At 33.4% G+C, this 72,089-nt stretch overlaps 1 protein-coding gene and 4 long non-coding RNA genes across 6 annotated transcripts; 2 read left to right on the top strand and 3 right to left on the bottom strand.

Moving 5' to 3' along the window:
• Nucleotides 1–12,979: 12,979 nt before the first annotated feature.
• Nucleotides 12,980–15,937, bottom strand: LOC127871684 (uncharacterized). 2 transcript variants are annotated; one of them, XR_008045503.1, is made up of 3 exons: nt 15,632–15,937; nt 15,155–15,293; nt 12,980–13,903 (listed from the first exon to the last, which is right to left on the bottom strand). It is a non-coding gene; the product is annotated as an uncharacterized LOC127871684 (long non-coding RNA). The 2 variants fall into 2 exon arrangements; XR_008045504.1 differs by having other exon boundaries at nt 12,982–13,903; nt 15,720–15,932.
• Nucleotides 15,938–26,038: 10,101 nt separating this feature from the next.
• Nucleotides 26,039–37,470, top strand: LOC127871682 (uncharacterized). The gene is made up of 2 exons (XM_052414815.1): nt 26,039–26,146; nt 36,827–37,470. The coding sequence occupies exons 1-2, from the start codon at nt 26,081–26,083 to the stop codon at nt 37,274–37,276; spliced, it is 516 nt and encodes a 171-aa protein (XP_052270775.1). The 5' UTR covers nt 26,039–26,080; the 3' UTR covers nt 37,277–37,470.
• Nucleotides 26,392–30,339, top strand: LOC127871685 (uncharacterized). The gene is made up of 7 exons (XR_008045505.1): nt 26,392–26,524; nt 26,937–27,023; nt 27,520–27,623; nt 27,998–28,066; nt 28,484–28,580; nt 29,307–29,507; nt 30,244–30,339. It is a non-coding gene; the product is annotated as an uncharacterized LOC127871685 (long non-coding RNA).
• Nucleotides 32,960–35,873, bottom strand: LOC127871686 (uncharacterized). Its single transcript, XR_008045506.1, has 4 exons — nt 35,687–35,873; nt 35,457–35,525; nt 35,065–35,159; nt 32,960–34,427 (listed from the first exon to the last, which is right to left on the bottom strand). It is a non-coding gene; the product is annotated as an uncharacterized LOC127871686 (long non-coding RNA).
• Nucleotides 37,471–68,620: 31,150 nt separating the features above from the next.
• On the bottom strand, nt 68,621–69,839 carry LOC127872033 (uncharacterized). Its single transcript, XR_008045699.1, has 3 exons — nt 69,699–69,839; nt 69,102–69,168; nt 68,621–68,830 (listed from the first exon to the last, which is right to left on the bottom strand). It is a non-coding gene; the product is annotated as an uncharacterized LOC127872033 (long non-coding RNA).
• Between the last annotated feature and the right edge of the window lie 2,250 nt (nt 69,840–72,089).

The following is a 72,089-nucleotide window of genomic DNA, read 5'->3' as shown; positions in this document are numbered from 1 at the left end:
ATATGTTTGAAACAAAAAAAAATACACAATCCAAGCGGTACAATAGGGGGCGTTGTGGTTCACAAACGCAGCTCTTGTTTTAACTATTTTGGTATGCAGGCATTTAAAAACTGTATGTAAACAGCTCATACATAAAAAACATTAATGTTTTCCTATATCAGTAGTTAATTAATATAACACCCAATAAACGATAAATTAAATAACATACATGTTTGTAAAAACATATTGGATTATTTACTTCATTAATGCCATTACAACGTGTCAGAATTATTTTGGGATAGATGTCAAAACAAATTTTTTGATTTTTTAAGATACCTCAACTTTAATAAAAAGTAAACGTATACACAAGCTACGCTAAAAAAAAAGTACAAGTACTATTTAAAGCTGTACTGACAGTTTTTAAACGCACGGTACATCAACCACAAATTATATACTCGTTCTAATATCTAGAGTAATAACCCGTTCACAGCTAACGGTTAAAACAAGTGGTAGGCAGGGAATATGCATTTTTTTTATGTGAGGTTGATTGCTAACGGTTGATAATATAATGGGTTATTTGTATTGATCCGTTGGATGAATGCATTGTACGTCTGCTTATGAAAACACTTTGACAGCTGTTATGTTTTGCTTTTGTGTTGTTGAAATAGTCATATTTAAGTTGTGCAAACAATTTCTGTATTTTTATACTCTTCTTTATTGTGCGACTTTTTAGAAAATACAATATATTTGTATTGAAGTTTTTTGTGTTTTTTTATATTACCATTTATTATTATTGGGTGTACTAGGTTGCCACAATGTACTGGATTTTCTTTTTATAAATGAAATAAAATTATGAATACATGCGTATGGTACAAGTGTCAGTATAAACCATGTTAACATATAAATAACGAAAACATTATAAATTAAATAATAAATATATTATAAATTATAAATAAATTAAATATTAAATAAATTATATGTGTACTACATAAAGTTCGAACAATCGTTACATGAACAAATGTATTTAATTGGTATTTAATTGTTACTAATAAATACCTTAATTGTATCTTAAGCGAATGCACTACTCAGGCTTTATGAATACATGAGAACTGTATATATGCACACATAGTTGTTGTTACGCCTTGTACGTGTTCTTACTTTAACTGCCGTGATTGTATACATGTGTACTGAATATATGTACACATTGTTGCTGTTACACCTTGTACGTGTTCTTACTTTAATGCTGTTACACCTTGTACATGTTCTTACTTTAATGCTGCGATTGTATACATGAGTACTGTATATGTGCACACATTGTTGTTGTTACGCCTTGTACGTATTATTACTGTGTAAGAACACATTTTTTTTGCGTTTGAAGATTATGTTTTATGTAGGTCTACAGTAGTCACGTCAAATTTAATAGTATACTGTGTAATGCAATGCTATTAGATATATAAGTTTTTCATGAGCTGACAATATGCTATTGGTCGTTTTCATGCTATAATAAACACAGTCATACACAATTAAGAGCACACACACGCGCGCAGACACATACACGCTATACACTGCTATTTTTGTTAAATACATACACACATCCACTGAAAATATTTTTGTTACATACATAGACACTTCATTAAAAAAAAGGCCATTACGGCTGTCTAAACTTTCGATTTTCGTGTTTTAGACTGCCATAGAGTGGCGTCTCTTAATACATACTAAACAGTTTAAAATTATATTCTAGTTCTGCTTGGTAAACCGTAGCGGCAATTTAGCGTGCACTAGATTGCCACAATGTACGGGAACTTTTTATGAATGAAATAAAACTATGAACACATGCATACACACACGAACTTATGTAGGTCTACAGTAGTCACGTCAAATTTAATAGTATACTGTGTTATGCAATGCTATTAGATATATAAGTTTTTCATGAGCTGACAATATGCTATTGGTCGTTTCATGCTATAATAAACACAGTCATACACAATTAAGAGCACACACACGCGCGCAGACACATACACGCTATACACTGCTATTTTTGTTAAATACATACACACATCCACTGAAAATATTATTGTTACATACATAGACACTTCATTAAAAAAAAGGCCATTACGGCTGTCTAAACTTTCGATTTTCGTGTTTTAGACTGCCATAGAGTGGCGTCTCTTAATACATACTAAACAGTTTAAAATTATATTATAGTTTTGCTTGGTAAACCGTAGCGGCAATTTAGCGTGCACTAGGTTGCCACAATGTACGGGAACTTTTTATGAATGAAATAAAATTATGAACACATGCATACACACACGAACATAATAAATACACTATGATTAATTCAATTATTAAAACTCCACATATGACTTAAAGGAAATAATTAAGTATTTTGTTTCTTTCAGTTGTTTGCATTAAATATTATCTTGAAATAGTGATTTATGATTATATTTACTGACTTGTATATGCTATTTTTATTTTTATTCAGTTCATTTTAGATGTCGAAAGGATACCCTAAAATGTTCACTTTAGTGAATATAGTCGTTTATTATTTTTCTCTTACTCTTGGGATTATTTTTTTTATTTCTTCATTTCTATGGAATATTCATCTTTTTGTTTCCATAATTTGTGTTTTCTTTTTTTCGTTGTTTGTATGTATGGATATCTTATCGTTTATAATAGAAAGCAACTGGACTTTAAAAAAAAAAAAAGATCAACCGGACAAGCACACACACATTATCATTTACAACACCCTTCACCATTTTAAATGATTAAATTATGTACTTTAAATGTAAAAGGGCTAAACAATAAAGATAAACGCATAAAAATCTTCAAATGGTTAGACGAAAAAAAATATAGTATATGCCTAATACAGGAAAGTCACTTGACACATACTTTAGCACAAACCTTAAAAGATGAATGGGACGGAGAAATCTATCTCAGTGGACAACATACTAATAAACAAGGCATTGCCTTTCTGATAAAAAGTAACATAGGGATCACAGTTGATAACCTTAACGAAATAATAATTGGCAGACTAGCAAGTATAGATATAAAAATACATGAAACACAACTTACAATAATCAACGTTTACGGTCCTAACATAGATGACTCCACATTTTACGAAACATTACAATCCATTATAATTAATAACCAAGATAAAAATATTATAATCGGTGGTGATTTCAATACTGTCCTGAACCCAGTATTAGATAAAAAGAATGGAAACCTTTATACTCATCCTAAAAATAGAAATATTTTAAATAACATAATTGAAAACTACAATATGATAGATATCTGGCGTACAGTACACCCAAACGAAAGCAAATTCACCTGGCACTCAAACACAAAACCAACAGTATTTTGTAGACTAGACTATTTTTTAATATCTGAATCTCTTTGCAACATTATTGACACATGTAACATAAAACCAGGATTTATGACTGATCACTCTCTAGTTGAACTTAAACTGCATAATATACAACCTGAAAGAGGCCCAGGATACTTTAAAATTAACAACAGCATCTTATTGGATACACAATATCAAACACAAATAAAACAGGAAATATTATATACAGTTCAAAATAATAAAGATGCAAACCCAAACACCTTATGGGAAGTAATTAAAGGAAATATACGTAACACAACAATTAGATACACATCATTTAAACAAAAAGAAACACACAAACTTGAAACTGAAACCATCAAAACCATTGAAACACTTGAAAAACAATTGCATCAAACAAACACAAATGATACCACCGACATTGAAAATGAAATAACATTTAAAAAACAAATATTAGATGGAATCTATCATACACGTCTCAATGGAATAATACTAAGAGCGCGTGCACAGCATGTTGAACACAATGAAAAAAATACAAAATACTTCGCAAACATTGAAAAACGTAGAAGTGAACAAAAAACTATACACAAATTAGTAGTCAATGGCAAAGATATTACAAACATGACTCAAATACTAGAAGAACAACGTTTATTTTTCGAAACCCTCTATAAACGAAAACATGTTGAAAATAACACCCTTTTTAAAAATACACATCATGCTTTAAACGAAGAGGAAAAACAACTGTGCGACGGATTGCTTAATGAATATGAATGTGGATTAGCCCTAAAAGATATGCAAAATAACAAAAGCCCAGGATCTGATGGCATCACACTCGAATTTTATAAAATATTCTGGACTGATATAAAAACACATCTTATTAATTCACTAAACTATTCATTTAACAACGAAAACTTAACTACGCTACAAAAACAAGGTATTATATCACTTATTCCAAAACCTGGAAAAAACTTAGAATCCTTATCAAACTGGCGTCCGATTAGTTTACTAAACAATGATTATAAAATTGCAACTAAAAGTATAGCAAACAGAATAAAAAAAGTATTACCAGCAATCATTTCAAGATCTCAATCTGGTTTCATAAAGGGACGTTACATTGGTGAAAACGTTCGTCTTATCCAAGAATGCATAAACTATTTCAACAATTCAAATAATCCTGGTCTAATATTCTTTGCAGACTTCGAAAAGGCATTCGATTCGCTTGATCATTCATTTATGTTCTCTTGCTTAGAAAATATGAACTTTGGTGAAAGTCTCATTCAATGGGTCAAACTATTCTATACCGATATTAACAGTTTAATCATTAACAATGGCTTCTTTTCAAACAGTTTTAACATCGAACGAGGGGTTCGACAAGGATGTCCACTCTCATCATCGCTATTTATTATCTGCATCGAGTATCTATCACATCACATTCAATCAAATAAACACATAAAAGGCATATCACTAGAACCTGACGAAGAAATCAAACAGTCCCTATTTGCTGACGATGCAACTTATTTTTTAAACGACAATTACGATTCTTTCCATAACCTAATAGAATCGCTAACCCTTTACGGAATGACATCGGGTCTGAAACTAAACAAAAGTAAATGTACTGTGCTACGAGCAGGTAAATTAAAACAAAGTAATGTCCTATATAAAAAAGAAATGAAATTTAATTGGACATCCGATGAAGCCACAACGTTAGGAATTACTTTCACAAATAATGAAAAAGATACAGTTCTTAAAAACATACTACCTAAATTACAGAATTTTAAAAACTGCTTAAAATCATGGCATCACCGTAAACTTACACTTATCGGAAAAAACACAGTATTGAAAACGTTTGCACTTCCTAAATTAATTTATGTATTAACAGTCCTCCCAAATCCACCATATGATATTATTAACGATATAAAATCAGCAATATTTAATTTCATATGGGACGGTAAGCCTGATAAAATAAAACGAACTCAGTTAATTCAATCTGTAGAAAATGGAGGTATCCAATTAACGAACATTGACTCATTCTTGAATGCAATCAAATGCAGCTGGGTTAAAAGATACCTAGACAATGCCAATACAAGTAAATGGAAATTATTCTATCAGAAAATCCTAAAAAAATATGGTGACTCCTTACTCTTTGAATGTAACATCAGCAAATCTATCTTACATGAAATTGCAAACGAAAACATATTTCTGTCTGATGTTCTATAAAACTCCCTGTTTTGGGAGTGCAAACACATCCAGCCTATTTGGAATCATTTAACATCTTTTCTTGAACAACAGCAACTAAACGTTAAATTATCTTTCTTAAATGTAAGTTTCGGAATTTACTCATTGAAATCAAAAGATTGTAATAATATTGTGAATTTTATTCTTATAATGATGAAATTGTTCATCTTTAACATGAAGTTCAAAAAACAAGTACCAAATTTTAATTGTTTTATCCATAGTCTTAAACTTAAAGTCCAGATTGAGAAAGAAATAGCCCTCAGTAATGACACATTACAAAACTTTGAACAAAAATGGAATCGGATTAAATTCTCATGATGCTTGTCCACTTATATACATTTCACTCTAATGTAAGTTATCTTTCTAAAATATTTTTGTATGTTTTTTTTTCAATCTTATAAGATCATTTTGAATATACAACGAAACACACAAGTCCAGTATGCTTTCTTCCGACTTTATACAACTCATCATTTTTCATAACAATTCTTCTATTATTTTTTTCTTTTCTCTTTAAAAAAAAATAATACATATTAGCATATCTTGTATAACATGTCTGAACTTTATTGCTTTGTACAATCACTATGTTGTATATATTCATGTATACATTGTATGTATTATATTGAATAAAAAAAAAAAAAAAAAAAAAAGAAAATATTATTTAAAACTACCTGATTCACACTGAAATCAGTCTTATAATCCACCAGACGAAAGTTGTTTATCACAAATAATAGATTTCAGAAAACGAAAGTAATGTTTATAATTTCAGCAATAAATGTCAAGGTCGCTCCGAATGTATCCAAATGAAAACTCGTCATACGACAAAGCGACAATGGCGTCAAAATTGTGAATTTCATACTGATGAGAGTTATTTTCATCTATTGTAAGATGCATTTGAAACATTTGAACCTTAAAATATTCCCCGATGTAGTAATTTATATTCATTCACCAATGTAGTAGAAATGCTTCCAAGAAAATGAGCTTTTTTTGTTTATAGCGTGACATAAAAATGTTACGACTCTGGGGATCGTTTCAATAAGATATCGTATCGTAAATATTACGTTATCGTAACTCGAGTAGTTGCGATTGGATTTACGATTATCGTAAACCGTTTCAATAACCCCCTCGTAAATGTCCTCGTAAATCGCTCTCGCAATCTACGATTTCTTTATTGTACATTCGGTTTTCTTTGGGGTTATATTCAAACTGTCAACATCCGGTAGGTTGTTTACACCGTGTTGTTTTCGTAATGTGTTGCGGAAATTTGAGAAAAAGCACACAAACATTGAACAGAGAGCGAGATGGCTCACACGGGATCAATAGACGATTTATTGCATAAATCAATCTTTCGTACCGTGTTACAGTGGAATAGTGTTGTTTTTCACTGTGTGCAAAGTCCATGAACTCACTGGAATTGTTACTAACGTCGTTAGTGGAAATGGAATTTAGAAATGTCTAATCATCATGCTGAATTATCAACAGCATCATTTCTGTGGAACACTGCGATATGCCTTATATAAGTGTTCCATAGTTATGGTGCTTTTAAAATAGTTCACTATCTGCCAAGATTGGAATGGTACTTGTATACAGGTAAAATAAATAATTGTGCAGTGTTTATTTTACTAACATATTGTAGTGAAATAAGGTCACTTCCAACAGCCTTGCTGTTGGGCTAGCTCTTTAGCGACGCGGTTAAACTGTCTGACTACCACTCTGGAGGTCGTGGGTTCAATGCCCAGCTTGAGCTCAGTATTTTCACATTAATGGCGACGAGGCAAAAAACGAACTGTGAATGCGGGAATGGGTCTGAGCTGTTTAATGGTTTCTGGGAGGGCCATGTGGCTGCAAGACATGCTGTAGCGAGCGTGTCTGGGCCTTGAAACATTAAAAGGGGGAGGAGTGTAGTGAAATAAGGTCACTAAGGCTGTTGGGCTAGCTCTTTAGCGACGCGGTTAAAGTGTCTGACTACCACTCTGGAGGTCGTGGGTTCAATCCCCGGCTTTTGCTCAGTATTTTCATATTAATATCATACACTATCACATATAAATATCTATTTAACTCTTTGTATTAAAGCTTGATTCCTGAAAAAGTATGATGCTTATCAAGACACTGGAGTCTATTTCCCGAGTAGAACCAATACTTTGTGTCATCAGAGATGATCTTGAGGACCCTCCCTAATTCCCTCATTGCCAGTGGGGATCAAAGTGGGACCTTCTGATAAAAGTAGCTAGACAGACACTATAATTACATGTATGTAATATTCCAGGGAAACCTTTTTACCCGAGGTATTGTCATAGCCAGCTCGTCGCCCGCCGTCTGCCTTCCGCATCGTGCTAAAACTTTCGACATTTTGCTCTAAAATCAAAGTGCTTCCACCTGCAACTTTTTAACTTCATATGTAGATGCACCTTGATGAGTTCTACATGCCACACCCATTTTTGGGTAACAAGGTCTAAGGTCACTGTGACCTTAAAAAAAATCTCACAAGCTTTAATTTATTCAAAAGTGCATATAATCATTGATGATTCTGTAATACATGTAGTTACATATTAAAACAGTTACAATATGTGTTACTCATTTTTTTTGCTTCATAAAACATGGTTTATCTCAATGCACACCCAACTCTCTCAGTAACGCTTGATTGGTCATTGTCGGCTTGGGTACTTCTTACATGTACCTTGGGTACTCTTAAGTATACTTAAATGTACCCCGGGTCACCGATTACCCTAAAACGATATTGCTTATCTTCAACAAACTAATCTTTAAAAACAAACTGTATCAACATGCTTTTTGAGTAATTGTTTTGATAATATAGAGGCCATTGTACAGAAAATTTGACATGAATGTGAACATAATTAATAAAAAAAATATAGCAGACAACAACCGATTTAGGGTTAAAATTCCCGGGTATGTTTTAGTATATTTACCGTACCCGGGGTACATGTAAGTATACTTAAGAATACCAGCGGTACATGTTACACAGAGGCGTATTTAGGTGGGGGGCTAGGGGGCTAAAGCCCCCCCCCCAGCTGGCTGGCTAGACACGATTTTTAATAAAAATGAGCCCCTTACAGTTTCAATCCACTTGTGTATTTACTGTCCTATGTCCCTAATTAAGCCATAAACAGCTGTCGATTTGTGTGATTAGCCCCCAGGCATGTGTACAGACGATCTAACCTTCGTCAGCTAAACTGCACGCTTCATTGACTGTAAGTAATAAACTGCGCTATTTGATTGGCTGAAGAAGATACATTCAACTAATGAAATTCATCCATACATTTAGCTACAGGTAAATGTTTACAAATGGCTGCCGCATGAGACTTGTGAAAAACAATATTTCAAGGTGTAGCAATTAAAGAGTTTAGACGAACGCAATGGACAATCATAATTATTTTTTCGGTAATTTCTTTGATGAATTTAATTGGTATTAGCCCTTTAGAGTGATAATCCTTTTGAGTTACAAGTTATTGCCAGTGAAATTCAACTGCACAATTAATGAATGGCAATTATTTTTTTTATTTTTTTTTTATATTTTTTTTTTACAAATCGGACTAACTGCTTTGATGTTCATCCATAGTTTTTGAAATTAAAAAAGACTCAAAATTGAAGATCTAGTTTGCTATATGAAACTAAATCATTTTCTAAAAGCTTGACAACATCGAGGCAGCAACACCCTATTAAACTACACAAGAAACCTAACGACTCCCTTTGTTGACACTTTTGTGAACGAAATGGACACCCAATTCAGTTATGTGCAGACTAAGGCAGCCATGGGATTGAAGTTTATACCTGAACAAATGTGCTCCTCTCCTGTCAGTGCTAGTGACCTTGAATGGTTCAATGATGATCTCCCTTCCCCTCAGTCCCTGCCTGCTGAGATGCACTTAATATGGCAGGCTAGGTGGAAGGGTGTACCCAACCCACCTACCACCCTTCAGGGCTCTGTTGCACATTGTGATTCCCAGCTATACCCCATCATTTACACTGTTTTGTCCATATCATGTGTGTTCCCTGTCACATCATGCGAGTGTGAAAGGAGTATCAGTGCACAAGGACTTGTTAAGACAAAACTAAGATCATCAATGTGTCAGGACAGGTTCTCCGCTGTGTGCCTGCTTTCCATTCATAGGGACATGGACATAAACATTTTAATGTTGTACCTAAGTTGACCTAGTAGGATATCCAACAAGGTTAAATAGGAAGTCCACCCATCTAACTCTGTTAAAAAAGTTATGGATAAAGATAATGTCTCCCACCACTTTAGTGGTTTGAGAGACATTTGATTTACCCCTGTGTGTCTGTCTGTCCGTGTGTCACTAGATGTGTGAACTCAAGTTCTTATTTGTTTTACATGCATTTTTATCATGCAAAATGCTGATTAGATAGCAGGAAATCGCATCATTTTAAGGTGCAATTTCAAAAAAATTCGACGACGGAAGGGGATACCCCTCCCGCACCCTCCCCTGTTGAGCCCCCCCTCCCCTCTGACAATTTTCTGGATACGCCTCTGATGTAAGTAGTACCTGAGCTGTAAATGACCAATCAAGCCTCATAACTGTTCCTAAATTACAGTCACTATGTTGCCTTTTAAACTCCAACACAAAAAGGTCTTGACAAATGAAATGTAGGGTATTTGCACCATATTCGTCTGTGTTTAATGATCATGTAAATAAACTTGACATGCAAAAAAATAATATACTTTTAACATAATTTTTAATGTCCCCCACCACTATAGTGGGGGGCATATTGTTTTTGCCCTGTCTATCTGTTGGTTTGTTTGCTCCAACTTTAACATTTTGCCATAACTTTTGCAATATTGAAGGTACAACTTCATATTCGGCATGCATGTGTATCTCATGGAGCCGCACATTTTGAGTGGTGAAAGGTCAAGGTCATCTTACAAGGTCAAAGGTAAAAACAAGAAACCGTCCGAGACGGATGATGCTCCCCAAAGGTTTTTTTGGTCACAATATTGCACTATATATTCAGATAAAAGGAAACGTCTTGAGGGCACAGTAGTTGGGGGGACAAGAATATTTATATATAAAATTTCAAAGGGCCATAACTCTGTGAAAAATCATCCGACCAGAACCCGCTGATAATATGCACATCTCCTTTTGGTAGTGAAGCTTCCCATAAAGTTTCATTGAATTCCGGTCATTAGTTGCTGAGAAATAGCCCGGACAAAAATTGTACACGGACGGACGGACAGACGAAGCGGCGACTATATATGCTCCTCCAAATTTTTTTGGGGGAGCATACAAAATCAAAGTGGCACAGAAGGGGACATAGTGTTTCCGACAAACACATTTTTTGTTTTTCCTGCATGTTTCCTGCATACATTCATTTTTGTATATTAAATTTTTTTATTTCTCCTTGTGAAAAATGCACTTCATCAGAAAATAATAGTATATTTTCAAATAATTTAATTAACTTTTTGGAATAAACAAAACTGAAAAAGTACACACAAGTGTATTAAATTTGCATTAATTACATTTTCATATACATACATGTCAGGGATCATATTTTCCCGCAACATCAATCGGTCCGGATATAAATTGGGAAAAGTATCCGAAAATGTGTATCCGAAATCATGACAAATTACGTTAAAATATATACCATTGATTTTGCCATTCATTAAGGTGGTATAATACATGTACAAGTAAAATTCCCTTTTTTTTATAAAGGAAACGAGTTTTCTCAACTGGTTTTATCATTTGGTATTTCATTGTTGTTTCGTGTGCTGTTTTATCAGACTTTTTTCATCGTTGTCAATATTATTAACCTGTGTAAGTATATACCGATGTTTTAAATTGTTGTCGACTCGATAATATCTTACAAACATGAACTGAACCAAACAAATGTCTGTGCGTAGGTTGGCTACTGACAACAACAAACCAAATAATTAAGAAATAATTTGTTGTCAAATAACCCACGTCCGATAGTTTAGATGCTTAGGGATATAATCACGAGAGCGAAGCATTTGAAACCACGCATCTAATTTTCCGGTCGTGAGTTATTCAACAACAAAGTATAATGTACACGAATTATTTCTATTCTAACACGGTTTTACTAAAGATTTATTCAATGTATATTATTTTTCTTGTGTACTATTTTATGTGAAGTTCCGCCCATAAAAATAACTTTCGGCTGTTCTGTCGATCAGATCCGCGACTTTCATTCATAATTATACCGGATAATTACGCTGGAGGAAAATGTATCGGCATGTTTCGTTTAGTTACAGCGCGTGAATTCAGACGCGTCTTTTCGGATGCGTCTTTAATCCGCTGTTCACAAGTTTTTGATTCTTGGTCTGACGTGCAATAAACCGGCCCTGACCGGTTTAGAGACTGCAGCGAATGGTTTATCACATCTAATCGAGATAAGAATGTCATTAGGGAGTGTTAGCATGTACACTGTGTAATCGATTTCATGACATGGGATTATTAATAGCAAACAGAATCGGACCGACTGTTTGGGATTTTCAATCGGTCTTTTCATGACCCCAATCGGTCTAGGACCGACAAAACCGAAAAAAATATGATCCCTGATACATGTACCAACGCCTATTTATGAGCAGTAGTCCTAAAATGGTTTACTTATGGTTGACAAAATGCATTTTGTATTGCTATTATTTCAAAATATAGCTACCCATCCAGTTCAATATAAAACTGTAATGTTAAATTATACACAGTGATACTATGTGAAGTTGGAATATAACATATTTTCAACAATTATAATGTGCTTTTTTTCCTATTGTGTTTATTTATTTGACAAAATTATAAGTAAAATAGATACTTGCATATAGAAATTCATTTCATGCTCTGAATGTATTTTTGTTAAATACTGTGTATACTTTTGTATTATTTGTACTTTTCTAATGTTTAACAGTGATGGTATTTTTATTATTTTCATTGTATTTTTAAGAAAAAATCAAATTAAAAACCCAGTGAAATCAATTAAAATGATACAATTATATATGCAATAGTGTCTATTTTACTTATATTTTGTACAAATTAATAACAGGTTAAACTGCATGTACTGCAGTGTTGAAAAAACACTGTTTATTCCCAAATTGATGTTTTATTCCAACTTCACATAACAGGGTGTTCCTAGAATAATGAAGAAATACTGGAATCTCAAATTGTGTCATATCATTGTTTCTAATATCTGCATCAGCAGTAACCCTTTTGAAAATGAAATGTGCTTTTTATCAAAATGCACTTAAAAATTGCATTTTATCTGCACTTGTTTAAGCGAATTGTCTGCATTTTCTAAAGAGTACACTTTATTGCATTGATTAATTAGAAACAGATGAAGCCTTTTTTTCATGTTCGGAAGTGTATTTTTCTTTTCTTTTTTATAAATAATCCACTTTTTCTTAGACAGTGGAGTTTTAAGTACATCTTTTTAATTTATAAAATGTTTAAAGTGTATCTTTTCTAGGTTAGGACATATTTTTACTTTAGAAACAAAATAACTCATTCTTAAAAGCATTATTAGGTGTTTGCTAAAATTTAAATTAGTAACAAAGTATTTTTTCCATTGGGGCCATACAATCAAAATGTTCACCATAAAAATGCTGACAACTTCAAACATCATTCTTTTTAAGTACAAATGTAAGCGCTTCATCTGCGTTCTCTGTATTGCAATCCACTTTATAATTTAAAGTGTATTTAATTACATGTTGAACAAAAAGATTGTGAAGTAAGAAGCTAAAGTGACATTATTCAAGAAGCTTCTTCTCTTAAAGATTCACTAACACAACATCGAGTTTAAACAGTTTTAACAACGTTATTCGCAACAACAGTAAATATTTGTAGTGGTTATAACAATGACCCAAAGAAATATTATTTATATGATTTAAAAAAAATCTGACGACATATGTGAAGGATTATCTGTGGAAAATATAGGGACATGGAGTAGCTGTACACACAATTTAAGTGGAACATTTTAAGTACAAAAGGGGCATTATTAAGCTAAATGCAGGTCAGAGATAAGCAACTTGGTCAGTGACCTCACAATGACATAATGACCCTGAATACATAAGTGCTTTTAATTAAACTATGTAATAGAAACAGTGATATAAGGATGTTGCATGTTTACCATAATTTTATACACAGCTTATCATTCAAGGTATAGTCGAGCTAAAATTAAATATATATTTTACATTTAAGTTCGAATAAAAAAAAATACACATTTTTTTCTTCAAGAGTTCCTGCTTTGTTCAACTGCATGTGTGTAATATAACGTATTCAGTATTATGGGTATGAGAGTCCCATCCACTGCTCCCGGGCCTTGTGGCAGAATCCAACCTTCATGCAAGTTTGTTGTTGTACACGGACTGGAAACCTATGGAATGTATCATGTGTTTAAAATTAACAGTACATGATAAAGCATTTATATACATGATTTGATTAACTGTGTTTAAATTTTCATTTATTTACTGTGCTCAAGTTTTCATCATCTATTGATTTTTTATTCACATATAGTTTATGTATCAAATAAAAATGAGGAATAAAAAAAGATGAAAAGTAAATAAATTATGATTGTACCATCCCTGTAAAATGAAAAATAATTTAAACTTTAATTATTTGAACCAAAATCTATATGAGATTTTATCACATGCTATACCCTGTTACACATGTGTAATATACTTTTTAAGCGTTTTCATTGGCTTAGTTTTCGTTTATTGACCAATCGCATTTTGTTATTTAACCGAAATGACGTTGCAACGTCAAATGATGCCACGAAATGTAAACATCATTTGGGATTTATCATTAACCAGGTTTTCCGAAGGAAAAAACTGGTTATTAGATTGGCGAATGCGGGCGGGCTGGCTGGCGGGCGGGCGGAACAAGCTTGTCCGGGCCATAACTATGTCGTTCATTGTCAGATTTTAAAATCATTTGGCACATTTGTTCACCATCATTGGACGGTGTGTCGCGCGAAATAATTACGTCGATATCTCCAAGGTCAAGGTCACACTTTGAGTTCAAAGGTCAAAAATGGCCATAAATGAGCTTGTCCTGGCCATAACTATGTCATTCATTGTGAGATTTAAAAATCATTTGGCACATTTGTTCACCATCATGGGACGGTGTGTCGCACGAAAGAATCACGTCAATATCTCCAATGTCAAGGTCGCCACGACTAAAAATATAAATTTTTTTAAACAAACTTACAAAGGGGGTTAATTTTGTTTGTTCATTTCAAAAGTTCAGTTTGAGTTTTCTCCCTTTATCAGATTTTTTTTTCACAATGAAAACCTGGTTTTGTGACAATTTTGTCCCTTGTTATGTTTGCGTTAATATTTATTTAATTTGCTCATTTAAAAGCATGTGATAAAAAAGATCTCACACTCGTTGTCATATCATACATGTACCATATTTTATTAAACTCGTCCAGGAAATTCATTAGTAAGCTCGCCAAAGGCTCGTTTACATACAAAATTCCTTTACTCGTTTAATGAAATATGGTATGATATGACAACTCGTGCCAGATCCTATATGTAAGACATGATGTATTTAAATAGATAACATTTTTTCTACAACAGTTTAAAATCATGATTGAGTAATTGATTATAGAAATAAAGACATTTACCGATCATATGTTTGCTGATTGAACTCGTGAAGGCATGTCAATTAACGAAAGATGATCTGCTGATTCCATGAAGATCTGCCAGCTTGGAATAGATGTTTCCTTTGGTCAAAAATCTTTAACTGATGTCAGTGATGAGTACCTGTTGGTGTAGTACAATATGAAAAAGTGAATAATACTAGTCTTCTAATGTAATGAAAATACTATAATATGTTACTGTTGTGTATGTGTGTTCAAGAACAACAAGATATTTTGATAACTCAGTAATTGATTTGTTATTTCATGATGATCATCACTTTGGTGTTTTGTGGTTGAAGGTTTGATACACATGTAGGCTAACAGTTGCCTAACTGGGCACATTTTACAATCCAACATAATTTAGCAATGCATGTATCGTTCTGACAGAATATTAAATAAGCATAATACAAATAAAAGGAATAGATTGTAACGAGTTGTATAGCGTTGATAACAAACATTTACCAATAAAAAACAAGGCTCCATTGAGTACTTATCCGAACAAAAAAACTTCCGAAATCACATGCAAATTGCAATGGAGATAAAAACTTACAGCAAAATTAATCATTGCACAATAATTTGAGCGGCGGGAAGCGCATATACTTCAACTGCTGTTGAACAATATAATTGAATCACACACATAATAAACACATAGGGTTTTCACGTATGATAAATTGCAATTTATTTTGATTTATTCATCCTTATCGAATATAAACAAAGGGCAGTAACTGACATATTGATTCCAACGTTAAATATTTTGCAGAAAGTAATCAAGGGATACAAAACAACATGTTTACTTCCTCTGTATTGTCGTCGATAAAAAGACGGAGTCAAAAGCTTCTTATTCGGCGTCTATATGCACAACATACGCGGCGTCCATTTTGTTTTCGACGTAACTACGACTGCTTCTTACGTCTCGTAGACTTACGAGAAAATTCTACGATATCGTAAGTTGCGAAAGTTTATTGAAACGCAAAATGGCAAGTTGCGATAATCGCAACTGGTTTACGAGTCGTAACATACTTACGAGAGCTTATTGAAACGGTCCCCATTGGTTGACTTTTGACACGGGGCTGGCTTCAGCGTACAGGTATGTCAATACTATATAAACTGTACGCTGAAGTTTCTTTAGCTTATCTATTATCAGATTTGATTTTTTTAGACCGGGTCATAAGCTTCGTCCAAAGGACGCTTATTGCCTATGGTCGCCATAATAACAGTCACAATTTCCGACACGTTATACCCGAAAATGTCAAGTGTTTTATACCCGTTCATCTATCATCATTCACAATTGTAACACATTTAGCCTTTAATCATTACAACATTACGAACTTCTCGAAATTAATATCAATTATCAACTTCTTTACTTACGTTTATTGTGTGACTAAGTTGATAATTCGCTAACGGTTTTTACTCAAATTGATTTAAATCGGCAGCAATCTTTAATCAGAACAGAACAGAACAATACTTTATTACTCCCAGGTATACATAGATACAACATGGGGAACATATAATATACACAGAACAAAATACATATTTTGTTTCCGGTTCAAGTGTGGGACATTTTGGTGTAGGGGGAAGTCATATTAATATAAGCAGTTTCAATCACTTAACAGTTTTAACAGTTACATTGATTGTTTGTAAGTTTTAAATTAAGTTCGCAAAATGGGAGAGATAAAAGTTAACATTGGTTTTCAAGAATAGCATTTGTGCTTAAACAATAATTTAGTAATAATAATAGTAATTAAATAATAATAATAAAATAATAATGATAATGATTATAATAATAATAATGATATTGATAATAATACGCATAAGAATCATGCATGCACAGAATAATCATATACATCATCATCATTAACATGAAACAATATCATAATCAAAATATTCATATTTACAATCTCAGGAATATAAGCATTGTCATAGTCATTGATAATATACATCAACATAATGTTAGAAATAATTTAACAATAGATAATGTAAGTATACATACATAAATGCTATTCATTGTACATCAGAGAAGATACATCACACAATTATTAACGGGATCAATAACAGTGTTTTATTTACTGGTGTATGGTACGTCTACATAGATTATACTTGTAAATGTTTATAGAATCGATGCGGATCATTCCGTATAATAGCCTCTTTAGCAGACTAGAGTAAAACACAGGTGACGTCATAGCACTACTGCAGTATTTATCAAACGAGTCTTTGCGACCTAGTTTGAGCCCGTGTACAGTTAAAAGTTATGGATCACCTCGTATGAATATTATCGGTTTGGACAGACGCGTGTTTTTAACAGATGTCGGTGCAAAATTAATTGGGTATCACCCGCGAATTGAGGTAAGCCATTTAACAGTTGGAGAGTAAGTAATATAGCATGCTTTAAAGTTATAGGCGTTCGATAAACTTGCATCGTGAATAATTAAAGTAAGTGAGTTCGGAGGCATTGGCGTTTTGTTGTAGTTGTTGTTCGAAGAATTAAAACTCAATGCAATAGTTTAATGCCTGATAAATTTCTTCATTATAATTGTGCTGAATTTCGAAAGCTCTTTCATTGCTACTATTGATGACGGCGTCATAATTTCGTTAAATGTTGCATGCCTTTCTATTTGGTTACCTAAATATCGATGCCGTTCGTTATCAAAATAAGGGCGGCATGTAATTAAATAGTGTTTTTCAGTAGCTATTTCGTGTGTATTACATAGGTTGCATAGGCGATCATGGAATGGGATGCCTTCATAGCGGCCAGTTTCTACAGGGAGGAGGTGGTTGGCAGTACGGAATTTAAAGATACTTTGGGACTCATCGGGATGCGTTTTAATCAGGAAAGGCTCAAACTCATGGTTTCTTTTAAAACTGCTGTAGATGCGCCCTTTGTTGCTTATTTGTAGTTCAGCGTTCCATGATTGCTTAAATTGATCAATTAGTGTTTGTTTTATTTGTATGTGGATGTTGTTTTGTGTAATTTGTGTTTGGTTTTGCCAGATGTCTGGTCTTCCAACAGATGTAAGGATTTCTTTAATTTTATTTAACCATTTAAAATTTAAATTTGGTTGTGACAACATATGTTGGTAAGTTAGTAAAGATATTTTGTTTTCTTTGCCTGTAATGAGTCTAGTCCAAAAGGAGATCATTTTTGTTTTAATATTAATGCTTAAAGGGTAGCGTCGTAGTTCACCATATAGAAAGTTGATTGGTGTGGACCGACGGGCTTTTGTGATTTTTCTCATGAAATCAGATGTAATTGTTTATTTAAGCCGTAACGATGTACGATTACACCATTGTTTTGTTTTCACACCAGTAATATTCCTTTGTCTCGATGAGCGGTTCTGATCGGTGTTAATGCCGACTGCGTATCAATTTTTCAGGTCAATAACACGGCGATGTATTAATGCACAGTGTACAGCTGAAAAAGTTTGATATCTGGGACGGCATTTGTCAGGAAAAAAATCAATACCGATAATCCGCATTGTTCAATAATTAAGCAACGATTAATAACACGTATCCTTTATGGATTTTCATGAAATAAAAACCATAATAAAGAAAATGTTATTCTCTTTAATCTGATTTAAAAAAAACAATTAATTATGCTGTTAAAGGTTTTTCTATTATTTGACCTAGTGACCTAGTTTTTGACCTCAGATGACCCATATACAATCCCAACCCAGATTTCATCAAGACAAACATTCTGACCAAATTTCATAAAGATTGGGTGAAAAATGTGACCTCTATTGTCTACACAAGGTTTTTCTATTATTTGACCTTGTGACCTTGTTGTTGACCCTAGATGACCCAAATAAATCCCAACCCAGATTTCTTCAAGATAAACATTCTGACCAAATTTCATAAAGATTGGACGAAAAATGTGACCTCTATTGTCTACACAGGGTTTTTCTATTATTTGACCTTGTGACCTAGTTTTTGACCCCAGATGACCCAAATACAATCCCAACCCAGATTTTATCAAGATAAACATTCTGACCAAATTTCATAAAGGTTGGATGAAAACTGTGACCTCTACTGTCTACACAAACAAATTGTTGACGGACACACGCACACACACACGCACGCACATACGGACGCCGGACATCACACGGTCACATAAGCTCACCATGTCACTTCGTGACAGGTGAGCTAAAAACGTTTTGATATTGCTACAATATACAATGGACAATCATAAAAAGGGAGATACTTGAGGTAACGCTGCTTTTTAAGGTTAAAAATCATATGAATCAAAACAAATGTATTGACAATGTTAATGTGTTATTTAATCATTATATATATATATATATATATATATTTATTTCGGAGATAGCATACATACACACATGCCTTGAAACAACATGTACATAAAACAATATGAAGTAAAAACAATCATAATTGAAAAGTACATGCATAGAATGCACTATGGCATGCACACTAACGCCAAGGATTACACAAAAAGAGCAATATCCCTTATTTCCATTGTGGTCCATGATTGTTGGTGGCACGAAGTAGAGAGGCACTAGTAATAAATTAATACTAAATACTATGTTTTATTATAATAAATACATGAAATATAATACTGAGATTCAGATCAATGGACACAAATGTATCAATTATGATCGTCATATCACAGATAAATTTGGATTGATTAAAAAATTAAAGGTTACTACAACAAACAAAAATTTAAAAGTCACATTAAGTATGAATGTATTATTAATCCGAAATGATAAAAAATTGGGAAAGGAAAATGTAAACATTTCACAGCATAGCATAGCAACTTAAAATAGATTAAAAGACTCTGTGTTACTTTTCGGTGGCCTAATGGATGAGGCACCTGCCTCCTAAGCCGGATGTTGCGGATTGGAGTCCCGCCGCAGGTTTAACATGATATTGTATTTTATTTGAATCGAATACATCTTTAATAAATGTTTAAATATATGATGTATGCAGTGTTTGCCTTTACAATATTGTCAAACATATTTAACATAAAAACATTAATACAAATTATTGATATTCATTTTAATTTGTAATTACACTTTATCGGCAACGCCATATTCGAGCCTTTCATTTTACCAAAATGCTATACAGTTAAGAAATGTGCACCGTATACATGATTTGAACGACTTGCAATTGTAGAACTTGTTAAAAATGCTTACATAACGCATGCGTATTTCCACAAGACAGCTACAGACACATTGTATATAACAGTATGGGTGTCGGCATGGAAAATCCAACGGCTGACTGGAAGGGAACATCGGAGTGTATGTTTATTGTGGTGGTACTAGAGTGGGCTTCAGCAACCGAGAAGTCATGGATGATAAAGTATTGTTACGTAATTATCTCGATTAGGCTACGTGGATCGTGGTGCATAAATTTGTTCGAAATAAAACAACCCGTCAAAAAATATTCATATAGGGAATTACATCGTATACAACAGGTAACTTAATCGTGACAAGGAGTGATATTTACACAAGCTTGTATCGCACAACTGTGTGCTGAGTCTGAGCTGCAAATACAATTGGCTGTATGTGTCATGCCCCACTGTGGACTTTGACAAAAATTCTTTCCCAAGAGGTCTAAGCCCAAAGTTTGAGTACTCATCGGCATAAATGACACTATTATATCAATATTTACGATATCACTGCTGTGGATTGTTGCCGTTCTGGTGGGTACAAACATGTGCTATTTGCGCTCTTTGTTTTCATTAATGGTATTGTCGACGCGACAGGTACTATTTTATTTGCCGTATCGCCGTGTATATGTTTCGTTATGGCGTGTTGTTGTTTTGGGGACCTTCTAATCTGCCAACACAAAAAGAACTTTATTTCAGACACCACAAACCTCACACTAAAAAATAGTCCGAAGACCGTGTAGGTCGTATAACTGAGACACAATGATCAAGTCGTCAATATTCTCTGTTCTAATATTCATGTACATTAGAATACTGATTCCATGTCTCCGTGAATGTTAGCTATTGTGTTAATTAAGATACCTAACATGTGGGATTTTATCAGCTGTGACGACAAAACAAAGCACAGTAAGAAACAACAATAACAATAACATTAAAATATAAATAATGAACAATCTCCTTCGTTAAATTCCTGTTCAGCGTACGTTTATATTCGTCATTGAAACATAAATTGGGCACTTCTCTTAAAAGCCATGGGACCACACGCGGCTAGTTCTGATATGGCCTACCAGTAAAATAGTCCAATCTCAGGGTTCAAGTTGCCTTCCTGCAGAGCTCTTGTAAAACAGACACTAATCACAAGTAACATAGATGGTCAATATATTCTTCTTGTATGTCAAAATTTGCTGATGAGTTCCTTTCCAGCAGTCCTCATAAACTTTGAAATACAGATGCACGCAACAAAGCGGTAACGGCCTACACAGCATAACATAAAAAAGGCCCCGATAGCCCATCTACACAACACTTTGCATAAGATGGATGTTTTGTGAAATAGTCATGTTACGGGTGGTTTTCAATACGTTTTCATACAATATTGTTCCAGTATCTAACATGCTATCTTTAAAGCATATTTATTGCACACCGACGCATTTTTCGTTTTATGATTTTTTTCAACTAAATAAACACGTATATGGTAGTAAGTAGCGTACACGTAATAATATAATTAATAATGTACAGTGTACACTGCACAACCATGTGAAAAGGGAGATACTCGAGGTACTGCGTACCTTCTTAAGTCAACGCTCATGCTTTTCGTATATATGAACAAAACAAATGTAGTCACACTGTTATTCGATCGTGTCAATGCCTCCGTGACTTCATGGATAAGACACCGGCCTCCTAAGCTGGCGACTGCGGGTTCGAGTCCCACCGGATGTTACATATTTCTTGGGTATTAGTTAGTCGAATCATTATATTGGTTCCATGTTAATGTCCTGCGAATATATCTATTGATACGACACACGAACACTAAAATGGTACCATGTTAAAACCATAATAAAAAGGGAGGCGGACAACTACAACGGGCGAGGCATGGTAATGTTATGCGCATGCGTCAACGAGGTACTTAAAATAGATTCTGGAAATTTATGTCTATAAATAAAGCGGTCAAAGTATAGCCTGGTTTATTTTAATAGCTGTGTGAAATGCACATGGTTTCGGTTGCATTTTTCGCGCGATGGTGGAATGAACTTTTCTCATGGCAAGAAAATATGTTGACAACAGAATACCATGTATTGACTGTTGTCATGAACATATAACAACAGACGTGTCACAGTCTATATGTCAACAATAAAATTTCCTGCATTGACATTTGTCATAAACATCTAACAACATTAAGAGCATGTTAAATATGATAACCATAAAATACTATGCATTAACTGTTGTTATGAACGCATAACAACAGGCAGAGCATGTTCCATATGTTGATGATAGAATACCATGCCTTGGCTGTTGTAATAAACATGTAACAACAGGAAAAGCATGTTCTATATGTTGACAATATAATAATCTGCCTTTCCTGTTCTAATGAACGTATTACAACAGGCAGAGCATGTTTTATATGTTGCCATCAGGAAACCGTGCCTTTACCGTTGTCATGAACATATATCAACAGGCAGAGCATGTTTTATAAGTTGATAATAGCGTACCATGCCTAGACTGTTGTAATGAACATATAATAACAGGCAGAGCATGTTCTATATGTTAACAAGATGCGTTTGTGAAACACAATATCCCCCTATATGATGTTTGACCTTGAAGGATGACCTTGACCTTGACCCTTCACCACTCAAAATGTGCAGCTCTATGAGATACACCTGCATTTCATATATAAAATTGCTAGCTTCAATATTGCAGAAGTGACATTACATGAGCAATTTTGACCCATATATTTGACCTTGAAGGATGACCTTGACCTTTCACCACTCAAAATGTGCAGCTCCATGAGATACACATGCATGCCAAATATCAAGTTGCTATCTGCAATATTGCAAAAAGATTAATAAAATAAGCGATTTGGGCCACATATTTTTGACCTCTGACCTTGAAGGATAACCTTGACCTTTCACCACTCAAAATGTGCAGCTCCATGAGAAACACATGCATGCCAAATATCAAGTTGCTATCTTCAATATTGCAAAAGTATTCATAAAATAAGCGATTTGGGCCACATATATGTGACCTCTGACCTTGAAGGATGACCTTGACCTTTCACCACTCAAAATGTGCAGCTCCATGAGATACACATGCATGCCAAATATCAAGTTGCTATATTCAATATGGCAAAAGTTATTGCAAAATGTTAAAGTTGGCGCAAACAGACCAACCAACAGACCAACCAACCAACAGACAGGGCAAAAACAATATGTCCCCCACTACTAAAGTGGGGGACATAAAAATGGAATACCATGTCTTGACTGTTGTAATGAACATATAACAACAGGCGTAGCATGGTCTTTATGGCAGCAATAGAATACACTGCATTGACTGCTGTCATGAATATATAACAACAGTAAGAGAATGTTATATATGTAAACAATATAATACTATGCATGGCCTATTGTTATGAACGCATACCAACAGGCGGAGCATGTTTTATATGTTGACAATAGGAAACCGTGCCTTAACCGTTGTCATGAACATATGACAACAGGCAGAGCATGCTGTATAATTGATAATAGCGTACCATGCCTAGACTGTTGTAATGAACATATAACAACAGGCAGAGCATGTTCTATATGTTAACAATGGAATACCATGTCTTGACTGTTGTCATAAACATATTACAACATTAAGAGCATGTTCTATATGTTAACAATATAATACTATGCATTGACTATTGTTATCAACGCATAACAACAGGCGGAGCATGTTCCATATGTTGATGATAGATAACCATGCCTTGGCTGTTGTAATAAACATGTGACTACAGGAAAAGCATGTTCTATATGTTGACAATATAATATTCTGCATTGCCTGTTCTCACGAACGTATAGCAACAGGCAGAGCATGTTTTATAAGTTGACAATAGGAAACCCTGCCTTTACCGTGTTGTCATGAGCATATAACAGCAGGCAGAGCATGTTGTATACGTTGATAATAGCGTAATATGCCTAGGACTGATGTAATGAACATATAACAACAGGCAGAGCATGTTCTATATGTTAACACTGGAATACCATGTCTTGACTGTTGTAATGAACATATAGCAACAGGCGTAGCATGGTCTATATGGAAGCAATAGAATACCCTGCCTTGACTGCTGTCATGAATATATAACAACAGTAAGAGAATGTTCTATATGTAAACAATATAATAATGTGCATGGCCTGTTGTTATGAACGCATAACAACAGGCGGAGCATGTTCTATATGCTGACCAAATAATATCCTGCATTGACGTTTGCCATGAACATATAACAACAGGCAGAGCATGTTGTATATGTTGATAAACGAATACCATGCCTTTGCTGTTGTCATGAGCATAATACAACAGACAGAGCATTTTCTATATTTTGACAACAAAATATCATGCCTTGCCTGTTGTCATGAACGTTAAGCAACAGGCGGAGCATGTTTTATATGTTGACAATAGAATACCATACCTTTGCTGTGGTCATGAACATATAACGTCAGGCGGAGTATGTTATGCCTTGGTTGGCTTTATGTGATGACATCAGGAGGTGCATATTCTACATGTTGAAAATAGAATACCATGCCTTTGCTGGTGTCATGTACATTTATCAACAGGCGGAGAATGTTGTATTTGTTGACAATAGAATGCCATGCATTGACCGTATTGAAACAGCAACAATCAAAGCCTGGGCTGTATGATGGCAATATAGTACCATGCTTGTATTGTTGTTATGAACGTTTAACATTAGGAAGAACATAATGTATATGTTGACAATGGAATACAATATTTGAACTATTTAAACGAGCGAACAACGACAAGCAGTGCACTGGCCTCGTTTTATTTGGATTTTTATTTTTCTGTTTTATGATAACTTCAATATATATGCTGTCACTCACTATAGGTGCTCACCGAATCTGCTTCAAGGATGACACACGTGTCAAAAATGGAAGTCCAATACCATCTACAGGTGCACCAATTGTGATCGTCGGCTCTCGGTTACTTGAATGCCACCAAGGTCCCGACCATAGGAAACAGGCCAACGAGAGTACAAATAAGCTCGTAAATATCAATATTCTAAATATTAATGGTTTGCTTTATATTCTTTAGGTGCGTGAGAGATATTGCACCTTGCATTATGTCTCATGAAACGACTCAATATAACTGAGTTTGCCATGTTTTACTTTGATATTTTGGTTTGGTTGCTCTCGACGGATCGACAACTTCGAGTGTATTTTTACATTATACCTGTATGATTTTTTTGGTAAGTTATAACTTTCTCTCAATTTTACTTTCATTTTCATTATGCAGGTCTTTAGATCTCATTGTATTAAAGCACAAACAAAATTACTTTCTATACAATATGTTCCACTTTCTTGTCAAATTAAAAGCTTAAATTAATTGCGTCAATATATAGGAGAGAGTGCGTGTAGGCGACCAGGCAGATCAGTCGGTAGAGCATTTCCCTTTAAGTGAAGGTTCTCGGGTTTGAGCCCCGGTCAAGCTGCCTGCTTTTCTCACCCTGTGACATACTATAAAATATATACTACCTATATAAATATGTGTATCCGGCCAGATTTTCACACAATTGAATAAATACACTCCCTACACGCCGCGAGTCGCGAGTATGTATCTTAAAATAAAATGGCGTTGTAGAACTGTAACTGAACTCGTTGGACTTTCACAGAACTCCGTCGAGGAACGATTTACTTATAAATTGATATTTTAATTTGCAGCCTAAGAAAGATAGTCATTTCTGCCAGGACATGTGCTCGCAACAATTGAGAAACGACCTACAGTCGGCAGTATATGACGAGGTCAGAATGGAAAAATGCATTTTCATTGACCTGCCCAAGATCGAAGATCATCAGGGCCATATAATGGGAGACGTAAGTATTCACTTAGTATACATGCCCAATAAGCCACAACATTTGGCGCAAAAAGTGCTGAAAAACTAGAACGGAACTCCAATTGTGGATAAAGAAACTAAATACTTATTGCTTCTTAAAGGGACTGTCCAATTAGTTTACTGAATTTAGAAGGCTATTATTTTGAGATTAATTAATAACATTCGTTAATTTGAACCATATGCAACTCAACCTTTAGCTAAAAACTACAAAACTAAAGAGCAACAGCCAAATTGTATTACGACGTTTGCGTCTACCTTAGGAAATCCCTTTCTATTTGTATTTCGCGCTTCGTGTCACGTGATTCAGACACAAACAAACAAAATGGCGGAGGCTTCAAAATCTACAATGAGCGAACCAGTAAGAAAATATTGTTTTATTGATTTAATAAAATATAATTTATTAAGATTCCGATCTGATTTTATTTAATTCAACAAGATGAGTTTATCTGTCGTTGAATGGTAGCGAATTGTTGGTCTTTACCTTGCAATTCGATGCTAAATCTAGTAAATGTCGCTGGTTTCCAAATTAGACGATAGTACTTAGTAGACGACTCGAATGCATGAACATGAGAATCAATTTAACGTATTTTGATTTTATGAATTTCTCGTTTTGACTTTTGAATTGTGTGTAGTTTATTTTGCAATGTACATTTTTCATTAACTTTTAAATTTTGCTAATAGAAGCCAGTGGATTCTTCCACAGTAAATTCGTACCCAGATCCTAAAGCACAAATAAGTCAGTGTATTTGTGTTTATGTTTTTTTATTTAGGCAAAAACAGAGGGAGAGATGAGAAGAAGTAAACGCGTGAGACAGCCATCTAAGAGAATGTTGTTGTATTTTCAGGACACAGATTCAGTAAGTTAATTTTAATGCTGTTGTGTGTACACATTTTAATTATATGCCAGTTATTTGATAAAATCTCCCACCTGGTCAACCGGAGGGGTATAGTAAGTAATGTATATCTATTTGTGACCAGCCAAACTAAGAAGAAATAATAATATCACCCTTGTCCGCTCTGTGTTTATAAATGCAGGTTTGACTATAACCCATTATGATTTACAAGTTAGAACTATTATTGTAAAGGCCTGAGAGTTGAACAGCAACCTTGGCTTAGTATTGTAGGACTTTTTGCTTTTCTTCACAATATTTAGGTCTGAAATCTGTGGATGTAGGCTGTGGTTGCAAATAACATGTAGTAAATCAAGAAATGCACTATAACTCATGTGATTAGGTCATGACATTGACATCATGTTTTTGTCATTTTAGGGTTACTCTTTTTGCTCTTATTTATTAGATTTTCTGCATTACTTGGTTTTTATCAAATGCATGATGTTTTATTTGTTACACTCAGGATTCAAGTCTACAGAAGGGTAAAGGAAAACATCCTGCCAGAAAGTTGATACATTAGCAACAACAACTAAGGGGACACTGGAACACCATAGCACGTCTGACAATGTAAGATTGCTTTTATTTGATGATTAAGTGCAGGTAGTGAGTTATATTTTATACTTCTCATTCTAACATTTAACCTCATCTTTTAAGTGATTCACCTGGAACTAAGTGGGTGCTTAGATTAAATTTTTGTTTATTTCAACATAACACTTTTATAAATGATCACAGCAGAATATTTGCACTAATTATACTTCATATCTTTATAAGGTTTTCTTGGAAATACAAACTTGTAACAAACTTTCACTACCTGATAAAGTTGGAAGTCCAAACTTCTACATCTTTTTCTGATGAGGTGTTATTTATTTCTATCTTATTACTTGGCTATTTATATTTGTTGCATTGCAATATGTAACTCCTGGATGTTTATTTATATTTAGGAACCTGTACTGGCTTTTGTTCCTTCAAGTTATGATGAGTCTGAAGGAGAACCACTCAGTGAGAGAGAGGTAACTTAAATAATTTGAATTACAATTATTTATAAAATCATAATTTTACTGTTTCCTCTCTGTGTTTTAGAGAAACATATATACATAGTACTGAAAATGTTTCTTGTCGAATAATCAATAGAGTGGTATTGCTGTTTTAAATCCTAAAAAGTCAGTTCATGCATAATCATAAGTGTCAGTGCTGTTTAAAATGCATCTTTCATTTTTTTTGCTCCTGCGTTTGTCCGTTCATTCATTTACAGTATTATATGAAAACACATTCTATGCAGTCCATATGATATGAAGTTACTCGTAAGATAAACTTGAAACAACAACGTACCTGAAATGCATACCTTACAACTTTGTATATGTTTGGACATGCTAATTGAAATTTAATCATGTATTTTTTTCAAACATGTCATGTTAAATCTTTTTTAGGATGATTTAAGAACCAAATGAAAGGGAAGGAAAAGAGGAAGTAAGAAAGTGAAAGGGCGCTGTTATGTCCATGAAGAACAAGAAAAAAAAATCTAAGGTTTGTTTTTTGTGTTTGTTGAAAATATAGACGGAAGAATTCTAGTTTAAAGCTTATATCAGATTAATAAGCATGCATGTAGATTGGAATAATAACAATACATAATTAAACAATCATTTGATCATTATGTCTCCCCATTCTTGCCCTCAAGTAAGGGCTACTTTGGAAAGGTAGCACTGTATTAAGTATAATTTCAGTATCACTGAAGTCATTTCCAATAATGTTATATGCCAAATAGTTATTTGTTCACCATAAATTCTGCTCCTTACACCTAGTTTGTTTGAGACTCTAATAGAAAACTGGCCATTTTGCTCATGAAGAACTTTGTGAGGGAGACTTATTTTTTCACAAAAAAACTGCAAGTTATTGTTGTGTTCACTTCCCTAAATTTTTTTGTGGCAATGTAGATTTTTATTTTAACATTGTCAAAAACAAAGCTTTTTTGCACCAACTCACTAGAATTTGCTTTAATATCCTTTAGTGCTGTTTTTTTAATTTTGATATCAAGTCAATACTTAATTGAGGGTAAGTTCTGAAATAATCATAAGTTTATTTCATGTGGTCATATTTTTACCCTGAGGATTTTATAATTAAATTTCAGTGACAGTTATGCACTAGTTATTAATATCCAATCTCTCAAGATCAGTTAATGTTTAGGGTTAATTGATTACTTTTGTGTTATACTGATTCTTGAATTTGGTACTGAGTTTAACTGTGTAATTTCAGGGAATAATTGAAAGTCTTACAGTCACCGAAAGGAAAGAATATAGATATTGCTAGAATTTTATCAAAAAGGAAAGAGAAAAAGGAACAAGACCTGTGTCCAGTCCGGAGTGGTGCTCTTGTCACAGATGCCCACAATACGAGAGAGTGGAAGATCGAGTTTGCTGTGGGATGGTCCCAGAATTATGCTCAAGTCAAAGACCTGTGAGTAAGATTCATGTATTATGAGTTTCTGTAACTGAATATCTGAAGTTTTGCAGCATCATATTGGTTTATAACAAGGACTAAGTAATGGGTCAATAATGTTCCACCATGCAAACCTATTAAATATCCCATCTTAAAAATTAATCCTGCTATAAAGGCAATTTTGTCATGTGGGAAAATCATTTACTGAATCATTATTGGCTTATTAAAATGAATTTCAGCTAATGCCAACAAAGATGCTAAGTTCTAAGACATTGTGTAGTTGTTTCTCATCTTACTATTTTATTCAATACAATTTATGTTTTTACATGAGTAAAGGAAGGAACTCTCTTTTTTGCTTAAAAATTGTTAAGTTTGCATACCATTTCAATATTTTGTACTCCATTGATCCATTGCATTGATACCATCAACACCTTTCCACCCCTTTATATGAGTCGCGTTCTTAGAAAACTGGGCATAATGCATGTGCGTAAAGTGTCGTGCAACTTAGCCTGTGCAGTCTGTACAGGCTAATCCGGGACGACACTTTCCGCCTAAATTGGATTTTTGCTAAGAAGAGACATTTTAACAAAAAATGTCATAAAAGCGGAAGGTGTTGCCCGTGATGAGCCTGTGTGGACTGCACAGGCTACTCTGGGATGACACTCATATAGTCTAGTGAGCTGTCTCACTGACTGCTGATTGGAGTTACATTTGCAAGAAATTTATAGTAAAATCTGCAATAATTTCTTTGTAGGAGATGACTCTATCGGTGCTGGATAGGATGACCCTCTACAGTCAGCAGCAGTATCGACAAGATGTGTTTTCCTTTTATGCAGAGACACTAGAAGATATAATATATATATAGAAGAATAAATCGTTCAGACATGCTGCATACAGACAATTTACCATCTTAATGCATGGGAAACTGACTGCTGGAGACAGAAGAACTGTCCCAGCATGTTGTGTTAAATTAATAAGGGAGAAGTTTCCTAGTCTTTCAGGCCAGTATACAAGCTTCATACCAGGTGAAGGCCCAGTGTTCTAACAATTTTGCATATTTATGCCCCCCTTCAAAGAAGAGGGGGTTTATTGTTTTGCACATGTCGGTCCGTCCACCAGATGGTTTCCAGATGATAACTTAGGAACGTTAAGGCCTAGGATCATGAAACTTCATAGGTACTTTGATCATGACTGGTGATCATGACTGGCAAATGACCCCTATTGATTTTCAGGTCACTAGGTCAATGGTCAGTGACTAGAAACAGTAAAACGGTTTCCGGATGATAACTCAAGAATGCTAACGCCTATGATCTTTAAACTTCATAGGTAAATTGATCATAACTGGCAGATGACCTCTTTAGATTTTCAGGTCACTAGGTCAAGGTCACAATGACTCGAAACAATAAAATGGTTTCCGGATGATATCTCTAGAATGCTTACGCCTAGGATCATGCAACTTCATAGGTACATTGATAATGACTGGCAGATGACCCCTATTGATTTTCAGGTCACTAGGTCAAGCTCACAATGACTCGAAATAGTAAAATGGTTTCCTGATGATAACTCAAGAATAATTAGGCTTAGGATCATGAAACTTCATGGGTACATTGATCATGACTGACAGATGGCCCCTACTAATTTTCAGGTCACTATGTCAAAGGTCAAGGTCACAGTGACAAAAAACGTATTCACACAATGGCTGCAACTACAACTGACAGCCCATATTGGGGGGGGGGCATGCATGTTTTACAAAAAGCCTAGTTGCTATTCTTTTTCATTTATCAGACATAGAACTTTCTTAGTTTTGAATATTTTTTGTTCTGGCTCCTTTTTTGAAACATTTATATTTATGCAAAGCATCTGAATTATGCTTAATCATTTGAATTTTTCAGTTCTATGCATTTTGTTTTGAAATACCAATTTGTGTGAAATGTGCTAGTTTATTATTAAAACTTGCACAGCAGTTTTTACATTTGTATGCTTACTTGCGTGTCATTTGGAATGAAATGCCATGAGTACTCTGGATTGTAAGATGAAAGAAATAAAAGAAGCAATGACATATTTCTTAAGAATACTATGTAAATAAACTAATTGAATATCAAAATTCATTTCTTGTATACTTATTTTATTTTCTTGTTTGAACTTAATAGTTTGATTTTTACACTTTTTAGCTCACCTGAGCACAATGTGCGCATGGTGAGCTTTTGTGATCGCCTTTTGTCCGTCGTGCAGCGTCTACATTTGCCTTGTTAAAACTCTACAGGCCACATTTATTGTCCAATCTTCATGACATTTGGTCAAAAGATTGGTCTCAATGATATTTTGGATGAGTTTGAAAATGGTAACGTTTGCTTGAAAAGACCGTTCATAAAAAACAGTCAATAGTGTATTACCTGTTTGTATTCTGATTTTTTATATCTTTTGCTTGTATTCAATTTTAAGTTTGCATTTTGATTTTTTTATTATGCCCCCCTTCGAAGAAGAGGGGGTATGTTATTTTGCTCATGTCGGTCCGTCCGTCCACTGAATGGTTTCCGGATGATAACTCAAGAACGCTTACGCCTAGGATCATGAAACTTCATAGGTACATTGATCATGACTCGCAGATGACCCCTATTGATTTTCAGGTCACTTGGTCAAAGGTCAAGGTGACTAAAACCAGTAAAATGGTTTCCGGATGATAGCTCAAGAGCTTACGCCTAGGATCATGAAACTTTATAGGTACATTGATAATGACTGGCAGATGACCCCTATTGATATTCAGGTCACTAGGTCAAGGTCAGTGACAAAAAACGTATTCACACAATGGCTGCCACTACAACTGACAGCCCATATGGGGGGCATGCAAGTTTTACAAACAGCCATTGTTTATTCTTATTTCCAGTCATTTTGTTTCACACTTGATATTTTGTTAGATTAGGTTTCTTAAATAACATTTCAAACTATGACATATGCTAATGCATGAATAAACATTTCGAAATCAATAAAAAAGCAACAAGTTGCTGTTGAAAATTTAAAAAATAGTATCTTATTATTGTTCAACCATGTTTTGTATCTTGTGTGCTTTCTTTATGTAGTAACCTGTGCAGACCGTCTACATTTTAGCTCAGCCGAGTATTTCATATCTATTAAATTGATATACAATTGAGGTTTTTTATTCAGTGTGATAAGAACTTGTTGGCCCATGCATGGAAGTTTGATTTTTTTTTATAATTTTGTATTATATTCATTTGAAAAATGGATCGAACTCAATACATGCACAAAGAAATGTGACAGGAGTTGGTTCGAGTGTATGATGATGGCAATTAATTATTTAGGTGATTTGCATTTCAAATGAGTATGGCCATTAAAAAGTATTAAATGTTAATGTGTAAATAGAACACTGAGGCATATCTGGATACACTATCACATTCATAGTATCGATAATTAAAGAAGAAACTACTCTCAAGGTCAATTATAAGAGGCTTAGAGACATTGACTACAATGGTTTATTAAATACAGGCTATAAAGAAGACAATGAAAAACACGTATCGATAATCAAACAAAAAACGAAACTTTTTGTAAGAAAAATTGTGTTCTTTATATGTGTAAAAATGTATTGATAAAAATCGCACAAAATATATTAAAAATAAAACAAGATGTGTTTGAGAAACACAATGTCCCCGTATATGATGTTGAACTCGTAGGATGACCTTGACCTTGACCCTTCACCACTCAAAATGTGCAGCTCCTTGAGATACACATGCATTTCAAATATAAAATTGCTAGCTTCAATATTGCAGAAGAGACCTTACATGCGCAATTTTGACCCATATACTTGACCTTGAAGGATGACCTTGACCTTTCACCACTCAAAATGTGCAGCTCCATGAGATACACATGCATGCCAAATATCAAATTGCTATCTTCCATATTGCAAAAGTATTCATAAAATAACCGATTTGGGCCACATATATTTGACCTCTGACCTTGACCTTTCACCACTCAAAATGTGCAGCTCCATGAGATACACATGCATGCCAAATATCAAGTTGTTATCTTCAATATTGCAAAAGTATTAATAAAATAAGCGATTTTGGCCACATATATTTGACCTCTGACCTTGAAGGATGACCTTGACCTTTTACCACTCAAAATGTGCAGCTCCATGAGATACACATGCATGCCAAATATCAAGTTGCTATCTTGAATATTGAAATACTGCAAAAGTGTACATTAAATTAGCGATTTTGACCCATATATTTGACCTTTGGCCTTGAAGGATGACCTTGATCTTTCACCACTCAAAATGTGCAGCTCCATGAGATACATATGCATGCCAAATATCAAGTTGCTATCTTCAATATGGCAAAAGTTATTGCAAAATGTTAAAGTTGGCGCAAACAGACAGACAGACAGACAGACCAACAGACAGGGCAAAAACAAAATGTCCCCCTCTACTATAGTGGGGGACATAAAAATATATTTCATGCTAAATTCAATATTAAAACTTCCTGAAAAATGTCATTGCATTGTACAACCAAGAGCATTCATTATTTATAACATTATGTAAGATTGTACATTTTCAAAACACTTCTAAAATTATATTAACACTAAAGATGTGAAACTTAATAGTTATCTAACAAAGATAACTTCTGCGTCAACTTCAAATGAACATCAAACACGTCTTGGGCAACAATTCTTTTTTTTCACTTTTCTCAATCTAGAGACATGCTGATCACTAAGTATCGATGAAGGTGGAGGTGTGACAAGGACTATAGTTGACCTAATTCTTTTGGGGTCAAGACAGCTGTTCACATTTGCCACTTATTCTTTTCTTGCCTATGGTGAATTCATTTGTAACTTCAGTGATCAAACCGGTTATGTATGTATACTCCTTGGGTTTTTTCATAGGTCTTGTGCTCCAATTACCAGCAGCTTTTGAGTGCACTCTTTCCCCTGAAAGATTGATTTATAACTGACATGATGTTTGGAAAAATGAAATGACAATTGCTAAATCAAAGCCGAGAATTAAGATCTATAGACAATATATATGCCATAATATAAATTTACTGATTCAGTGCATACCATGCTACAGTAGTTATTTTATGCCAGGAGCATTGTTTGCAAAATGTATACTTATTATTCATATCACATGAATGTGTCAAATTTTAGCTTAAATACATCATGTTTGTAAATTCAGTTGAATTGTTAATAATAAAAACTTTCAATAAGTAAACATAAATCTGTAAATTAATCCTTACAATTCAAAATTTAATAAAAACAGGAAATGTGTTTCTGACAAACACTCTCTCCCCTACTGCGCCACTTTGATTTTTTTTTATCATTTGACAGGTTCAGATGAACTCTTTAAAGCTTATTACTTCTCTTGAATTTGTTTTTTTACCTTTGACATTGAAGGATGATCTTGACCTTGACCTTTCACCACTCAAAATGTGCAGCTCCATGAGATACACATGCATGCCAAATATGAAGTTACTATCTTCAATATTGCAAAAGTTATGGCAAAATGTTAAAGTTTGACGCAAACCAACACACAAACAAACATACAGGGCAAAAACAATAATATAAATACCTCTAATTTCCTTCTTTGTCCAACAAAACGGACGATTCAAGTGTTTTGAATAATCTATTGCTGCTAACTGACACCTGCATCTATAAACAGCATAGCTGAAAAAAAATGATTTTAGAAATGAAACTCAGAAAATATAACTCTGGCAGACAACACGACAACAACGAGCTGGCTATGACAATACCTCAGGTTGTCTCCGAAAACAGCAGAGCTAAAAAATATTCATATTTGAGTCATTCAGGCAGTGTATTACGAGACTTATCACAAAGGGTACATCATTTTTACATTATTAAAATGTAAATTCTCAAAAAGAAAGAGCATAAATTCCTTTGTTCAATGAGCATGTGTTCATGAAATAAAAAAGAAACACTTTACACATGGAACTTTTTATTTACCTGAAAGCATTTCGCTTTGGAGCATACATCAAAATATGAATGTTGAAGCTCTCTAGTTCAGAAGTAGTTCTGAAATTTTAAAGCATATTTCATTTCTAAAACAAATCTTTTATACTTAAAGGGTTTGTGTGTGTGTTTAAGTCAAATCGTGTTCATTATGTAGCAAAATAATAACGGGAATTTATAGAAAAGTTGCTTTGACACACAAACTGAAAATGAAGAAGACTTACGCATCGATCAATATTTCCATCATTTTATCGTCCTTTTCAATCCCAGTAGCTTCTTTAACTCTTCTCCATCGTTCACAATGAATACCAATGTCTAGTATCCTTTCCCTTTTATTACACCTGTACCTTGCATCTCTTGTTTTTTTAGTCTTTTTTTAGCGCTAGCACTGGTTTTTTTAACTGAACCATCTTGAATTCTGATGGCTTTTAGTTTTCGACCGCATATTCGTATTTGTGAAAAGTGATTTTCCAATAAAAATATTGATTTAAATATGAAGTATATTTTATTGGTTGATCAAAAATATTCAATGAAAATTAATTATTTGCTCAACAAGCTAAATCTCTTTCTTTAGAAATAATGTAATTTCTATGCCAAAAATAAATGACGGTACCATGTACCACGTGACTTGTCAGCTGATTTTCAGCTACATTTATTTTAGGTCAAAAACGTCGAACGGCGTTTTTGAAATATAATATGGAATTCCCAGCCGCTTGGGCTTATGTGATGGTTTGTGTTATAAATATCTTTTGTCTGCTTTGAGTTTTAATATCCTTAAATCAAAGGCGATAATCGTTTTTAATATCTTAAACAATAATTTTATGTTTTGTTCAAACCATAATCCATTGGACAGTCCCTTTAACGGTGGCTTCGAAACGCCAAAATTGAAGTTAAGCTGATGTTTACCCGTAAAACCACATGACTGTTCATCTTGAACATTTCCGTGAAAATGATCTCGTCTTAAAATTACGGGACACGTTGTACCAGTGGTACGCCCTTCGGCTTGAGATACAAAGGTATTGGGCTCGAATCCTACTTGATCCATCACGAATTACTCTGGGCACAAGAAATAAATCTACGGGGTTCCATTCAATCAAGGTGTGAATTGGTATATGTTGGGGAAAGAAGTTAATGTGTTATTGCTGCAACTTGCGTCTAATGTTAAGTAATGTCCGACTTATGACTCGATGATTGGTACAGGTGAATGCAAAATTCGACAAAATATTATATAAATTGCATCCTTTATATATAAAAAACAACAACATTTCTTGACATTTGCAAACCGAATTCTGACGTTTCGCCCGATTTTAATGCGTATGCATAAAGATGCACAGAAGTAACGGTTCATTGTCTTCATATTTCAGGCTGCTAATCTTAAAGTTCCCATTGACGATAGGATAATCAATCATATCAAGCATCTCGTAAATGAAAACATAACCCAACCAAGGGAGATCCAGAGGAATGTGAAAATGTTGGTTAAGTCCATCTTTGGCAGTAGACTTTCCAGTGACCTTAATAGAAGGTTCTACCCCAGTAGGGAGGACATACGGAAAATAGTATACAGGGAGAGGAAGAGGTTAATGGACGGAAAACTGGACCAACAGTTATTAGCTGAGAAGGTAGAAGAATGGACGGGTGAGGACACCGGTAATCTAGTCTTCTTTCGCCCGCGCACGGAAGATGGGGACAAGGAAAGCAGCAGTTTCCTGCTGATTTTTCAGAGCGAATGGCAACGACGTCTGCATGCCAAATACGGCAAAGAGTACATATGGGTTGGAAACAACGATTTATACGTATACCAACATTATGTTTAAAGGGCGTATGCATACACCATTGGTTTAATGTTTGTTCTTCGTTGAGTGAGGTCCATGGAATAGTTTACAAACTTTAATGGTTTTCATGCCCTAATATATGTCATCCTATATACGACATTTTTATTATTCCCAGTATTTTGTATTTAGTACCGTCATATTTTCTTCCTCCCGACATTTTCATTTTTCCCAGTAGTATTTTTTTAAATAAAGACTTAAATGAATATAAGATGTTTTGCTATAAATATTTGAATTGTTTTTGTAACATGTATTAAAAAAAATCAGATGCATTTTTTTTTTCATTCCTTTCACTCAAAATATTAAAATAAAATTCCCTTCACCTTATAGTTGATGAAACTCGGCTAACCTCTTAATAACGGCCTTTTAAACTGTCCATTGAACTTTTATTCAACGATTTGAGATAAAAATATAGTGGACTAATCAACAAATGGTGACCGAGTATATTGCATATTATAAACGAGAAATCGGGTTATTCATAAAAGATAAACTAAATTACATGCAAAATCAGTCATAAAACAGTTTTCGTATGGACCGGTTATAAATCATATTATATAGGATAATTATATATAATGCAGTATAAATCAGTATTTACAGTATAATCTTGGTTAGTTCCCCGTGTATACAAATAAAGTCCCTTTATACAAAAAAATATAATGATCAATACTAGTAAATAATGCTTCCATATGGTACGAGTTATGTTAAATGAAACATAAATAGTTTTCGGACCCATACTCAATGTGTATAGCGTACGGAAATGTAAACATGAAGTTGTATTATTTATAACTTATTGGTTTCCCAGAATCTATTTAAAGTCTCTTGTTGGCGCATGCGCATTACAATACCATGCCTCGCTCGTTGTCGTTGTCCCCTTCCCTAATAGAAGGGAAATAAAAACGAGCATTTTGTATCCTCAAGTTTAACATCTATTTTACCAGACCACATTTGGCGTTGAAATTTCGAAAATGGCCATAAGGAACAATGATTTTTAATTGTTTAGCTTTATTTTACGAAATATTGTACGAAATTTTTGTTGATTTTGAGTAGTAATGTTACTTTAAAGTGATATTATGGGCATCTAACAGTTTATAGGTGTCTATCGCAACCGTTTTTTATTGATGGTGTTTTCACTTCATTTTTTTTTTTTTTTTTTTTTTTATTATTCAATATCATACATATAATGTAAACATGTATATGGTCACACAACACAGTGATTGTTTAAAGCAATACAGTTCAGACATGTTATACAAGATATGCTCATATATATATATATATATATATTATTTTATTTTTTTTAGAGAGAAAAGAAAAGAACAACAGAGGAATAGTTATGAAAAATGATGAGTTGTAAAAAGTCGGAAGAAAGCATACTGTATTTGTGTGTTTTGTTGTTTCTTCACAATGATCTTGTCAGATTGAAAATATATATATATATAGACATAAACAAAACTATTTTAGAAAGATAAACTAACATCAGAGTGAAAATGTATATAAGTGGACAAAACATTATGAGAATTTAATCCGATTCCATTTTTGTTCAAAGATTTGTAATGTGTCATTACTGAGGGCTATTTCTTTCTCAATCTGGATTTTTAGTTTAAGACTATGGACAAAACAATTAAAATTTCGTACTTGTTTTTTGTACTTCATGTTTAAGATAAAATATTTCATCAATATAACCATAAAATTCACAATATTATTACCGTCTATTGATTTCAATGAGTTAATTCCGAAACTTACATTTAAGAAAGATAGTTTAACGTTTAGTTGCTGTTGTTCAAGAAAGGATGTTAATTGATTCCAAATAGGCTGGATGTGTTTGCACTCCCAAAAAAGATGTTCTATAGTTTCAATGTTTTCACTGCAGAAGTCACACAGATTTGAGTTAGATAATTTGCATTTATAGAGATATTTATTTGTAGCTATAATTCTATGGATGTATTTATATTGAAAATTTCTCAGTGTGCTTTCAATAGTTGCTTTATATGGCATGGTAAATATGTGTTTCCAATTAAGTTCATTTTCTCCAAAAAGGACTTGCCATTTATTTTGGATTTTGGAGTTTTCCGTAGGGTTTTTAATTTGTAGTTTGTAAAATATTTTATTTGTTTTGTTTTTTTCTTCCAAGTATGTTTTCTACAAATATTGTTTGAGTACATGGTGTATTATTTGTATTGATTTCAGATTTAATATGTATGGGTATGCTTTTGATTAGTGTGTAGTATTTCAGAAAATTATTTGAAGGTATTCCGTATATGTAGCATATATTATCAAAAGAGTAGAAATCCTTAATTCTGTAGTCATATAATTGGTCGACATATTTAATGCTTCGTTCAAACCAATCTTTATAGAAAAACGTCTTATTGTTTGAAGTTATGTCTTTATTGTTCCATAAAATTGTTTTACTGCTGGTTTGGGTTTCTAAGTTATGAGTGACATCACTCCACGCTGATAGAACATCAGACAGAAATATGTTTTCGTTTGCAATTTCATGTAAGATAGTATTGCTGATGTTACATTCAAAGAGTAAGGAGTCACCATATTTTTTTAGGATTTTCTGGTAGAATAATTTCCATTTACTCGTATTGGTATTATCTAGGTATCTTTTAAAGCGGGTATATACGATTTTGTCAAATATTTATGAATTTATATAAAATGTGTAAAAAATTATTAAATATATATTTCAATATAAATTAAAATAAAAGTTAAGAAGAACATGTGTCGAAAAATGCGAAATAAGCCAGATATTTAATTCTGAAATTGAAAACGGCTGTACAGCCGAATTCGCCAGCATGTATACCATACATGTACGATGTGCATCTAAACTTAGTTTAACGGTTTATTTGAATTCCCGCAACGATATCTATTCATACGACACACGAACACTAACTCCGATCCTAATACAAGGACGAATGCTTCGGTTATTGTAGGAAAATGTGTACGTCACAATCGGCTCGGGGCGCTAATTTGTCTTTGCTGCATTTTATGAAATTCGGCTTTAATGTATAATTTTTCTTTCCCATTTTATGTTATTGTAACATATTTTATCAATATATTACAATTAAACAAATATAAAAAATCGTATATACCCGCTTTAACCCAGCTGCATTTGATTGCATTCAAGAATGAGTCAATGTTCGTTAATTGGATACCTCCATTTTCTACAGATTGAATTAACTGAGTTCTTTTTATTTTATCAGGCTTACCGTCCCATATGAAATTAAATATTGCTGATTTTATATCGTTAATAACATCATTTGGTGGATTTGGGAGAACTGTTAATACATATATTAATTTAGGAAGTGCAAACGTTTTTAATACTGTGTTTTTTCCGATTAGTGTAAGTTTACGATGATGCCATGATTTTAAGCAGTTTTTAAAATTCTGTAATTTAGGTAGTATGTTTTTAAGAACTGTATCCTTTTCATTATTTGTGAAAGTAATTCCTAACGTTGTGGCTTCATCGGATGTCCAATTAAATTTCATTTCTTTTTTATATAGAACATTACTTTGTTTTAATTTACCTACTCGTAGCACGGTACATTTACTTTTGTTTAGTTTAAGACCCGATGTCATTCCGTAAAGGGTTAGCGACTCTATTAGGATATGGAAAGAATCGTAATTGTCGTTTAAAAAGTAGGTGGCGTCGTCAGCAAATAGGGATTGTTTGATTTCTTCGTCAGGTTCTAGTGATATGCCTTTTATGTGTTTATTTGATTGGATGTGATGTGATAGATACTCGATGCAAATAATAAATAGCGATGATGAGAGTGGACATCCTTGTCGAACCCCTCTTTCGATGTTAAAACTGTTTGAAAAGAAGCCATTGGTAATGATTATACTATTAATATCGGTATAGAATAGTTTGACCCATTGAATGAGACTTTCACCAAAGTTCATATTTTCTAAGCAGGAGAACATAAATGAATGATCAAGCGAATCGAATGCCTTTTCAAAGTCTGCAAAGAATATTAGACCAGGACTATTTGAATTGTTGAAATAGTTTATGCATTCTTGGATAAGACGAACGTTTTCACCAATGTAGCGTCCTTTTATGAAACCAGATTGAGATTTTGAAATAATTGATGGTAATATTTTTTTTATTCTGTTTGCTATACTTTTAGTTGCAATTTTATAATCATTGTTAAGTAAACTAATCGGGCGCCAGTTTGATAAGGATTCTAAGTTTTTTCCAGGTTTTGGAATAAGTGATATAAAACCTTGTTTTTGTAGCGTAGTTAAGTTTTCGTTGTTAAATGAATAGTTAAGTGAATTAATTAGATGTGTTTTTATATCATTCCAGAATATTTTATAAAATTCGATTGTGATGCCATCTGATCCTGGGCTTTTGTTATTTTGCATTTCTTTTAGGGCTAATCCACATTCATATTCATTAAGTAATCCGTCGCACAGTTGTATTTCCTCCTGGTTTAAAGCGTGATGTGTATTTTTAAAGAGGGTGTTATTTTCAACATTTTTTCGTTTATAGAGGGTTTCGAAAAATAAACGTTGTTCTTCTAGTATTTGAGTTCTGTTTGTTATATCTTTGCCATTGACTACTAATTTGTGTACAGTTTTTTGTTCACTTCTACGTTTTTCAATGTTTGCGAAATATTTTGTGTTTTTTTCATTGTGTTCAACATGATGAGCACGCGCTCTAAGTATTATTCCATTGAGATGTGTATGATAGATTCCATCTAATATTTGTTTTTTTAATGTTATTTCATTTTCAATGTCGGTGGTATCATTTGTGTTTGTTTGATGCAATTGTTTTTCAAGTGTTTCAATGGTTTTGATGGTTTCAGTTTCAAGTTTGTGTGTTTCTTTTTGTTTAAATGATGTGTATCTAATTGTTGCGTTACGTATATTTCCTTTAATTACTTCCCATAAGGTGTTTGGGTTTGCATCTTTATTATTTTGAACTGTTTTTAATATTTCCTGTTTTATTTGTATTTGATATTGTGTATCTAATAAGACGCTGTTGTTAATTTTAAAGTATCCTGGGCCTCTTTCAGGTTGTATATTGTGCAGTTTAAGTTCAACTAGAGAGTGGTCAGTCATAAATCCTGGTTTTATGTTACATGTGTCAATAATGTTGCAAAGAGATTCAGATATTAAAAAATAGTCTAATCTACAAAATATTGTTGGTTTTGTGTTTGAGTGCCAGGTGAATTTGCTTTCGTTTGGATATATTGTACGCCAGATGTCTATCATATTGTAGTTTTCAATTATGTTATTTAAACTATTTCTATTTTTAGGATGAGTATAAAGGTTTCCATTCTTTTTGTCTAATAATGGGTTAAGAACAGTATTAAAATCACCACCGATTATAATGTTTTTATCTTGGTTATTAATTATGAAGGATTGTAATGTTTCGTAGAATGTGGAATCATCTATGTTAGGGCCGTAAACATTGATTAATGTTAATTCTGTTTCGTGTATTTTGATATCTATACTTGCTTGTCTGCCAATTATTATTTCGTTAAAGTTATTGACTGTGATCCCTATATTATTTTTTATCAGAAAGGCAATGCCTTGTTTATTAGTATGTTGTCCACTAAGATAGATGTCTCCGTCCCATTCATCTTTTAAGGTTTGTGCTAAAGTATGTGTCAAGTGACTTTCTTGTAGTAGGCATATACTATTTTTTTTTCGTCTAACCATTTGAAGATTTTAATGCGTTTGTCTTTATTTTTTAGCCCTTTTACGTTCAGATCGCATAATTTAATCATTTAAAGAGAGGGAGGGTGTGTAAATATTATTATGTGGGTTTGTCCAGTAAGTTTCTATTTTAAAGATGTCCATACATACATACAAAAATAGAAAGCAAAAATTAGAGATACAAAAATATGAATATTCTATAGACATGAAGAAGTGAGAAGAAATAATCACAGAAGTGAGAAAAAAACACAATATAAAACTTGTCCCCAGTAGAGACATACAAAAAAGGTCAGTAAAATACAACATGTGAATATACAAAAACAAGCAAATGTGCTAATGCAAGGTAAATTGCCCTAAGTATAAGAAATAAATTATATGTATCTAATGTTCAATTATATACAATGATTTCTCAGATGCATACGTATAACTAATTTGCAGGATAAATTTTAGCAATTCATTATTTATTTTATGTTGTTTTATTGTATTAGTTATATTTATTATAAATACGTATATACATTCTTATACACACATTTATATATATACTTATATGTGCAATCATTTTAAAAATAATTATTTATTTAAACATTATAATGCTTTTAACTATAAGAGTTGGTATAGTAAACCGCCTTTTAAAATGACATTACTTTGATGTTACTACCCCGTGTACATTTATTCTCGGGGACCACAGAAAAATTTCGAAGGTTAACAGTATATCTGTATATAAAACCACAGTTTCTGTCCTTAATAACATTTGAGATTAATACCTTAAAATCATACGTTACACAAAAACGGAATGCTCGTGCAGGAACTACTGCTTGCCGTGAATGAAACATGGTTTCGTCATTTGTCATGTTTAATATTGCACAAAAACAAAATGGTTAGAAAAATGTAAGATAAAGATATCGGGTAACTGATGAAAATGCTGATCGAGATCTCTATTTTACGAGCGTTATTTTACATAATTTACATGATACCATCTTATCATTATCCATTCGTATTATAACGAAGACATTTTCGTTGCAACACCATATATATATATAATAGTGTTCTCATTTACTGCAGTCAATACACAATTCATTTGATATGCAACCAAACAAACAGGCATTGAAAATTTAACACAAACATACAATGTAAACAACAACATTTAAAACACCATATATATATATATATATATATATATATATATATATATATATATATATATATATATATATATATATATACACATATATATATAGATACATATATATATATATATATTTATATATAAATATATATATATATACATATACATACATATATATGTATATATATATATCTATATATATACATATATATATATCTACATATATACATATATATATGTATATATATATATATATATATATATATATATATATATGTATATATATATACATATATGTATATATATACATACATATATATAATAGTATTCTCATTTACTGCAGTCAATACACAATTCATTTGATATTCTTCCAAACAAACAGGCATTGAAAATTAAACACAAACATACAATGTAAACAAGAACATTAAAACATATATTTTAACAAAAACATAACAGCAGGTCAAATTAAGAACGATAAATTGCCCTTCATATTAGACAATACGGTGTGGTTGCTTAGCAATTCAATATGTAAAAAAGAAATATATAATTATAAAAGATAAGCAAGTGTAGTAGTAATCATTTCCACTTGTCTGTGTAAAGAAAGTTTTATTCATAAGGCTTTTTAAAACAATTTTACTTTCAGAGGCTATTGAATAACAACAGAATGCAAATATTGATATAAAAATTTTACAAACACAAAAACAAAAAAACTTTTTACCATTGCTTTAATAGCTGTGAATATGAAGTAGCACTCCTTAAATCATTTAAAACTAACAACAAGTACAAATTAGCTGTGTAAAACAAGAGCAGCAATGTTTTGAGACAGAAAAATATGTACTATTGATTTTGACTTGCAGAAACGAAAAAAAAACAACGAGTTGAGTGTGTTTTATCATCCGAAGTGATACAGATATATATGTACACTTAATTTTAGCTCGTAAAAATAGTCTTTATGCAAGGGTTGAGCATGTATTTTATGATTCTGAATGAAAGATACATATTATACCTGGCACACATTTCATGACAATCAAGAAAAGGCCATTCTGTATTTAACAATGCAGCAAAATGCTGATCAATTAATTATCTGTCATCGGTCTATGCTGTTATAATGATTTGGTACCTTTTAACTATTAGAGTAGGTTCAGTCAACTTTAAAAACGACCTAACTTTAATGTTACTACCACGTGTACAGTTTTTCTCGAGGACCACGCTGAATTTTAGGAAGTTAACAGTATATCTGGACAAGAATCACAATTTCTTTCCTTTATACCATTTGGGATTAACACCTAAAAATCATACAGTACATAAAAAGGAAGGCTCGTGCAAAAACTGCTGCGTGCCGTGAATGAAACATGTTTTCATCAGTTGTCATATTTGATATTGCATAAATCAAAATATATAGAAAAGTGTAAGATATGATACAGGGTAACGAATGAAATGCTGATTCAGATCTCTATTTTACGAACGCTTTGCATATTTTATATTATGCGACACACAAGACGCGTTTTAACAGAATATACTGAATGTTTGTATTGTACATATTAGGTTTTTAAGGGAAAGTTATAATGTATTTACAATAGATTGATTAAATACATACAATATAACGGTGAACACAGAGTAATGGTATTTTACATCAGGGGCAAACTAACTGTTTACTATAAGTTGATTTAGATAATGTGATACCCCCCAAATTGTATACAACTGTCAAATTAGTTCTTATTGATACAAAAGAACGGCAAAAACAAGGGTTACTTTAATTGTGATGTCGGAATAGAAAGTAAATTTCGTACCGATAAAAGATGTACAAGAATTTAATTGTAATGTTGTAATAGAAAGTAAATTTCAAACCGATAAAAGGTATACAAATTTAATTCCACAATTTGCAGGGTACTCCTTGAGAGCGCTGTAAACCACTCTAGACACTGGCTTCCGTCTGAAACTTCTTGCTTCGGTTCCGGAAATCACTTATTGTGTTATTGATATTGTCGAATATGTCAAATTTAATACAACTGTCAAATTAGTTCTTATTGATACAAAAGAACGGCAAAAACAAGGGTTACTTTAATTGTGATGTCGGAATAGAAAGTAAATTTCGTACCGATAAAAGATGTACAAGAATTTAATTGTAATGTTGTAATAGAAAGTAAATTTCAAACCGATAAAAGGTATACAAATTTAATTCCACAATTTGCAGGGTACTCCTTGAGAGCGCTGTAAACCACTCTAGACACTGGCTTCCGTCTGAAACTTCTTGCTTCGGTTCCGGAAATCACTTATTGTGTTATTGATATTGTCGAATATGTCAAATTTAATCCTTTCCTCGGATGTCGTTTGTCCGAAAACTGCACCGTTGAAGAACCAAGCGTTCTTTATATCTGGGTGTAGAAGTAATCTGCTAATGAGTCCTTGATTTCTCTTAGTTACATTATCTACAAGTTTGTAACCTTTTGCCTTCATCGGGGTCCGTTTTTTCATGATTGTCGACTTAGCATTGTTGTTTTTAAGTTTCAGAATAATGGGTCTTGTTGTTCCCTTCTTCGATGGTATTCTATGTATGGCTATAATGTCTTCTGGCTTGAGTTCAACGCCTGCCGTGGTTTTCAGGATGTTTGAAACGGTTTGAATAAGCATGTTTTCTGATTCCTCTGATGTTTCTCTAATGTTCATAATTTTGACGTTGTTCTTGTGCGAATATTGCTCATTGTAATTCGCCATTTTCAGTGCTTCTCTGCTTGTTTCAAAGTTTTTATTAATTTGTATTTGCAGCTCAGATATTGCCTGTATGTTATTGTTTTCTAAATCAGAAATCTTTTGTTTCAACTGTTGGTTTTCGAATTCAAGACCTGTTAATTTTTCATTTAGTGTTTGAGTTTGCTTGGTAACTTCTGTTTCAATTGTTTTGGCCATGGTTATTTCAATTTTTCCCATTATCGTGGATACAGTTTTATTTATTAAATCTTCAATCTCTTCTCGCTTGAGAGTACTTTTGATATCTTCCCTCAATTCGCTAAGCCCCTCGGTTAAATTTTCCAGCTGTGTGTTGATATTTGAAAGCTCATCCATGCTTGCATTAGTACTGTTACTAGAGTCCGCACGTTGCTTTTTGTTTGCTGGTTTGGTTTGTGGTTTCTGTCCTTTGAAGTTTAATTTCTGTTGCTCGGATTTACCACTATTACCGCTATTACTCATTGTTATATTGAAACTGTATTCACGATTTTGTATGCTATAATCCAGTCAATACTGACAATTAACTAAGCCACTGAGCCAATTATTAACAGGTCCACTGTTCACTGTTGCGCGGCGAAATAATCCAATTAGTTAGTTTGTATACTGAATAGGTCCGATAGATCCAAAAACGTCCAGGGGTCTTCTCAATGCACTACAAAGTCCACTTTTTTGCCAAAAGATATTCCACAATTTCACAAATTTCACTTTTCCCGTCCGTTTTATAAAATTAATAATTTAGTCCCTGTATAGACGACACTTTTGCGGATTATTTAATACCAAACATGACTACGTTCTGTCATTATTTCTAATAATATAGGGCAATTTTAAACGGAGCTGTGATCAGCCAAATATCACTGATCAATTCCCGCCAGCACTATATGTGTTTTCACTTCATATACACTTGTATTTGTTAATGCAGCATCAACATACTAAAACAATATACCGGAGAGAGAAAAATAATGCATTTGAATATCAACCGTAGTTTCGTTTGACATCTGATCATGCATGTACGATGCGATACTAAACTTAGTTTTAGTGCAGATTCGTTCATACGACACAAAGACACAATTTCGTTTTACGGATCATTTCGGCTTACAGGACTGGGCGGGTCACGTAAGAATATCGAATATAAAATATATTTTTTATAAACAACTGAGTTGCAGATAATTGGTCAGTAACCACATTTTAACTAACTCTTTTAACCTGTTAATTCTTTTCAGCTCAATTCAACAGTGAAAAAAGCCCATAATATCACTTTAACATGGAATTTATTGTGGTCACAAATAAAAAAAAACGAGCATTTTGTATCTATAAAAATCTTTGTAATCATACCACATCTAGCGTTGAAAGTGTGGCTATTGCTAAAAGGAACACTGATTGTTTAGGTGTTAACTTTATTTTACGAAATACTTTACGAAATTTTCGTTGATTTTGAGCCTTATAGAGACTTTAATTCTGGGCTGATAAAATGGGAGGTAAACAGATCATTTAGGAATATCCCATCAAAACAATTCACCGCTACTTAGGCACATCTAACTAGTAAAGTTCAATACATAATTAATAAATTTAATTCGGAACTCGCGCGCTGTGGGTTTTTCCGATTTCTGAGCGCGCGCGGTAGGTACAAACATACGGTAATGACCAGTAACGTCGATATCCGATTTGATTCCCATTCAGTAGTGAATAATAATATTTAAACGACAGTAGTGTTTTCTTTAAGAAATTTTCAAAATTCAAGTCTTTTGTTGTTATTACTATTACTATTATTATTAATAATTACACATAACAAATCTAACACTGATATATGTACATGTATGTCAGACGTTTAATACATGATTAAAGTCTAAATACACCGTTCAGATGGACAGCCGCCTATACGAATGGGTCCAGCAGTAGCGAACATCCTTACAAGACATGAAAAACAGACTTTGTCAGCTGTATGGTAATGAAGGAATCTATACAAACGGCTTGACATGTGCAATATTTCTTTTGAAAAACTTTATTCATGTTCTTGTTTTTTTTCGGTTTGGTTTATAGGTATAGCAAATTAAAGTAATGTATGGTAAAGCTCGTTAATTTCCTTTGCTTTTCAGATTATATTAAAGAAAAGCATCACAATAGAGCTATATCAATAGACATATACATATCCAATTATTATGGAACGATATATTAGTTCTAGTACTACGAATGGATTGAGGATAGTAAGGTTTTTGTTGTTTGGTACTTGTCTATATGATTTTAAATATATTTTAATAGTATAATATGTATACGATGGAGTCAATGTCTTTGTAGTTTCGTTGACAAACTTCCATTAAAAATGTATGCCCAGGCCTACGCAGAGTATATATGCAATGACATAGTTACGTGACCGAATCTGTTTACATGTACATGCAGCATTATATCGTGTTACATAGTATTCTTACAAATTAAACACGATCGAGATTATTTCATTTAAAGGAAAATGATTAAATCATGGTATTTTCATCAACTTTAACGAACGTTTGAGCAAAAAAAGTGGTGTTTACTCTTCAGCTATAAGAGAAATTGTTGATTCACTCTCTTTTAAAATATGCTAGTCAGCTTTTGTTTGTACCTACCGCGCGTGATCAAATATCGGGAAAACCCAGACTGAAGAGTTCCGAATAACAACTATACAAAGATTTATTATTTATACATTATATATGCATGATAATCAATGATAATGTATATTTCGATTAAAAGACAACATATCTATGTCTGAAAATGGAACAATTTATCTAACAGATATTCGTAAAAGGCCCCATGGCAAGTTTACATCTAGAGCCATGAAGACTGAATTTTAAGGGTTAATAATGAATGTCAAAGCTGCGCGTAACAAAGAGTACTATGCTAAACTCACACTCATGTATATGGGGGTCGAAATGAAACAGAATTCATTTAGTGATCCTGAAGTTGAATCATTTAAGGTTCATTCACTTTCTCTTGAAAATGAGAATTGTACAAGTAATTCCAAGGGGTTTTTCCCAGACCATCCTGCTGCAGAACCTTCTCAGACAAGCCAACCTGAAAATTCAAACAGTAAATCAGTTAATGATATCTGTGATAGCACAACATTAGATCATTGATATATAAAATTAGCAGATTCTGACCATGAGGACATGACACACGTGTAAGAAAATGTTACTTCATCAGACATACTTGGTCAGTTCAAATTAAGTGATACAATGAAATTATTACTAGAATCTCAATTGAATTTGTCTAAAACTGAACCAAATGAACGCAGATGGAAACCAGAGATCAGAAGACTGGTCTAACACGTTATTGCAGATCACCTAAAAACTATGTTTTTTGTCAAAGAGTGGATACCTGATATTACCATCATCGTGGCAAATTAGAAGGTATAAAAATGTTGTGGATCAACAGACTGGTATTAATACAGATATATTGCAGTGGATGAAACATGAGGCTGGAATGCAAAAGTGCCACCTGAAGGATACGAAGGGGGCCTGCTTATAGACGAGATGTCTATTCAAGAAGATCTTCTGTTGAAAAAGTTCAAGATGAATTTCACTTGATAGGTTTTGTAGAATATTGTCTGGAGACAGACTTCTTTAATAAACTATCCGGAAGACATGATCTGAAACTGGCATCCCATGTATTGCAGTTGCTTTGTTATAAGACACAGTGGGTTCAGATTTCCAGTGGCACATTATCCAACAACGCAGACAAGTCCACATGAAATGTACCTCATTATTCGGCAGTGCATAAAAATGTTAGCTTTTAATGATTTTCATGTAACATATATCAGTCTAGATGGAGCCCAGTCAAATAGAGTGTTAATGAAAATGTTTTTACCAGAAAATAAAAAAAACTTTGACACAATGTCAACTCTGAGTTTCTCAAATATATTTGATCCTGACTTGCCCAAAATTAGTATTATCATTGACTACTCTCATATGATAAAGAATACTATGATAATAGATATATATTAGATATGCTAAAAACCAACATTTCAAAGAATGGTAACACCTCTACATGTAAACAAGAGGGCCAAGATTGCCCTAGTTCGCTCACCTGAGAGGAGTCAGTTCATTCAATCTTCACCTAATGTCAAACATGACCTAGATATTTAACAGACAAACATCCTGGTCAAGTTTCATCATTATTGAACCAAAACTCTGGCGTAGGGAGTGTTTTTGTTTTTGTAAGATTTGAAAGTGTGACCTATACTTTGAGTTGACCCCCCAAACATCAAACTTTGCTTACAAGGATTTTGTATATTATAATGAAAATTTGGACAATCTAAGGGCAATAATTATGTGATTTTGCTCATCATCAAACTTGACTGAGATCTTTCAGCAATTTTGATAAATAATGCTTGAAAAATGTGAATGCTAGAGTGTTTACAAACCAAATGTTGACGGACAGCGGACAAAGACCAATCCTAAAACCTCACCTGAGCAATCAGGTGAGCTAAAAAGTGTGTTTCACCGATCTGAGCCATTTTCCAACTTGTCCAAGAAATCAATAAAACAATGTATTGACTAAGTTTCACGATGATTAGGCAAAAAACTGTGACTTCTATAGTGTTCGATCACAAGGTTTCTCTCTATATAGTCAAATAAGAAAAATTGCCCCACCCCCTGGCAGCCATGTTTATTGACCCATCGGGACCATTTGCAAACTCATCTGAGATATATATATATAAAACATATCTATTCACACAGTTTCATGATGATTGGGCAAAAAATTCTAGAGTGTTCACAAGCTTTTTTTTACTATATAAATATAAGAAAACTGCCTCCCCGGCAGCCATGTTATTCAACTGACCGGAACCATTTTCAAACTCAACTCTCGTATCAAGGAAACAAATGTTCTGACCAAATTTCATGAAAATTGGGCAAAAAAATGTGACTTCTAGAGTGTTCACATGTTTTCACTATATACATATAGAGAAAAATGCCCCACCAATTGGCGGCCTTTTTTTTTATCGATCTGGACCATTTTCGAACTCGTCCGAGAAATTAATAAAATCAATGTTTTGACCAACTTTCATGATGATTGGGCAAACATTGTGACTTCCAGAGTGTTTACAAGGTTTCTCTATAGCCAAATAAGGAAAACTGCTCCGCCCACTGGCGGCCATGTTTTTCAACGGACCGGAACCACTTTTGAATTCAACCAACATATCAATAAGACAGACATTTTGATAAAGTTACATGAATATTGGGCATGAAATGTGACTTCTACAGTGTTTACAAGTTTTTTGTTTTTTTTTTGACCTAGTGACCTAGTTTTTGACCCGGCACGACCCAGTTTCGAACTCGATCGAGATGTCATTGGGACGAAGCTTCTGACCAAGTTTCATGAATATTGGACAATAAATGTGGCCTCTAGAGAGTTTAAGAAAAAATGTTAACGGACGGACGGACGGACGTACGACAGACAAAGATCGGTCACAAAAGCTCACCTGAGCAATCAGGTGAGCTAAAAACTTAGAATTTAGAGGAAAAAACATTGTATGGGGCCATAGGGTGGATGCATATAAATGGGACATTACTACCAACACTCTTAAAATTCTCAATTAAAAATGAGGAACAAATTAGCTGAAGATGAAATAGATGTGAATATGCTCCATTTAATTCAGAAACACAAGATACTCTTGACAAAAATCATGCAGCTGCTTTTGAAAGCAGCATTGAGTTGTTAAAAAATACCTCTCATATGGTAAGATTATATTTAAGGACAGTAGAGCAATCAGGCACTATTAGGACTCAAGGCTTGATGAGTTGAAAAAAGTACTAAAATGGTTTAGAAAATGGGAAAAGGAAATAAAAGATAAAGATTTTCAAAATGAAGAGAAAGAAAAGTGTCTTATATTATTCCAGACAAGAGAAGACATTGTACCTTCAAGAATAAATAGTGACGCTATTGAAAACATTTTTTCACAGCAGCGTGGAATTTATAATGGTGCCAACACTAACCCTGAGTACCTCAAAAATTGCAGGGCTTCAAATGCCATTATTCTTGGACAAACATTTATATCAAGAAAAAGTAATGCAGAAGCTAGTGCTGGGGCATAGTGTCTGTCTTTAAAGAACAAAAACGTAATCCACTGCAAGAATTTAATATAAATCAGTAGGTATGTAAATTAGGCAAACAAATTGCTTGATTCCGCTACCCCTACTTACCCTATTTTTTGCTCCCCCCTACCCTATTTTTTTTAGACAAAATTGAGAGAAAAAATCTGTAATCTAGGGCAAACATGAATTTTTTAAGACGGTATTTTTTCCATTTTTCTTGGTTGAATATAATTTACAACGTATCTCTTCATGTAAACAAAGTGACTGAAACAATAGCAGTCCAATGTATAATTTTAAGTTATAGTGTAGGTCTTAACAGCCTGTGCAAACAGCTTGGAACCATGGCAGATCAGGCATTGAATATCTCTGCATCTGGGCCCGGTTGCTCAAAGCATCGTTAAGTCTTAATGGACCGTTAAATGATAACGGACCTGTTAAAATCTGGGTTAGCGTTAACATTGGGTTGCTCAAAATAACGCTGGCTTTTAACGGCCAGTTTAACGTCAGTTTCTGCCGTTAACTTTAATTGAGGTTTAAAGCACAATTAAACAGTTAACGCTAGGTTTCAAAATGGCTGCTATAGCTGTTCTGCCATTTAGGAAACCAAAGGAATTTCGATTGTCACATCATCTTGATGAATTAACTAGTGAAGAGTTTATTGCACGTCATCGTTTTTCTAAGAATGGAGTCTCTTTCTTGGAAAATCTTCTTAAGGACGATTTGCAACGGCAAACAAACAGAAACCATGCGCTGACATCAATCCAGCAAATCCTCATAACATTGAGATTTTTTGGTACTGGAGCATTTTATTCAGTCATTGGAGACACTCTAGGATTCCACAAATGTACGGTATCTAGAGTTGTTGAAAATTTAACGGATGCCATCATCAAGCACTTGCACGAGTTCGTTGTGTGGCCATCACCAGCGGAGAAGGAAAGAGTTAAACGAGGCTTTTATGCAGTTGCTGGATTCCCGAATGTAATTGGCTGCATAGATGGAAAACACATCCGCATTCAGGCACCTCATGATGATGAAGCTTCATATGTCAATCGGAAAGGCTTTCACAGCATAAATGTCCAAGCTGTCTGTGATCATCAAGGTAAACTTAATGCTGTTTTATTGTTTCCATTGCATAAATATATATATATATATATATATATATATATATATATATATATATATATATATATATATATATATATATATATAATATCATCTGAAATGAATAAATAAATGCATTTAGATCATGTGCTTATTTGTTTGTACTTGTAGATTTTTATTTGCAAAATCAGCGTTCATATGAAATGTTTTGTAAGCATTGTTAGCAGTGAAATATCTAAATTAATCAAGTTAAATACTAAGGATATTATAAATTTATATCTGATTATTCAATATGTAAAATAAGTTTTACATGTACATGTTATTATTTTTCTTTATCAAATGTCTGAACGTTTATTTTTTGGTGCAAGGTTTTAATGGTAATATTAAAAACATGGGAGATAATTTATTGCAGCATTTTAAGAGTAAAAACGGTCGTTAGTTAAAACGGGTTTCGAAAGGGGTAAATTATGCCTCATCTTAAAAAACTTTAAGGTGTCACACTCAAATACAAAGCCTTCGTGTTCATGTATAGTTTGTCTGTAATACAGGGAAATTTACAAGTGTCAGTGCCAGTTGGCCAGGGTCATGCCATGACAGCCACATCTTCAGGACGTCGGGTCTTTGTGCAAAGCTGGAGCGGAAGCATACAAACTTTGCAGATGGTGTGCTGTTAGGAGATAGTGGGTATGTTAAAACTTGTTTTAGCTAAATAAAACTTATTGGTATATATTCAATGGAAACTAGGATAGAATAGTATTAAGTTATCACAGAAATCAAATTTCATCTAGTGCGGGGCTCGAGTTTGCAACTTGCTTTACCAACTGAGCTGATCTTTCTGACGCACGCACAATTAACGCCTCCTGCAATTTAACTTTGACGCAGACTTCCTGATATTCCTACCTATCATACAGTGAATATGTACATTTGCCATCTAACAATAACACTATGCATTTGTACATTTCCTTTTTTATTGCATTTAAATGACTTTAATTTCTAATTATTTTAAACACTTGACATTTTTAAAATAATACAAAATATATTTGACCTTTGACCTTGAAGGATGACCTTGACCTTTCACCATTCAAAATGTGAAACTCCATGAGATACACATGCATGCCAAATATCAAGTTGCTATCTTCAATATTGCAAAAGTTATGACAAAACTTTAAGATTTCTTAAAGTTTTGGACAGACATACAGACAGAATGACAGACAGTCCAAAAACAATGTACCCCTTTTTTAAAGGGGGCATAACAATTAGTAAATGTTCATTACATAATTTAACCTAGAAATTATTAAAGGTTTCTATATTTAATATGCCCATACCTGTTATATAATTTCAATATTTGCAGGTTAGATTGAAGCCTGCAAAGATTTGCAAGATAACAACAGCATGCGTGATTCTGTACAATATTTGCATCAAACTCAATGAGCCTGACATTGGGGATTCTGATGAAAATCAAGACAATAATGATGCAGTATTTAATCTTGCGATGAATGGGAATGGAAGCGGGACACACATACGTGAATACATTGTGAATAGATATTTCACATAATGGAAAAAATTGTTTCTCAAATTTATGTAAGGACATTAAATATAAAGGGTATAATATAACACAATTATTGCTAAAAACACTTTTATTATATTCATTTAAAATAATCAATGTTAATCATTTTGTATTCAATAAAGCACTGAGGCAACTAAGTCAATATAACCATTATATTTAGTCCTCGAAAAATTTTCCTTTGATGATCTCATCAACAACGTTCTGGTTGTCATTTCCTGTTTCAGCAGCATACGAATCCTTATATCAAGTAGTTATTTCTGAAACATAATATTGCATTCTTAAAGACTGGTTCTTAACAAGTAATTAAAACTGAAAGTTAATACAAACGTAGATCATTTTGATTTTTTATGCATTAACAGTACAGTAAGATAAGAAGTCAGTCTGAACAATTTAACATTAGTTCTTTTGTAGACCTGGTGAATGTTATTGGTTGATTTTTCATATTGTGTATATTTTCTTATACTGTTAATCACTAGTGTATTACAGTAATACTGTTTCATACAGAAAATTCTGTAAACAGTTGTCACTGTATCAATAGCAGTATAATTATTGATCATTACCTTTATCAGTAAATAAAGACTGTTTTAGAAAATGTATTATTTAAATCTATGATTTGTTATTGCAATTATTGTATGTACTCATGTTCCAAGCTGGTTGTCATTCAAAAATGTTCCTTTGATTTTAGAGAAATTTGTATTGAACATTTACTCCAAATACTGTTAACAACCCCCTTTTCATGATAGTTAACTATGTTCATGGTATGGTAATTTAACTTAAAACAGAAAAGCAAGAGGTCATTTTGAACCAGAGATGCCCACCTGCACTTTAGTAATAATAAAGTTCGACTGAGCCAAAAATGTATGGGCAAGTTAATTTCCCATCATGCAAAGGTTGTCTTAACTACGAACTGTTGTGTGTGTAGGTTGTCAAATGGTCATTGACCTAATTTATTAAAGGTATATTGATCCATTTATATCTAATTATTTAAATAAGTTTACGTACCTTTATTGACCAAGTGGACACGTGTAGACTGCATCTGAGCTTGAGAAGTAGTCCCAGTCCTCATTTTCTCGCAAATATACACAGGTCCTGTGAAACCACCACCTAAGGCAAGAGTCACAACATATTGCATCCTCTCCATTTCGACAAAATATACCACACACAGGACACTGTTCACTATCGTCACCTTCAGGCTCTACTTGTTTCGATTTGGACTTTTTTTTTCTTGGCCTGACCTCCCTTTCCTTAAGTAAACTGTGTTGCTCCATTTTTGGAACAGGTTTTCTCTTTCTGGATACTTGCTTTCCTTTATGTCCATAGTCCGTTTCATATGAGCATCCAGCAACTACCATTTCCATAGTTTCACATGGTACTTCAGTAGAACTGCTAGATGTTCCTGCCACTGGTGAACTGCTAGATGTTCCTGCCACTGGTGAACTGCTAGATTTTCCTGCCACTGGTGACTCTGATCAAGGCGTTTGCTCTATTTCTACACGAGCTTGTCCAGAACTTTCAACAAACACATCTGGGCGTATCATAGAGATGCAAGCATCGTCTATCAGAACACTGTGTAATTTGTCTCCCAAGTCTTGTTTAGTACTCCTGCTTGGCATTTTTCTCATATGCTTTCAGTAGATGAAGGTCAGCCTTTTTTGTAGGCAGAATAGAACCCTTTTTTTACCAGACTGTACCATGGCTTTCAGTTTGAAATGAGAAGTTTGTTTTGAAGTAGATTTATCTGTCTTTATCACCTTAATTGAAACACATTCAGTGTTTTTCTTTTCTGCTTTCTCAACCACTGTTTTCCTGAGTGCTAATCCTTTCTCTTTTTTGATTACCCTCAGGTAATCTTTTCTGAATTGTGCAACAATAACTTTCAGAAAGAGCTTCACTTTCATCTCAATTACCATTATTTCATGACTACATCTGGTGGAGAGACTTTCACAAATAACTGACACACTCCTTTTCAATGCTGTCAGTGTCAGATTCAGAAGTAGATTTTAAGGAAACTTTCCATTTTCTGATAAACTGTTCTAGAAGTTATGTTGAAGAAATTACATTTCATATAACTGATATGTAGAAGTATTTCTTTTCTGTGCACAGACTTTTATATATCATGTATTTCACAATATATCTTTGTAAAGTATCGACAAATTCAAAAGCATCATCTGTGATAATTGTGAATCCTTCTTTTGCATTCTGTTTTCTGTCTGTTTCCCTTAGTGTATCTTTATATTTTGATTGTGATGTGAATTCTGTTGGTGAGACAATAACTGTGTCAATTTAGCTTATCTGATCATTTTAAGTGTCTATTTCAGGTTCCATTCCAGGCTTGTACAGACATTTGTGAAAATTTGTGCACAGACGGTACCTATATTTTGCTACACAGTATCCACCAACATACCGTATTTAACCTCGGCCAGCCACGCTTTTATCTTCAGTAGGTAACACAGTTTTTTGGACAATTTTTTATCGGTACCTCATCTGAATGAGTTCTAAACAGATTTCTTTGTATCACAAACATGACCGATGTCAAGATGTTAGAGCTGTAAGGAACGTTACTGAATTTCTGTAATGCTGATCATATACTTATCTGACGACATAAACTGTTGATAGCGCGTATAGAATTCAGCAAACTGTTTTTGCTGATATTCGCCTGGATTGGAAGTAAATCATTCGTCATAGATCTTTTCCAATTCTGTCTTATGAAGATTGTACAACGGGGTCGGGTAACATTGTACAATTTTATCATGTGCCGTTCTTGCTTTTTCTTCTGTGGGATGTCCTATTAACGTGATATTATGGGCATTTTGCACTGTTGAATTTAGCTGAAAAGAATTAACAGGTCAAAAGAGTTAGTTAAAATGTGGTTACTGATCAATTATCTGCGACTCATCTTGCTACCAGTTGTTAATAAAAATATATTTTATATTCGATATTCTTACGTGACCCACCCAGTCCTGTAAGCCGAATGATCCGTAAAACAAAATTGTGTCTTTGTGTCGTATGAACGAATCTGCACTAAAACTAAATTTACTATCACATCATACATGCATGATCAGTTGTCAGACGAAAGTACGGTTGATATTCAAATGCATTATTTTTCTCTTTCCGGGAAATTGTTTTAGTATGTTGATGCTGCAATAACAAATATAAGTGTATATGAAGCGAAAACACCACAAAAAATAACGGTTGCGATAGACACCTATAAACTGTTAGATGCCCATAATATCACTTTAAAGTCTCTATAACGCTCAAAATCAACAAAAATTTCGTTAAGTATTTCGTAAAATAAAGTTAACGCCTTAACAATCAGTGTTCCTTATAGCAATAGCCAAAATTTCAACGCTAGATGTGGTACGATTACATAGATTTTTGTAGATACAAAATGTTCGATTTTATTTATTTGTGGCCACAATTAATTCCCGCGAATATATCTATTAATTAATTCCCGCGAATATATCTATTCATACGACACACGAACACCATTTCAGTGTTCATGTGTCGTATGAATAGATATGCAAAACAATAATAAAAACGAGCATTTTGTATCTACAAACATCTATTTTACCAGACCACATCTGACGTCGAAATTTCGGCAATTGTCATATGGAACACTGATTTTTAATTGGTTAAGTTTATTTTACGAACAAGTGTACGAAATTTTCGTTGATTTTGAATAGTAATGTTACTTTAAGAAAAAATGGAAAATTATATCTATATTTTTACAGTATTGCAGTGCCATTTTAATATAATTTAAATAATGATCTATAGAATAATTAATATATTATATCACAATTAATGTATGAATTTAGCAGAAATCATGAATATGTATTGCTTATTTATCTATTTACTATGACAATAAATATCTGCTAAGCCTTTATCATTTTCATAGTTTCAAGATTCATGTACGTAACACATAATTTATGTGTATACATGTATAATTTCTATTCTGTTGATATGAGCATAATGAATGGTTCAACATGCACAATATGAAAATTCTGAAAATTGTTCATATTGTTTAAGAATAGAACAAATGTTATGATTAGCATAATTCAATACATAGATCATAGAGACCTATTATATAAAGCATGAAACAATGTTTATTACTGAGCTGTCACCCAAACAGCAACTCAAACGCTAGCTGGGGGGCATGCGTATACGGGAGCTTACCGCGTTTAAGTGAGATATTAGTTGCAAAACTTCAAAGATGGCGTCGTTTGTTGGTTTTTCTCCAAGAAAGTGAGGATAATTTCACCCGGTAAGTCCCTTTGTATTTATAATTATTTTAAATGAATACGCCGTTTAGGCTCTCCGGTGTTTGTGCTTCCTTCGGTTTTTTGTTTCAAGATCGTAGACGTCGGGATAAAAAAGTTATTGAAGGATAACGGACCTGTTAAAATCTAGGTTAGCGTTAACATTGGGTTGCTCAAAATAACGCTGGCTTTTAACGGCCAGTTTAACGTTAGTTTCTGCCGTTAACTTTAATTGAGGTTTAAAGCACAATTAAACAGTTAACGCTAGGTTTCAAAATGGCTGCTATAGCTGTTCTGCCATTTAGGAAACCAAAGGAATTTCGATTGTCACATCATCTTGATGAATTAACTAGTGAAGAGTTTATTGTACGTCATCGTTTTTCTAAGAATGGAGTCTCTTTCTTGGAAAATCTTCTTAAGGACGATTTGCAACGACAAACAAACAGAAACCATGCGCTGACATCAATCCAACAAATCCTCATAACATTGAGATTTTTTGGTACTGGAGCATTTTATTCAGTCATTGGAGACACTCTAGGATTCCACAAATGTACGGTATCTAGAGTTGTTGAAAATTTAACGGATGCCATCATCAAGCACTTGCACGAGTTCGTTGTGTGGCCATCACCAGCGGAGAAGGAAAGAGTTAAACGAGGCTTTTATGCAGTTGCTGGATTCCCGAATGTAATTGGCTGCATAGATGGAAAACACATCCGCATTCAGGCACCTCATGATGATGAAGCTTCATATGTCAATCGGAAAGGCTTTCACAGCATAAATGTCCAAGCTGTCTGTGATCATTAAGGTAAACTTAATGCTGTTTTATTGTTTCCATTGCATATATATATATATATATATATATATATATATATATATATATATATATATATATTATATCATCTGAAATGAATACATAATTGCATTTAGATCATGTGCTTATTTGCAAAATCAGCGTTCATATGAAATGTTTTGTAAGCATTGTTAGCAGTGAAATATCTAAATTAATCAAGTAAAATACTAAGGATATTATAAATTTATATCTGATTATTCAATATGTAAAATAAGTTTTACATGTACAACTTACCTGTTATTATTTTTCTTTATCAAATGTTTGAACGTTTTTTTTGGTGCAAGGTTTTAAAGTTAATATTAAAAACATGGGAGATAATTTATTGCAGCATTTTAAGAGTAAAAACGGTCGTTAGTTAAAACGGGTTATGAAAGGGGTAAATTATGCCTCATCTTAAAAAACTTTAAGGTGTCACACTCAAATACAAAGCCTTCGTGTTCATGTATAGTTTGTGTGTAATACAGAGAAATTGTCAAGTGTCAATGCCAGTTGGCCAGGGTCATGCCATGACAGCAACATCTTCAGGACGTCGGGTCTCTGCAAAGCTGGAGCGGGAGCATACAAACTTTGCAGATGGTGTGCTGTTAGGAGATAGTGGGTATGTTAAACTTGTTTTAGCTAAATAAAACTTATTGGTATATATTCAATGGAAACTAGGATAGAATAGTATTAAGTTATCACAGAAATAAAATTTCATCTAGTGCGCGGCTCGAGTTTGCAACTTGCTTTACCAACTGAGCTGATCTTTCTGACTCACGCACAATTAGCGCCTCCTGCAATTTAACTTTGACGCAGACTTCCTGATATTCCTACCTATCATACAGTGAATATGTACATTTGCCATCTAACAATAACACTATGCATTAGTATATTTCCTTTTTTATTGCATTTAAATGACTTTGATTTCTAATTATTTTAAACACTTGGCATTTTAAAAATAATACAAAATATATTTGACCTTTGACCTTGAAGGATGACCTTGACCTTTCACCATTCAAAATGTGAAGCTCCATGAGATACACATGCATGCCAAAGATCAAGTTGCTATCTTCAATATTGCAAAAGTTATGACAAAACTTTAAGATTTCTTAAAGTTTTGGACAGACAGACAGACAGACAGTCCAAAAACAATATACCCCTTTTTTAAAGGGGGCATAACAATTAGTAAATGTTCATTACATAATTTAACCTAGAAATTATTAAAGGTTCTATATTTAATATGCCCATACCTGTTATATAATTTCAATATTTGCAGGTTAGATTGAAGCCTGCAAAGATTTGCAAGATAACAACAGCATGCGTGATACTGTACAATATTTGCATCAAACTCAATTAGAATGACATTGGGGATTCTGATGAAAATCAAGACAATAATGATGCAGTATTCAATCTTGCGATGAATGGGAATGGAAGCGGGACACACATACGTGAATACATTGTGAAAAGATATTTCACATAATGAAAAAAAAATTGTTTCTCAAATTAATGTAAGGACATTAAAGCGGGTATATACGATTTTTTATATGTGTTTAATTGTAATATATTGATAAAATATGTTACAATAACACAAAATAGGCAAGAAAAATTATACATTAAAGCCGAATTTCATAAAATGCAGCAAAGACAAATTAGCGCCCCGAGCCGATAGTGACGTAGATATTTTCCTACAATAACAGAAGCATTCGTCTTTGAATTATAAACCGTTAAACTACGAGGGGTGTTCCAGAAGTTCGTGGATTTTCGCTATAACTTATTAGTTTGCTGGTAAAAGTCAATGAAATTTACATATTATACAAACCAATTATCACGGACTTTATATATAAGCTAAAAATGCATGAATTCCATAAAGCGCGTTTGAAACGCGTTGCCATAGTGACCTCAGTAACGACATGCGGCGCACGCGTGTATTTTATTATAAGTATGAGCGTTACGCGAATTTAAATTTGGTTTAAATGTCGTTGATAAACAGAATTTACGGCAAATTTCACGTTACAGCGCCTAAGTCCTCCTTACAGCCCGGATTTGGCCCCTATAGACTTCCGCGTCTTCCCGGAAGTTAAATCACAGTTGCGCGGTATTCGCTTTGCAAGTAAACAGGAACTTACAGTCGCAGCAAAGCGAATCGTGTCGTCTTTTGACGCTGACTGGTATAGAGACACTTTTGACAAGTGGATTTCCCGACACATAAAGTGCATTCGCGTTGGAGGTGATTATGTGGAAAAGATTTGACAGTTGTTAACTTCATAACGTCATTGACATTGAACAGAAACGTTACACGTGCGTCGGTGTGCGCATTGTGCACATGTTTAAATCTCTGATATATATTTATTGTTTTATGTATTTCATGATATTTGGAGAGTAGATTTGGAAAGGACGAAATATTCTTAACATGCTATTTGTTTGTCCATTTATGTTACCAAATGAAAGTTATAGCGAAAATCCACTAACTCTTGGAACACCCCTCGTAAGTTTAGATACACATCGTACATGTATGGTATACATGCTGGCGAATTCGGCTGTACAACCGTTTTCAATTTCAGAATTAAATATCTGGCTTATTTCGCATTTTTCGACACATGTTCTTCTTAAAGCGGGTATATACGATTTTGTCAAATATTTATGAATTTATATAAAATGTGTAAAAAATTATTAAATATATATTTCAATATAAATTAAAATAACAGTTAAGAAGAACATGTGTCGAAAAATGCGAAATAAGCCAGATATTTAATTCTGAAATTGAAAACGGCTGTACAGCCGAATTCGCCAGCATGTATACCATACATGTACGATGTGCATCTAAACTTAGTTTAACGGTTTATTTGAATTCCCGCAACGATATCTATTCATACGACACACGAACACTAACTCCGATCCTAATACAAGGACGAATGCTTCGGTTATTGTAGGAAAATGTGTACGTCACAATCGGCTCGGGGCGCTAATTTGTCTTTGCTGCATTTTATGAAATTCGGCTTTAATGTATAATTTTTCTTTCCCATTTTATGTTATTGTAACATATTTTATCAATATATTACAATTAAACAAATATAAAAAATCGTATATACCCGCTTTAACTTTTATTTTAATTTATATTGAAATATATATATAATAAGTATTTTACACAGTTTATATAAATTCATAAATATTTGACAAAATCGTATATACCCGCTTTAAATATAAAGGGTATAATATAACACAATTATTGCTAAAAACACTTTTATTATATTCATTTAAAATAATCAATGTTAATCATTTTGTATTCAATAAAGCACTGAGGCAACTAAGTCAATATAACCATTATATTTAGTCCTCGAAAAATTTTCCATTGATGATCTCATCAACAACGTTCTGGTTGTCATTTCCTCTTTCAGCAGCATACGAATCCTTATATCAAGTAGTTGTTTCTGAAACATAATATTGCATTCTTAAAGACTGGTTCTTAACAAGTAATTAAAACTGAAACTTAATACAAACGTAGATCATTTTGATTTTTTATGCATTAACAGTACAGTAAGATAAGTAGTCAGTCTGAACAATTTAACATTAGTTCTTTTGTAGACCTGGTGAATGTTATTGGTTGAATTTTCATATTGTGTATATTTTCTTATACTGTTAATTACTAGTGTATTACAGTAATACTGTTTCATACAGAAAATTCTGTTAACAGTTGTCACTGTATCAATAGCAGTATAATTATTGATTAATACCTTTATCAGTAAATAAAGACTGTTTTAGCAAATGTATTATTTAAATCTATGATTTGTTATTGCAATTATTGTATGTACTCATGTTCCAAGCTGGTTGTCATTCAAAAATGTTCCTTTGATTTTAGAGAAATTTGTATTGAACATTTACTCCAAATACTGTTAACAACCCCCTTTTCATGATAGTTAACTATGTTCATGGTATGGTAATTTAACTTAAAACAGAAAAGCAAGAGGTCATTTTGGACCAGAGATGCCCACCTGCACTTTAGATATAATAAAGTTCGAAATTTCCCATCATGCAAAGGTTGTCTTAACTACGAACTGTTGTGTGTGTAGGTTGTCAAATGGTCATTGACCTAATTTATTAAAGGTATATTGATCCATTTATATCTAATTATTTAAATAAGTTTACGTACCTTTATTGACAAAGTGGACACGTGTAGACTGCATCTGAGCTTGAGAAGTAGTCCCAGTCCTCATTTTCTTGCAAATATACACAGGTCCTGTGAAACCACCACCTAAGGCAAGAGTCACAACATATTGCATCCTCTCCATTTCGACAAAATATACCACACACAGGACACTGTTCACTATCGTCACCTTCAGGCTCTACTTGTTTCGATTTGGACTGTTTTATTTTCTTGGCCTGACCTCCCTTTCCTTAAGTCAACTGTGTTGCTCCATTTTTGGAACAGGTTTTCTCTTTCTGGATACTTGCTTTCCTTTATGTCCATAGTCCGTTTCATATGAGCATCCAGCAACTACCATTTCCATAGTTTCACATGGTACTTCAGTAGAACTGCTAGATGTTCCTGCCACTGGTGAACTGCTAGATTTTCCTGCCACTGGTGACTCTGATCAAGGCGTTTGCTCTATTTCTACACGAGCTTGTCCAGAACTTTCAACAAACACATCTGGGCGTATCATAGAGATGCAAGCATCGTCTATCAGAACACTGTGTAATTTGTCTCCCAAGTCTTGTTTAGTACTCCTGCTTGGCATTTTTCTCATATGCTTTCAGTAGTAGCTGAAGGTCAGCCTTTTTTGTAGGCAGAATATAACCCTTTTTTTACCAGACTGTACCATGGCTTTCAGTTTGAAATGAGAAGTTTGTTTTGAAGTAGATTTATCTGTCTTTATCACCTTAATTGATACACATTCAGTGTTTTTCTTTTCTGCTTTCTCAACCACTGTTTTCCTCAGTGCTAATCCTTTCTCTTTTTTATTACCCTCAGATAATCTTTTCTGAATTGTGCAACAATAACTTTCAGAAAGAGCTTCACTATCATCTAAATTACCATTATTTCATGACTACATCTGGTGGAGAGACTTTCACAAATAACTGACACACTCCTTTTCAATGCTGTCAGTGTCAGATTCAGAAGTAGATTTTAAGGAAACTTTCCATTTTCTGATAAACTGTTCTAGAAGTTATGTTGAAGAAATTACATTTCATATAACTTTGCACAGATTTTTATATATCATGTATTTCACAATATACCTTTGTAAAGTCTCGACAAATTCAAAAGCATCATCTGTGATAATTGTTAATCCTTCTTTTGCATTCTGTTTTCTGTCTGTTTCTCTTAGTGTATCTTTATATTTTGATTGTGATGTGAATTCTGTTGCTGAGACAATAACTGTGTCAATTTAGCTTATCTGATCATTTAAAGTGTCTATTTCAGGTTCCATTCCAGGCTTGTAAGACATTTGTGTAAATTTGTGCACAGACGGTACCTATATTTTGCAACACAGTATCCACCAACATACCGTATTTAACTTCGGCCGGCCACGCTTTTATCTTCAGTAGGTAACACAGTTTTTTGGACAATTTTTTATCGGTACCTCATCTGAATGAGTTCTAAACAGATTTCTTTGTATCACAAACATGACCGATGTCAAGATGTTAGAGCTGTAAGGAACGTTACTGAATTTCTTAATGCTGATCATATACTTATCTGACGACATATGTGACCAAAGCTGGGAAAATCAGTCTTGTGTTCAAAAAATCACATTTTGACTTTTTGGCAATTTTGGATTCTCTGAACATTTTAGTTCACAAAAATGATATAGATTTTTTATTTATCACATTCAAAACTAATTTTATGACCTTCCAAAGTGACCAACCCTACATTTTACCGTCACTAAAAGTAATCATTTAATACAAAAAACAACGAAAACATTCAAACAACAAGCACATTGTTTTATTAAAACAATAATCTTTCCTTTAGTCAAATACATAATTTGTGTGCAATAAACTGACAACAGCATTATGGACATTTAAAGTGTACCATTTGTGTTGCTATGGTAACCGATCTACATGTTAATAATCACCAGAGCACACAATCACGCCTTTTATAAATCTATGAATTGTATTTTCAATAAAGTGTTTGTTTAAAGGCAAACACAACATTATTTTCACTGTTTTGTAACTAGTTAAACAATAACAATCAATAATGTGTGTGTTCCATGAACAATTTCCTTTTTTTATTCAGTTACATGTGTATTTTAGTATAATGTAACCTCAAACACAACAGAATGGAAAAACACAGCATTGAAAAGTGTTGGTTGAAAGTACACTTCGATACTAAATGTTTCAGTATATGAAATAATCATTATTTATCATTATTTCTGATAGAGAAAAATAGACAAAATAAACAATAACTTAAACAAAAACATAGAATTTTCATTGTAAAACATAAATAAAAACAATATTCACACTGATTTTTTCCCAGTTTTTCGGAAAGGCAGTCTGTGTCCAAAACAATTGAATGGTTACATGGAAAAAATAATTTTTGTTTTGTAAATATGAGATATATGAAAACAAGCTTGTGCAATTAGAACAACAAACGTTTGCATTGAACATTTCAAAACCTGTATCAACTGACACATTTAGCAATCGTATACATGTTTTAGCTTTCCTAGGAATAGAGGATTTTTTGCATTGTTTGGGGGAAAATATATCACCCAATACCTTGGCCAAAATAAACACTGATTCATGATGTATGTAATTGTTGTGGCACCATAAGAGAAGATCAGATGCGCATCTTAATGATTCTTCTTTTTTGGGGGGCACAGTCTGTTTTTTGTTGCTCACCAGTAGCGCGTTTCGGACATGTCAAGTTTTGGGTTCATCTATGCGACAGAATTCAGAAATGTTTTCAAATAAATACCACTGATGGTCCAGATTAAGCCCTTTCGCAAACATTTCTTATGGCAGGTTGTCACAGCTCACATTAACATTCACTTTCGAGAACTTCCTGAGAGTGATTCTGACTACTGGTGAGTCACTAAATTCCCTGCATTCCACAACACCGGGATGCTCTGCTGACACATGGAAATTGATGAAATTTGGTGACATTCTTTATGTGGTGAAACAATGTCGTAAGGTAATCCTTCCTGTCTTAGATAACAACAGGATTTGAAGAGTCCCCCACAAGCTGGGGGATGTTGTGGCCCGTCCTTGACGATAACCCCACAGACGCAGCGACATCAGACAACATTTCTGCATTGAAGTTTTCTGTATCAAGATTACCATTTAATTAAGATACAATTGCAAAATACAGTTTACCTATTATCAAATTATTATTCTGTTGTTGTTGTTGTAATAGAAAACAACAAAGTTTGAAGGATGATTTTGCATGGGATTTTGTTTGCCATATCAAGAATTTCATACCAATAAAACAGCTGAAACTATTAAAATGAATATTTATTTTCCTGTTACAAGACATTCAGTACCTACACACTATTTTTAATTGATTTATGTTTTTTTTATTTTTATACTTTATTACATGGCAGATCTATACAACTGGATAGACCTATGGAAATGCAAACAAGGTTTATCAAGAAGGATCATGCAGGCCACATACACCATACTGTGATAAGGAATTTACCTCCACTTTGACTTCCAGATGCCAAAGTGCCAATCTGGTGTAAACTTTGTATGTCTTATCAACATAAAGCTTAGTGTGATGATTTTGTGTAAACCTGAAATGTTAAAAAATAATTATTAAAAAATGTCAGGCTACAATTTAGAATATGTATTTTGTAGTAATTGACTGACTTAAAAATGTTGACTAATTTCAATATTTTATTTTAATAGAATTTTCCTTTTGGGATTGATACCAGAGTATTTTTTTAACATATTTACTACATATCAACATGCTTTACCATTTTGCAATTGCATTACTGCAAACAAATATTTTTAACAACAGGTTTAGCTAAATTAATTTCTCAACATTAAAAAAGCTATCAGAAACACAATAACTAAGGGCTTGTTATTACCTACAAGAACTCTCCACAGAAGGTACCAGATGGCTATGTTGTTTTTATTTTGGCTGCAACAGTTGTCACACTGAAAGTGAGCATGCTGTTCGCAAAGACCGTATGTGTTGAGGTAGTGGTGAACCTGGCTGACCACAGCATTTGCACCTTTACCATATGACTGGCCTTCCTCTGCGAGGTAAAACACCTGCTTTCCTGTGAAACAGAAGACTAATAAATAAACCGTAATAACTTACTAGAGATACCCAAATAGTTTTTTTTCCAATTAATTAATAGGTGGATTGAAACAATTAGAAAATGCATGGTTATTGTCTTATCATAAAAGATTGATATTAGACGAGAATGATATCCTCCAGACCACACACGCACACACACAACAATAAAAAGTAAATAATCAATTGGTAGTTGATTACATTTAGACTGATTCAGTTTGTGGATAGCAATGATATTAAATTAATTCAAATACCAGATCCTTCACAGCTGATTCCATACACCTCACACTTCCTCGGGGTCTTGAAAAATAACCTCCCAACCTGTAGAATATCAAATTATTGGTTATTTATCTACATAACACCTTTTTTATTATAATAATTATTAATTAAATTTTTGCTTAAACATTTTAAAAAGTCAACCTTAAATTTGTTTTGTTTATCAGCTTCTGCCACATGAAGTTCAGACTTTTCAATAAACGCAGTATCAGATGTTTTTTAGACAGCTTCTACATCAATATCAGACTCATCATGGTTTGACTCAAGGTCATTTTCATAATCATCTACCACATCAAACAAATCTTGAGTAGCGGGGTGAAAAGTTTCAAAATAAAGTTCATTTACATTCGATAAATCATTTAAATTTAAAAACGAAGTGTCCTTGTCTTGTGAAATTTCACATGTAATAGTGTTGGTGTTAATAAATTGAGACATGATATTTTAAAGTCAAATTTAAATCTTCCACCATTTCATGTAAACAATTCAGTTGCTATCGTACAGTTTACTTCCGGGTCAAACTTGCGAGTATCGAAAATTAAGCACAAAGCCAAAATACACATATATCTTTCACTTACCTATTTTAAGCATATGGAAATATCATTTCCGAACCTTCTTCGACTGAAGACATCCATTAGTACAAGATGTCATTTTCATTTACAGCGTTTAATAGCCATTGAAAATGAACACTACGAGACAGGTTGCGCTACCTGTGAACTGCTCAAACGAAACAGTGTCTTTCCAGGGGAATAATTTGAATTAAATAAGCGGATTACAAACCACCGATTGTGCCAGTGTTTAAAGGACATATTCATGCTATATTGTGGAAATTTTCAAAGCATGTCATAAATTATGAGCCGAGAAATTGTATGCAAAAGACGAAATATCCAGCGCATTTTCGTACAAGATTTTTATCTCGCTATTTCTCGACATAAACGTCAGCGTACACAAGACTGATTTTCGCTGACGACGTCACATATACTGTTGATAGCGCGTATAGAATTCAGCAAACTGTTTTTGCTGATATTCGCCTGGATTGGAAGTAAAGCATTCGTCATAGATCTTTTCCAATTCTGTCTTATGAAGATGATACCACGGGGTCGGGTAACATTCATGTACAATTTTATCATGTGCCGTTCTTGCTTTTTCTTCTGTGGGATGTCCTATTAACGTGATAGTATGGGCATTTTGCACTGTTGAATTGAGCTGAAAAGAATTAACAGGTCAAAAGAGTTAGTTAAAATGTGGTTACTGATCAATTATCTGCGACTCATCTTGCTACCAGTTGTTAATAAAAATATATTTTATATTCGATATTCGTACGTGACCCACCCAGTCCTGTAAGCCGAAATGATCCGTAAAACAAAATTGTGTCTTTGTGTCGTATGAACGAATCTGCACTAAAACTAAATTTAGTATCACATCGTACATGCATGATCAGTTGTCAAACGAAAGTACGGTTGATATTCAAATGCATTATTTTTCTCTTTCCGGGATATTGTTTTAGTATGTTGATGCTAAAATTTCGGTGTTCATGTGTCGTATGAATAGATATGCAAAACAATAATAAAAAAGAGCATTTTGTATCTACAAACATCTATTTTACCAGACCACATCTGACGTCGAAATTTCGGCAATTGTCATATGGAACACTGATTTTTAATTGGTTAAGTTTATTTTACGAACAATTGTACGAAATTTTCGTTGATTTTGAATAGTAATGTTACTTTAAGAAAAAATGGAGAATTATATCTATATTTTTACAGTATTGCAGTGCCATTTTAATATAATTTAAATAATGATCTATAGAATAATTAATATATAATATCACAATTAATGTATGAATTTAGCAGAAATCATGAATATGTATTGCTTATTTATCTATTTACTATGACAATAAATATCTGCTAAGCCTTTATCATTTTCATAGTTTCAAGATTCATGTACGTAACACATAATTTATGTGTATACATGTATAATTTCTATTCTGTTGATATGAGCATAATGAATGGTTCAACATGCACAATATGAAAATTCTGAAAATTGTTCATATTGTTTAAGAATAGAACAAATGTTATGATTAGCATAATTCAATACATAGATCATAGAGACCTATTATATAAAGCATGAAACAATGTTTATTACTGAGCTATGTCACCCAAACAGCAACTCAATATGAGCTGAGTCGCGCGAAAAGGGACCATAACGATTGCGACCATTTTGGATCTAGATCAGCCTGCGCCGTCTTATCAGGATCAAATCTTTTCGATATTCAGTAAATACTTCTTAAGATGTTAAGCAAACAGTTTGGATACTGATCAGACTGCGCTTGAAACTCGCAGGCTAATCTGGATCCCAACTGGTCGCAATCGCCTTAAGACCTATTTTTCCATGACGCGGCTCATATCGTACAAGGATTGATCGAGACCTGATAAGCATGCAATAATTTGTATAACTTAGCAGTGGCCAGTGTCATGGCAAACATCAACTTTCACATAACATAGAGGCCTAAAAAGCATATGTACGCAATTGAGATGTGTCACGCAAACACCAACATTGTATTAAATAGAGGCCTTAAAATTAAGCATAACATGTAAATTGAGACGCGTCACGCAAACACCAACATTGTATTAAATAGAGGCAAATAAAGCATCACATGTAAATTGAGACGCGTCACGCAAACACCAACATTGTATTAAATAGAAGCCTTAAAATTAAGCATAACATGTAAATTGAGACGCGTCACGCAAACACCAACATTGTATTAAATAGAGGCCTTAAAATAAAGCATAACATGTAAACTGAGACACGTCACGCAAACACCAACATTGTATTAAATAGAGTCCTTAAAATAAAGCATAACATGTAAATTGAGACGCGTCACGCAAACACCAACATTGTATTAAATAGAGGCCTTGAAGCATAACATGTAAATTGAGACGCGTCACGAAAACACCAACATTGCATTA

The sequence above is a fragment of the Dreissena polymorpha genome, chromosome 3 (genome assembly GCF_020536995.1).
Source record: "Dreissena polymorpha isolate Duluth1 chromosome 3, UMN_Dpol_1.0, whole genome shotgun sequence".
Taxonomy (NCBI): domain Eukaryota; kingdom Metazoa; phylum Mollusca; class Bivalvia; order Myida; family Dreissenidae; genus Dreissena; species Dreissena polymorpha.
The sequence above is the reverse complement of the archived record's forward strand: the minus strand, read 5'-3'. Positions and strand labels throughout refer to the sequence as shown.

What these genes read in the sequence shown, in the direction of transcription:
- LOC127871682 (XM_052414815.1), top strand. Translation starts at nt 26,081, where the DNA reads ATGGAAAAATGCATTTTCATTGACCTGCCCAAGATCGAAGATCATCAG. An exon ending in AGGGCCATATAATGGGAGAC is followed by an intron (nt 26,147 to 36,826) that starts GTAAGTATTCAC and finishes TTCATATTTCAG; the next exon opens with GCTGCTAATCTTAAAGTTCC.